This window comes from Barbus barbus, assembly GCF_936440315.1.
Source record: "Barbus barbus genome assembly, chromosome: 8".
In the NCBI taxonomy this organism is placed as follows: Eukaryota; Metazoa; Chordata; class Actinopteri; order Cypriniformes; family Cyprinidae; genus Barbus; species Barbus barbus.
This window is the reverse complement of record NC_136736.1, coordinates 21,817,867-21,875,910: the sequence shown is the minus strand read 5'-3', so window position 1 is coordinate 21,875,910 and position 58,044 is coordinate 21,817,867. Positions and strand designations below refer to the sequence as shown.

The 58,044-nt window shown below is 36.9% G+C and overlaps 1 protein-coding gene across 1 annotated transcript; it reads right to left on the bottom strand.

Moving 5' to 3' along the window:
- Window positions 1-18,899: 18,899 nt before the first annotated feature.
- On the bottom strand, window positions 18,900-31,117 carry LOC306873768 (neuronal acetylcholine receptor subunit beta-2-like). Its single transcript, XM_079423249.1, has 6 exons — window positions 30,977-31,117; window positions 29,786-29,830; window positions 29,410-29,519; window positions 22,164-23,124; window positions 20,219-20,361; window positions 18,900-19,996 (listed from the first exon to the last, which is right to left on the bottom strand). Exons 2-6 carry the CDS (start codon window positions 29,810-29,812, stop codon window positions 19,981-19,983), a joined length of 1,257 nt encoding a protein of 418 aa, XP_079279375.1. The 5' UTR covers window positions 29,813-29,830; window positions 30,977-31,117; the 3' UTR covers window positions 18,900-19,980.
- Window positions 31,118-58,044: the final 26,927 nt, after the last annotated feature.

Genomic DNA, 58,044 nt, shown 5'->3' with positions numbered 1-58,044 from the left:
GATTCATTGATACAATCCGGCTCAAATGAACTGTTCCTTCAGCTGGTTCATTCAGAAATCACTGTTCTTTCTCATCAAGGCATCATACTTTTCAGTGAATAGAAACTTACATTTTAGCTATTGAATGACTCCAGAAGACTTAATTTGGACCACTTTTGCTCACCATTAATTATTAATTCTTGGAAAAACTCATCAGTAGGCCTATATTCTTCAATATTTCACCTTCCGTGTTTCACAGAAGAAGAAAAAAATAGTTTTGGAACAGTGTAATGCTGACAGAATAACCTGTAGGAATAGTCAAACCAAAAAGCAAAGACTGAGATCATTTATTCACCCTAATGTTGCTCCAAAACTGTTTGACTATCTGTGTGAAAAAAACTGTATGAAAATATTTGAAAAACATTTGAAAAATGTTGCTAATCAAACCATTTCAGTTACCTTTGATAGTGACTGTATGGTCAAAAAAGTAAATGTTAAGCAAACATAATCCACAGAAGAAAGTAAGTAAATGATGATGTTTTTTGATGGACTATCCTTTTACAGTGGTTTACATCATAATATGAAAATCTACTCAGCTATAGCTGTTTGTGAAGCAACACGTTTTTCCATTAAACCATTGTTATACATACTCATAGATTGTAGTTGGAATTATCACTGTAACATATACACAGTAATTTAAAATGTCAATGGAATTACTTACTATTTCTTTAAAAACACATTAGTTTCCCTTTGTCCCTTCATCACAATAAAACTCTCATATCACCCTAGGCATCACAGAAAATCAGACAGAAATTGTACCTCTATGAAGGAGGTTTATCTTCCCTTAATTGCACACTGAAGAGGCTTGTATGCTACATAAAGTTTTTTGTCAAGTTTTAAAAGCAGAGCAGTCGATAAAGTGTTCCGGGATACAGCAGGTGACTCTAACAAAGTGCCGCTGGAAAAGCCTCAGGAATATTGATTAAATTTAGCTGGCCATTATAAAAGCCTTGCTTTTGACAGCTAGGAAAATGTAGTTTAAATCTCGCTTTACTAATAGAGAGCAAACACAAAGACACCACAGGAGTTAAAAGATGGTCTTTCATTTGTGTAAATCCATATTTAACATTTAAACCTTTAACACAAATGTATAGGCCAGAGGGACACACATGGCTCAGCAGCTGTTGTTATTGTTTTCCCATCAAACGGCTGCATTTATCTGTGTATGTGTGCTGTGATAATAATGGGAGACAAACATTTTGATGTTTCAATACATGTGCACAAGCAAAGAGACTGTAAAACCATCTATGTGCAAATGCTTACACACAGAAAGAAAAATAGACAGAGAGGGAGATTTGACCTTACAATTAAATCTTTGGATAATAATAGGATCCATAGAAATATAATGTTAATTTCATTCTTCAAAGTGCTATTAGTAGTGTACGTTTTCACATAAAAATATGATCATATCTAAATTATCTAGTGAAATATAAGATATCTGCATTATCCAGGTTGTTGTCTTTTTTCATTGTTTTTTGGTAGATATTTCATTTTATGGAGTATGTTTTCTCTCTCTCTCTCTCTCTCTCTCTCTCTCTGTGTGTGTGTTTTAGATTGAAATGTTTAAAGGAATATTTCATGCAAAAAAAATAAAAATTTGCTGGAAAATTAGTCACCCTTAGGCAATCTAAGATGTAGATGAGTTTGTTTCTTCAATGGAACAGATTTGTAGAAATTTACCTTTACATCACTTGCTCACCAATGGATTCATGCAGTGAATGGGTGCCATCAGATTGAGAGTTCACACATCTGATAAAAACATCACAATAATCCACAAGTAACAAGTGCAGACCAAGGTCATACACAGTGAAGGCTAAGATAGCTAACAACAAACGATAAGCAAGACTTCGCGAGTGAGCGCTGGCCAACTGGGCCTATAAATACACTAGTGGATGACGTAGGAAGAGCAGGAGAAGACAGAACTGGACGTTAGAATTCAGGAGACAGCTGCCTCATGCGTTTGGAGGGAGTGGCAGGTCTTTGAGCGGGTATAACAGTACTCCCCCCTTAGCCCCCCCCCCCCCCTTAGTGGGCGTCGGGATTGTGGAATGGGGTCTCCCCCGAGGTCTGGGGTGTGGACGGTCAGGATGGTTGGTGTGAAAGTCTGTGATTAGAGAAGGATCTAGAATGTCGTTTCAATCCAGGCACCCAGGATTGCTCCTCCGGCCCATAACCTTCCCAGTCAACGAGATAGTACATGCGTCGGCCCCTTCGACGAGAGTCCAGTAAGGAGTGGATCTTGTAAGCAGTCTGACCATCCAGCACCAGCGGGGGTGGAGGAGTGAGATTGTCCCTGGGTCGGCGACCCCTTTTTCTAGCCGGCTTTAACAGAGAAACATGAAAGACAGGAGAGATACGGTAGTGAGCAGGGAGTAATAGTTTATACGAAACAGGATTTATTTGTTGTAAAATTTTGAAGGGGCCAACGTACCTGGGGCTGAGTTTCTTGCTGCTAAGGCTGGGAGGTCCCGGGTGGATAGCCAGATTCTCTGTCCCGGTTGGAGACTGGGGAACTGACAACGGTGGCGGTCAGCCTGGATCTTCTGACGTCGCACAGCCCTTTGTAGATGGACGTTAGCTCCATCCCAAACCTGGCCGCTGCATTGGAACCAGAGATCGACCGCTGGAAGGTCAGAGTGTTCCCCAGACCAGGGGAAGAGAGGAGGTTGATAGCCCAACACACATTCAAAGGGGGTCAGGCCTGTGGCAGGTTTCTTAAGGGAGTTCTGAGCATACTCTGCCCATGCAAGGTACTGGGACCAATCTTGTTGGTTGTGGCTACACAGAGATGGGAAGTAACGAAGTACAAATACTTTGTTACTGTACTTAAGTAGATTTTTCTGGTATCAGTACTTTACTTCACTAGTTATTTTTCTGACTACTTTTTACTTTTACTCCTTACATTTTTACACAAATATCTGTACTTTCTACTTCTTACATTTTCAAACCAGGCTCGTTACTTTAGTTTTGGTGGATCACCATTCGATAATAAATCATGAATTGGTTAGTCTTGACTGGCAACGCGATTCGGCTCGCGCACGCTCCGCGTCTCTGCAAAAAGGTTTCTATCGGTTTCTATCAGAGTAATCAATGCAAGAGACTCGAAAATGGAGTGGATCAGAGAGGCAAAACTACTGACCTGTTCATGACTTCAAGTGCAGGTCAGTTTCATCTGTAAGTAGGCTGTAGTTTTGTGTTTGTTTACTTAGTTAAGAATTAAACTGCTATAAACTCTGAGCAGTAGCAGCCAGATGATTAATAATAGCCTACTGTAAACTAAACTAAATTACTATCATCACTCAAAATACTGTATGATAAAGGACATCATTATTATCTACTGTAAAGTTACTTTTTACTTACTATACTTTTAGTCATTTAGCAGACGCTTTTATCCAAAGCGACTTACAAATAAGAAAAAGTAAATAAAACTAAAAGTCAAAACTCTGTAAATACTATATACACACATTTAAGAAAATAAAGAAATTAAATAAAATTGACAAATGCATACAACAACATTTCATTACTAAACATTTAAATGAAAAAAATAAAAATAAGCTAAAAACAATTCAAAATATTAAATATTAAGTTACAGTAGTAATTTAGCAAACACATGTTATAAAACATCATTTTATAATAGGTTTAGAGGAGAGGGAGCTAGGGCAGATAACAACACAACCCGTACGAAAATTCAAACCAAAAACTATGTTTACTAGTTAAACCATGGTAACCACAAATTAACCATGTTTTTGCTAGTCTAGCCATGAAATGTGTAGTAAAACTATGGTTGTAAATTAAAACAGATTGTAATCAATCTGGCCAAAAAAAAACATGGTTAATATACTTTTACTGTAATAAACCGTAGTTAACTTTGGTAAGAGAAAAATATGACTCATGATAATGCAATAACATGTACAGTATTAGGATGTTTCTTATATATTGTCATGATGTATTATTATTGTACTAATTTTGACATTTAGGCAATTTAAATGTATAGTGTTAGGAAATGATCAGAACCTGAAACGTGCCGATTCATCTGCAGGGTTTTATTGTAAGACATGGTCAGAAACGAGCATGGGTCGATACACCGCAAACAGTCACAGATGAGGCAAGACAAAGAGTAATCCTAGGACAAGCATGGGTCTTCGATCGGCGAACAGTATCCAAAAGGGCAAGGCAAAGAGCGATAATCCAGGTACACAACAATAATCCAGGCAGGGGAAAACACAATCCGAAACAGGCAAGGCAAGACTAATGACTAAGACAAAAACTATGAAAACGAAGACAGGCACCGTAAAGAAACTATCAACTAGCGATAAGTACTTACAATACTCGGCCACTAAAGCAGGATCTGAGTGGGTTTTATTTAGTGAGTGTAATAGCTTTAAGGTGAGCAAGTGATTGAGACAGCTGTGTGTACTTAGTGCAATGGATGATGTGAAATGCAGTCCAGGGTAATATGTAACAGTCTGTGTGGTGTGAGAGTCAATATGATGGAGGAGCGACCTCTGATGGCGAGTGGACGGAAGACCACGAACCGGATTCGTGACATAGCCCCCCCCCCCCACCCCATTTCTATATAATTCAGGAAGGCGGTGGAGCGTAGGCGGAACAGGGGGAGGGACAGAGAGTGGAGAGACCGGGGACTGAGGCAGAGCCAGAGGCCAGGACAGGCCCGACAGAGCCGGGGCCCACCAGGGAAGAGGAGACGGAACAGGAGCCCACCAGGGCGGAGCAGACAGGACAAGGACCCACCAGAGCTGAGCAGACGGGACAGGAGCCCACCAGGGCGGAGTAGAAGATCTCCACGGCAGAGCAGAAGACCACCAGACCTGAGCAGAAGACCACCACGGCGGAGCAGATGACCAACAGACCGAAGTAGAAGACCATCACAGTGGAGCAGAAGACCACCATACCTTTTGTCTTACCTCATTTGTCAGAAACTGGACTGACAGACAGTCCAACATCAACTGCATTGGCTGAAGTAGAACTGGCAGATAGCGTCAGAAAGACGTTGTAAAACCAGTTTGACGTGTTGGATATGTGACTCTAGTGAGGAGGAATAGATCAAAATATCATCAATGTAAATGAGCACAAAACGGTTAAGCATGTCTTTGAAGACCTCATTCATAAATGACTGGAACACAGAGCATGAATTGGAGAGTCCGAAGGGCATGACCAAATAGTCATAGTGCCCTGAGTTGGTGATGAAGGCCGTCTTCCATTTGTCCCCCTCACGAATTCGGATGAGATTATATGCACAGCGCAGATCCAATTTTGAAAATATTCTTGCCTCTCTAACTTGTTCAATGGCTGCTGGGACCAAGGGAGAGGAAAGGGGAACTTGACAGTGATGGCATTTAAGCCTCTGTAGTCAATGTAGGGAGGTAAGCTTCCATCCTTTTTTCCACAAAAAAGAAATTTATTTACATTTAGCTGACGCTTTTATCCAAAGCGACTTACAATTGCTATATATGTCAGAGGTCGCACGCCTCTGGAGCAACTAGGGGTTAAGTGTCTTGCTCAGGGACACATTGGTGTCTCACAGTGGATTCGAACCCGGGTCTCTCACACCAAAGGCATGTGTCTTATCCACTGCGCCATCACCACCCCATGGTGGTGGTGATGGAATCCAAAAAATAATCCAGAGGCAGCCGGAAAGGTGGATGGTCTAATGAATCCCAGCTTTAAATTCTCCTCCACATAATCCTCCATGGCCTTGGTTTCTGGAATAGACAAGGGATAAATACAGCTCTTGGGGGGATGTGTGCCAGGCAGCAAGTCAATTGCACAGTCCTGAGGACGGTGTGGAGGAAGTTCAGTGTCTTTTGCTTTGTCAAAGATTTGATGCCAATCTTGGTACACGTGAGGCACATTTGTTGGCAGTTTCGCAGACATTTCAAAAACTTGAGTAGAATGGCAAAAAACTGGTGAAACAATCTTTAAGCAGGCGTGGAGGCTGCAAAATGTCAAAATGTCTCCCTCCAGGAGATGGCAGGGTTATGCAGGACCAGCCAAGGGAAGCCAAAGATGAGAGAGTTGGTGGGTGTATCTGTGATGAATAGTTGAATATTCTCTTGATGTAGTGCTCCAACTTGAATGAGTATGGGATTAGTGATCCATTGGACAGGCCCCACCCCCAACGGCCACCCATCTAGCGCTGAAACACAAAGTGGGGGAATGCAAGGCGCAGTATCAATGGCTAATTTTTGAACTAGGGTTACATCAATGAAATTACCAGCAGACCCAGAATCTATTAAGGCTTGCACTGGAGTACAAATATTGCCCAAGATAAACATAACAGAAATAGTGAAGCACTGATTGACAACTGAACTCACCGAAGTGCTGCGTGGTTTAGCAGTAGAAGGGCGACAAGGGCAGGAAGACAAAAGTGACCCGACTCCCCACAGTAAATACACAAACCCAACTCTCCTGTCGCTCCGCGGGAGAGAGCCAAGTTCGTCCAATTTGCATTGGCTCAGTGGTGGGGAGTTCAGCAGGCTGGTAGGACATGCGGGCAGGGCAGAAAGAGATCGTATGAGGTTATCTATCTTGATGGAGAGCTGGATGAATTGTTCCAAGGACAACTGTTCATCCCGACTAGCTAGCTCAGCCTGGAGGGAGTGTGAAAGGCCCCGGCGGTAGATAGTTTTGAGTGGGCCGTCTGGCCAGCCGCTCTGAGTGTCGAGGGTGCAGAACGATAGCGCATAATCCGCTGTAACAATTTATAAGCTCAAAAGGGAATTGTATATAAATAATTATATTTAATTATGATTAATTACAATCATTTATATCGGCTGACAGTAATAACTGTAGCAGAATTAAATCAACTGATTTGTCCGTCCAGAGAACATTCAGCGCAAGTTCGTATCAACTCTAAGAAAGGATATTTCCTTGGCCACAGGAAATACTTTCCTATGAATGCATTAGAGCATGTAGCGAGGGTCAAAATCGTAAAGAGACATTTAATTTGCAAGTCAGAACCAGAAACTCATGTAATTTGTGCACACAACTTGTATTAACTAAACACTAACGCAAACTAGTGTAACAAACAAACATACATACAATCACTCATACATGGGGAAAGGGCTAATGAAAGTTGATGGATGAAACCATCAGGAAAACCAGAGAATGCCATAATGGAAAAAGTAATTTAACCACCTGAGTAAAACCATCAGCACCGTTTATAACGGGGTCTATAACTTGTACTAATAACTTCTGTTTTGTTTAGTTAAATGTACAATACTTGCAATGCATTGAGTGTCCGGAATGCAGTCTCAGATGAAAGTCTTATGGTTTCAAGGTTTTGGATTCCCGATCACATTCTTCCAGGTTGAAGAGTGATGAATTCCAAAGATGTTCTGAGGTAGAAATGTTCTTTCCAGGTAGAAAGTGGAAAAGAACAAAGAAAGAGATCTGCTGAGGTCCGAGGATCCTTTGTTGAATGGAAAGTCAAGGCCGCAAGACCTGGCACAAAACTTAGTGTTCGGAAGAGTTTTCATGCATGGTAATTTGCATATGAACCGGATTGGACGTTGATATACAAACTATTAAAGATTCTTAGAACACTTCTATGTTGCATAGGTATCAACATATAATATACACTCTCAATTAGATCATCCGAAGACGAATTGATAGAGACCAAACATGATATACATGAGGTAATATTAACTAGTGTTCTATCATAAGCATGCATAAAACAGGATACAATGCACAAAAACATATACAAGAACAGTAATAATATACACAATGACCTGAAGATATGTGTGTTCATTCAAAGAAAGGTTTTTCGATGAATTAATTAGAGAAGAGTCCATGTCTCTTTCCTAAGGGGAAAATAAATGAGTTCCCGCATTCCTCTGAGCAATAAAACAAGTGCTATCAGATGGGTTGCCATGGAACCAGAGGCCTGTTCTGCCTTCTTAAGTGTTAGATGCATTTCGGGGGAAGGGTCAACAGACCCTCATAGTTGGCCTTTTGGTTAGGTGAGGAGGCATTAGAGATTATTTGTTAAATATAACAAATAGTTGTGTGTCTGATTGGTCCAAATTTTACACCACCGCGGTGTCCCCGCCCTGTTGGATAGACATCAAGCGATCCTCAAACACATCAGTGAAACGAGATTTGAATAAATCTAAGGAAGAACAAGCTGCCCATTGTCCCAAACAGCTGTGGCCCATTCGAGTGCTTTTCCAGACAATAGAGAGACAATAAAGGCTACCTTGGCTTCCTCGTTGGCGAAGGCCTGCGGTTGCTGAGCGATATAAATAGAGCTTTGTAGCAGGAATCCTCGGCAGCGTCCAGGAGCGCCGCCATATTTTTCGGGTAGAGCGAGTCGGGGATTCACCGTAAGCAGAGCAACTGTGAGGGGGTTCATGATACCAGTATTGCTGCTTCCTGGCTCGGCAGCCAGTGGAGCGGGTGGGATCGCAGAGGATTGCTGGCGGAGATGGCGTAGAACCTCGTCCATGGCGGCAGAGAGGCGATTGAGCTGATGGTGATGCTCAATCAACATGGCTGCTTGAGACGAGAATGCTGAGAACGAGAACGATCTGCTGGATCCGCTTGCGTCGAAGTCTTCTGTAATGCGGGAGACTCCATGTGCAGAGGTAATTTATTGAAACAGAGTCAAGCAGACCAGGGTCAATAAGCAAGACTTCGCAAGTGAGTGCTGGCCAACTGGGCCTATAAATACACTAGTGGATGACATAGGAAGAGCAGGAGAAGACAGAACCGGGCGTTAGAATTCAGGAGACACCTCCCTCATGCGTTTGGAGGGAGTGGCAGGTCTTTGAGCAGGTATAACAATAACAGTAATATTGTAATAATGTGCACAGAATAAAGGTATTTATTTATACTATGTCCCACCCCTTTTCATTTGGCTTTGCTTATCTTGTCAATATGTTGTTTCACAAGTGTTGGGAGTTTGTTTGTGTTAAATTTTCACTGAAATTCTTTATTGGAAAAAGATGTTCCTAATATGTGTATAGTTTGAGCGCAAGGTTAAGAAGTGTAATTCTGTTTCTAACTCATTTTGTGTGCAGTAGGGGAACAGTTTGTCTTCCTTTGGTAGCTCATCCCCCCCCTGTCTCTCTCTCTCTCTCTCTCTCTCTCTCTCTTTCTCTGGGTGTGTGTACACTAGAGGGAGCAGGTGCAGCTATTTGGAGGCCTGTATCAGTCTTTACACAATTGTTAGTTCAATCAGGAGCTTTTGTCTCTTCCCTCACACACTTATTTTCATTTCAATTAAACAAATCAGTTCAAATTTAGTTCAAGTAATTATTTCAGAATATAAAAATGTATATGAATAGTAAACTGAAAATGTGCATAATTATATGTAATTATACAGTCTTCTATATATTCCCATCACCTTCACTAAAAACAGTCATAAATATTTACAAAACCTTTTGAAAATACATGCATGTTACTTAATATAATCCTTTGTTGCTTGCTTAGTAGTCTGCAGTACTAACATAACACATTAATTTAGATAGATTTTGTTAGATAGTTAGCAATTACAACAGCAGAAAAATCGCTGTTCATGGTTTTCAAATGGGAAAATATGAGATGAAATGTGTGAGTTGCTAAGAAATCACGGTGTGTACACATGCAAAATGGTCGATTTTTTGTCTATACTTTGGGAGAATTAGACCATTTTATGGCTACGGTGCTACCGCTGTCCATGGTGCTAAACGCTGATTTGTGGTCAAAGCAGTGTCTATGAAGCTTTCCTTGTTTTTGAAGGAATGTTTATATGTCTGTTAATGTAAACTCCTTCAAAATAATGACAGCACAAATCTAATTTTATTATACAAAAGCACTACATAGTTTATCAGGATGTCTGTAGTGTTTAAAGCATCAAAAAAATAAAATAATTGTCCCATATTTCTTTTTTGCTACAGTAGGAAGATACCCAGATGTCTTTTGCCACAAAGGGAAGTTTTTTTTCTGTTCAGTTAAAGATTTGAGTTTAACAGTGTTGTTTTTGTCAAAGAGATATTCCACTCAAAATGACAATTCTGTCATAATTTACTAACCTTCATGTCATTCCAAACCTGTAACCTCTAAACAAGATGGTAACTAACTGGTTCCCATTAATCTGCATTATGGGGGGGGGGGGGGGGGGGGGGGGGGGTGTTGCGATGAAAATCAATGGGAACCGAGACTGTTTGGTTACCAATTTTTTTAAAAGTAATGTATTTTGAGTTCTTCAAAAGAAAGAAAGTCATGCTGTAGGTTTGGAACAAAATGATGTCAGAATTTTCAGTATTGAGTGGACTATAAAAGTGAAACAAAACTATTAAAAATTAATTTAATGAATTAAAATAAAGCTGAAAAAAAAAAAAATTAATTCAATTAAAGCCTAAACTTAAAAATTGGACATGTTGCCTTAGCAACTAAATAATAAAGAAAAAGAAAATTTAAATAAAAATAAAAATAAATTACATCTAAAAAGAAATATGAAAATAGTAATAATTATAATAAACATGACAAAAGGACACAAAAAATACTGAATTGTGAACTAAAATAAAAAAAAGAAAAAGCTTTAAAAATATTAATAAATAGTATAATGGTATATAAATATTACTATATTAATACTGGAGTTTAAGGAATTGGTGTACTATCTGTATAAGCAATGTGTTATTTAAGATTGAGTGAATCATAATTAAAAAGGATTTTCATCTTTTGCCATTAGGATTCAGAGGTGGACAGAGTGAATAGGTCATGGATGATGTGTCCATCATAAATCAGCAGTGGAACTAGAATCACACCATGATTTTTTTCTTTCCTCCTTTCCTCTTTTCTCCATCTTTAATTCATGGCTTCCTAAAAGCAAGACGTAGTGAGTCACAGAGCCATTAATGTTTCACTCTTTTCTCGTCTCTCGCTGTCCTTCTCTCTCAAATCTGTGTGTCTGCTTACTGTCTCTCCACCCACCCTGCAGTGTCCCAAACACTCTTTTAAAAGCTTCTTCTCTCTTTAGAACAAGACTGCCATCTTCTAGCGCATAATAAAAATAGAAAAATAAAGTTGCATTCCCCAATAGGACTTTTATGGCCTTGTAAATTATTCACCTCACACATCTACAATACCTAGATGATTATACCTGAGTGCTTTTATTCTTTGCTAATACAGCGGGAATATCTGGAACCACGATCATCCATTATGGGTGCACTGCTTGCCTGGTGTTGGGTATAAAACCAGAAAAAGCAGAGACCATCACCACAGCCTCAGACAAACCCATAAATCCAGCTGCTCCTGTCAAGATCTTGGTAAATACAATGATCTTTTGGATGACTCTTACCAATTACTTACTGATATTGTCCTGTTTGCTTTAGGCAGCATTCACAGAGTAGGTGTGTGTACACATCCATCCTATAATGATAAAAATCCACCCAGTGTTTTTTTTAAATCCCTATTTTAAAATCTCCTCTCTCAAATCAGGCTGTTCTGAGAGCCCTGTCAGAATTACGTAGTTCTGCACAGGCCGCTCCCACGAGAGTTGATTGACAAGACCGTCTTACCTTAGACCCGAATATAGCAGTCGTCGTTTACTCCCGACATCTGAGCCGCTGAGGATTAACATTACTTTCATTTTGAAGGGAATGCGCTGAAACCCACAATCTGCATAAATACATCTATGTATGCCATCCGCCATTTCTGGAACGGTCCGTGAATCTTTGAGCGCATTGACTGTGTGCGTCTACAATAGCAAGTTTTCTTCAGTTTCTTCAGCAAGTTTGCTGTTTTCAATCTTTGGATATTCATTGATTATTATGGTGAATGCGAGATGGCTGACGCCTCAACGTATCTGGAGCGGTCGAATAGGGAATCTACACTTATCTATGGTCTGCTTGTCACTCCACTGAAGAGAGGTGCGGAGTCAGCAGAGCTCAGAAGCATTTAAAGCAACATGGACTAGATCAGCGTACTGAAGACAGAGCTGATTTTGACAGGGTAAAGAAGGTGTTTATTACACTACCATTGAGAACTTTGAACCAAAGTATGTTATACACTTTTCATTAAGACCCTAAAGAATCATATCAACTTGTGGAAAATGGGCATCCGATGACCCCTTTAAGACATTTTTAATGGCAAATAAGTCCTCTATCCATAATCAGGAGAAAAATATGAATATGAATAGATCAACCACAGCTTTATTTTATTTATTTATTTTTATGTGAAAGGAGAAAACATTATGGATTATAGACTAGAATTATATATTTATTTGTTTGTTTATTTATTGATTTATTGTATTTTGGCGATTAAAATAACTTTAATGATGAAAGTGTTTCTTAGAAACACTCAGCTATTCACTTTACAAGATGTTAATTGATGGACTGAAGTCGTATGGATTACTTGTGGATTATTGTAATGTTTTTATCAGTTGTTTGAGCGCTCATTCTGATGACACCCGTTCACTACAGAGATTAAATGTAATGCTAAATTTCTACAAATCTTTCAGATGAAGAAACCCATCTACATCTTCAATGGCCTGAGAGTGAGTACATTTTCAGCAAATGAATGCCATGTCATGAGCACATGCTCCATCATTATTCATGAACTCAGGATCAAACCCTGAGTTAATAGAGAAAGTTAATGTCATGGTACCAACAAAGCCTGATTGGACTGGTTTTGTCAACTTCAAAGTAATGCTGTAATTTTCAATTTAACGTGTTCCAGGTAAGCCATTAACATTGTTAACATTATTTAGCATTAGTATTAAGACAACTCACCTGGTCCATTGCGTTTGTAAGAAAAAAGTCTGTCTTCAAATCCCATAATTTTGAATTTCTCACTACAAACATGCATACTAAGACATGCAAAGACAAATACAATCTTGCAGCTACATAATACAGTGACTCAGAGTCTATTGCCTCAAGTATTGCTAGTCTTTAACCAGCTTACAGGAAGCTCAGAGGCCACCATGACTTTTACTGGCTGTGACAGTCAAAGGATGAAGTGGATTTCCACATTATGTTCCCTTTTTTCTACCTCTCACTCACTCTTTTTCTTCTTGCCATGGGCAACTGGAGAGAGCCAAATCACCATAAAAGTTTTATGGACAGTGAAATAGCCTATATGTAAAGAGATTTTGAACTGATAGTGGCTTGCATGGAAGTAACATGAATTAGTTTTTTCTAAAATAATATACAGTATCAATGACATGTCAGTCTAAGGGATCTTCAAGGATAGTTAATCTTAAAAGAATACTTCAAGCAAAAATGAAAATCATGTCTTCATTCGCATCCTCCTGTCATGACCTGACTGATAATATTCAGTAGAACATAGAAGATATTTTGAGAAATGTCTAAGTGTTTTGTCCATAGAATGGCCGTCAGTGATAACCAAAACTGTTTGGTCTCTAACATACTTCAAAATATCTTCTTTTGCATTCTGCAGAAGAAAGAAAGTCATACAGGAATTCCATGAGGGTAAGTAAATAATGACAGAATTCTCATTTTGGGGGTAAACTACCCCTTTAGAGGAAGAGAGAGATTATGCTAGTTGTACAAAATATTTAGTTGTTTTTTTTTTTACTTCAGGCACTTGTATATTCCATCAGTTGTTTTCTATTAAAACAAACAGATTTCATTTTTTTTCTTTGTTTTTCTGAAATTGACAAAACTGTCTTAGAATTTTCTATGTGCTCAACATATTTTTGCTACTGTACTTTTCATATATGTTTTATATAGATTTTGTTGTTTTATCCTTGGCTCAGACACTGACTTGTAATCTTACAATATGAAAATTCATGGCAAATACATTAAATATATTTATAATATTACTTAGCTGGTTTGCAGTGAGTGTGAAGCGGCAAGAATGAGGATCAGCACCTCCAAATATGAGGCCATGATTCTGAGCTGGAAAAGGGTGAATTACCCACTCTGGGTATAGGGACTGGGTTACTTCCCCAAGTAGAGGATTTCAAGTACCTCAGGACCTTGTTAACAAGTGAGGGTAGGTTGGAGCATGTAAGTAGTGGAGCAGCAGTAATATGGTCATTGTACTGGGCTGTCATTGTGATTTACTAGTAGATTTAAGTTCCAACCTTCACCAGTGGTCATGAGTTTTGGGTTGTGACCGAAAGAATGAGATCGTCGGTATGAGCGGCTGAAATTAGTTTTCTCCTCAGGGTCTCTGGGCTAACGCTGAGGAACAGGGCGCAAAGCTTGGACATCCGGGAGAGACTCAGAGTCGGAGTAGAGCCTCTGTTCCTCCACATTGAAAGAGGCCAGTTGAGGTGGTTCTGGTATCTGGTAAGGATGCCTCCCGGACACTTTCTGGTGCTTGGTCCAACTGGGAAGAGACCCCGGGGTAGAAATGTGACACGCTGGAGGAAGTGGCCAGGGAAAAGGACATATTGGTGTCCTTACTTAGCCTGCTGCCACCATGACCCGGTCCTAGGTTTAGTGGTGGAAAATGGATGGATGGATGGAATTTTGTCAAATTATGCAAAAGGTGTGACAATTGTCATTTAGGATGTACAAATTTATGTTTATTTATGGCAAGGAATATTCTTGCAATGAAATTAGCTTAAGCAAAAAAAATCGAAATAATGTTTAAAGAGAAAGATATTAAAGGTGACATATCATGAAAATCAGATTTGTTCTGTGTTTTAGTGCTATAATCAGGTCCCTGGTGCATCTACCAACCCAGAAAACGTGAAAATGGACAACCCAATACCTTGGTTTTGGTAAGCTTTTCTCTGCAAACTTGTGAAAAAATTACTTGTGAAAAATGACGTGGAAAGGGGATCTTATTATAATATTACCGCCCCTTAATCTGCAAGTTTCCACCCACATGTACTAGTTCTAATGCCATGGTAAAAGTTTGAGCAAAGCACCCTAACTGTTTTGTCTTTGGCTGCACTGACGAGCACAGAACACTATTTAGAGTCCCAGCCTCAGAGGAGATGAGAGAGCAGTGGATTTATTGATTTATTTATTGTATATTATGCTGCTGCCAGACAGATCTAATATAAACATGCGATTTCTATTCCAGGTGTTTACCTTCACAGACATAACAGACTGTTTTTGTAACTCATGAGTGTTTTTAACATAAACTTTTGTGTATTAAAAGGGGGTGGGGGCAGCAGCTCATTTGCATTTAAAGATACATGCATGAAAACAGCCTGTTTCTGTTTATACTCAAATAGGCATTTTCAAAATGATATAATAAATGATCTGTGGGGTATTTTAAGCTGAAACTTCACAGACATATTCTGGGGACATGTATTCATATAGACTTATATTCTATATTGTAAAAAGGGGCATTATATGCAACACATCATCTGAAGTGCGGTGGAAATGACACTGGTAAAATTTCCAAAAAAGATGCATGCATGTCTACTGCTGCACATTGTTAGAGAACAAATTAAATGAACTATATATTTTTTCATAAGTCACAGGAAACACCCACATGAGTCATCACATTTAAATGGAGACAGAATTAATTTTGAATGAGTGCATGTTTCTTCATGAATCAAAAAATTTTTTTTTAATCAAGCAGAAATACAGCAAAAAGGCAGGAATTATCCAATAAAAGCATGCCTGCAAATTTGACCTTGTGAGTACAGAGTCCTAACAGAGTGCTAAGGAGTCCTTATGTGCTTGTTTTGAAATGACAGCTGCGTGTGGTTAGTGTTAGCAGTTAACGTCACTGCTTTCTGTTATTTTTAATCTTCAATGGCAGCAAGCGTGATCAAACGCAAGCAAAGCTAGTCTCTCCATAAGCCTCTGGGGACATGTAACCTTAAGACAATATTTAATGAGAGATATCTGGGAGAGGCTCACAAGCTAATGAAATTATGTCTGTACGTGTGTGTCTGTGTGTGCTGCATAGGCTCCTCAGATACCCCTGTCTAATGGTAATTATAGTTTTCTTTGTCACATGTTTTCTTCATTCTTTTTCTCTCTTTCTCGTCCTCGCTCTCCCTCAACATTTAAGATGGGCAGTGTTCCAGCTGTAAAATCAGAGCAAAACAACAGGCAAAGAGCCGTCTGACAAATCTGCAGAAGACTGGTTTGGCCAAAGAGCCAAGCAGTTTGCACTGATAATTTTGTTGAAACAAGCCCAGGAATGCCACACTCGACCAAAGCAAACATTCTGGAATAATCTGAAGAGCTCTGGAGGCTTTTGTGAACTTTTATACACTTAGTGAAAGTATGTCATAAAAATGTAAGTTATCCTGTAATAAATACATATTCAAAAATGACAAATATTTTCAAACATATTTTGAAAAAAAAGATTAGGTCAAACTATTTCTTCTTTTTCTAAACATTTTTATTTTTTTTCCTAAAAATATGACCTTGTTTAAAGGCCATATCCCCAACACACAAATTTCTACTGTTTATGTTTAGATAATAAACACACTATTTGAGCATAAATCTGTTTATTATTATTATTATTACTATTTTATTATTGCCATTTATACAATATATTGTATTAAAGATATACAATGAAACCAACAAACACAATCCTTACTTTCTCCACATTTCAGAATACACCAGTGCATATGTGAGAGTCTGACCGTAAATATGAGAGACGTCAATATCTCAGCACGCCATAAGCAGTGGAGGGGTATTTCTGCTGATCAGCAGTATTGCAGACAACAGCGGCTGTCTCTGCTGAGGCGATGAAGTTTCCACCATGTTAAATCTCCCCCCCCACCCCCCGACATCATCACTATGGGCAGCTGAAAATATATGTGCAAATAAAATAAATAAATATATAAATAGACCTGACAGGCAATACAAAATATGGTCTTTCAGCTCTCGACAAGTAACATATTTCATGGATTTTCTTTCGTTTCTCTTACTTTACAGCCACAATATTCTCATATAGCTCTAATTGTCTCCTTATTTCAAATAATTTTAGTCAGTCCACTTAAGAACAGCTTAGGTGCGGATTTACCACAAAAACAGCTTCTTGTGACACTTGTCTAGATGTTATGTATACCTGACAGAGATTTAAACAACACATCAGTAATGTTTTATGTCCTCTCTGAGAAGTGTGAGTGATTTGTTGATGTGACAGAATGGATGAGTAGATCAGTAGAGAAGAGGACATTCAATTAGGTCTTATATGTTTTATGTGTTCATTTATTGACTCACAGTGAGATAAGCAATGAAAAGATGAATGCAGACATCAGAAAATCTCTGTTCACATGTGCAGACTGACTTACTCATGCTCATTTACATACCAGAGAGGGATACTTTGTGAATTTTACAGATGGAAAAAGATATGTGACCATGGAAGTGTGACTCTAAAGAAAACAAATTCATTTATGAAATACTGAAGAATTGAATGTTGTTCACACACACACACTTAGAATGTTTCAAGGGTGACAAAAGAAGAGTATAGTTTCAATTCATAGGGAAAAACTGTTTAAATGAGGACAACTATTAAGAATTACAGTCCGATTTTGGCCTCTGTTTCATTGGGGCAAATGCTGGTGCCAAGAAGGTTAATTTGTCTTGCATGGTGCCTTATGGCAGGGATCCCAGTATTGCATTCTCGCAAATTCAAGGATCATTAGAAATACATTTAGGCATTTTCCTAGCATGGCGAGACAGTTTTCGGTAACAAAGGCTACATTCCAGATAGCATCACTACTCAAGAGTCCACTGAGTGGCTCATCAACTGCCATTTGTAGGTGCATTTCAGTAAGAACACTAATTATTCCTGGAAGTCAGACCTTGAAAAAAATCCCATGTTCCATTCATATTCTATGTGCTTTAATTTTATAAAGCCTACTGTATATTTTCTATGCAAAATTCGAATGCCTTCTAAATTGTCAATATGTTCACAAACTACTACATGCCTTCTGTCGTCTGATTGATGGTTTACATGTAGTAAAAGGTCTTAAGTATAATTCTGAAAACTTCTCCCTTTAGGTTGTGGTATGCATGTCTTTGTTTTGAAATCTTTAATGATTTGTAAGAAAAGAAAAAAGTAAGAATAACTTTACTATTATTAGTAATATTTCAAGATGAGCACTTACTGGACTGAAGCAAGGTTTACATGATTATCCATAAATCATATTTTCAGAAAAATGTTAAAATGTATCAAATATGATACATCAGTCTTTTGATGAATGTTCATTGGTACATTTCTCAGTCATTGCTGTATTGCATTGCATTATATGTTTTGCCCCTCTGTATTAAAACTACAGAGTTTCAGAAATATATACATATATATATATATATTTAATATCATCTTACTAAGACGTTAATGGGAAATATCAGTTTTCACTCTATATTCATATGCATTTTATGTAAGTAGTCTGTTATACTGCTATAAAGAAAGATCTCATTGATTTTTCAGTCATTTGTCAAGTCTTGCAGGGTTAAAAGGACAATAGTTTATTTTTGAAGAATAAATGATAAAGCTCTAACTTTGAGTGTTACCACTTAAAAGATTAATCCTTTTACAGGGAATATGAATGACATGGGGAAGGCCACTTTACAATGGACACACACCCATGTCTTAGTGGTTTCCATGGCAATGGAATATTTTCCATGCTAATGTTGGAAGAAAGATTAGCAAAGGCATCTACACTAATTATGTTACCCAGCGCCTGCATTTTATTAATCAGTTAAAAGGGTAAAAGTTTGTCTGCGTCTTGATAACTGTGGGACATGGACATATAGACATATTCAAACAGATATGCACCACAGTGTGTATCATATAATATATAAACCATATAGCAATAATGCAGGGTTGTTCTCTAGGGTTCGTGCAATTGTACACCCTGTAAATGGACACTCTAGATACAAAGATAGGACATAAAAATTGAATGTGCATTAAAAGAAAGAAAGAAACAGAAAATGTGAAAATAAAGAAACTGCTCTCACATGAAAAGCAAAGGAAAAACATTTTATTGTATTATTTTTATAATTACAATGCTTATTTTGAAAAGTCTATTGATCATACTGTTGTGGTGGTGAAGTGCTTTTCAATCACTGCATGAAACTTTATTTTAAGGCAATTAAAATGTGATTCAGTTCCGGAAAACCACTCACAGCCATTAATCAAACGTTCATATAAAAACAATACTGGGTGAACTACAGTTTGTGTGTCAATGCATTTGTGTGAGGTCAAGCAAGGAGGAGAAAAAATGTCTTAGAAAATTAGTCCTTGCATCAAGGTCTCCAATAATCGTCCTGCTCTTGAAACCCTGTAAACCTACTTTGAAAGAAGTGAATGTGTGCCTTGAAAAAATATAAAAGTGAACACTACTTAAGCCATATAAATATATTTATACAACAATTTGGCTGCAAAGATGATGACTGAGTGGCACTGATAGCTGTCATATATTGCTGTTATTATTTAAATGAGAAATTCTTAAAGAAACAGGATCATTGGTTTATAGCTTTGAGAGTGTTGACACACAGGGAATTCACTAAGAAGGAACTGAACCAGCTTATGTGTTTATCTGCATCTAAAGGAATTATGCAAATCAGGTAATGGCTGATTTTATGGCTGATTATAATGCTCTACTCCAATTAATCATCATTTGATAATTTACTACAAGCATGATCAATAGAAAATGTAAACAAATATCAGTTTTAAATAAAATTGTGTCTACAGCCTGCTTTCCATGGGCAATAATAATGCAATATTAATTGTACTATAGGCACACAGCACTTTTTTGAATACACATGCTATAAGAAGCCTAATTTGCATAGAAAGTTTTTGTGCTGAAAAAGAATTAATGTAAATGCAAATGCTATTTTGCGCCTGCTGAAACTGGATTGCGGGTGGTTTGTGAATAAGATGTATATGTTTGCACTGAAACATCATACGCTAATGCAACTGTTTAGTGAATTCCGACAATGGTTCTGTTCTGCTGAACGTTAATGTGGATATGTGTTTGTGATAAGTCAAAGCTCGGTCAACATGTTCATCCAAAAGTCACAGGATTACTCAGCAGATATTTTAGAAATCCCCATATCTGCAAAAGGAAGACACAGGAAAGAGAAGAATATGATGGGAAAAGGCAGGGAGGGACAGAGAGAACTATGCATCAGTTAACGTCAGTAAACATTTCCACATTGGAGGTGACGCTATTGTTAAATGCATAAGAAGTTTACAAAAATCCTGAAGGCACTTGTCTCCAAACACTCCTCTATCATGAATTAAAGAGAAGGAGTAGAAAAAGAAAGATGTGACTCACTCTTCTTCTGCCACGGGGGTGTTGTAGCTCTGAAAGAGAGGCTGAACAAAGAGTCCAAGTGTGCCGACGACACACACCAGGATAAAAATCCAGAGGAAGAGCCGGTCAATCACCATGGCTACATATTTCCAGTCCTCAATGATCTGCATGGCACATGCAAGCAAAACATTTATTGCTATAACATATATGTGTAGTCATGGGGGTTTAGCACAGTGTTTTCATGCCTGCCTGGTATTTTCACTAATAAAATTCAGCAATTTTACTCTATATTTCAGGCTTAGTTTCTCAGGTCTAGGTATGGGAATTGTAAAGAATTAACCAGCTTCTTAACAGTTCCATTCTTTTAATATTTAAAAGAAATCAATATTTTGAAGAAAAAAAACAAATTCAGTTTAAATAATGAAATATTTGATCATTTCAGTTTTGATAAATATTTATAAACAATATTTATTTCCATTTTTAATGACTTTTCATTTTCTTAAGAGACAGCATAAATGCAATCTAATAATTTGCAACAATAAACAAACATTTCATTCGTTACTATTCATTCATTTTTATATAATTGTACTGACAAAACACAAAAATTGCACTGTACTGAATTAATGAATTAAAGGGGTCATCGGATGCAAAATTCATATTTACATGTTGTTTGTACATAAATGTGTGTTGGCAGTGTGTGTACACATCCACCCTATAATGATAAAAATCCACCTAGTGCTTTTTCTACAATCCCCAATAATAAAGATCACTTTCTCAGATTAGGCTGTTCTGAGATTCTTGGCAGAGTGATGTAGTTCTGCACAGGCCCCTCCCACGACTATTGACTGACACAGCCTTTTTATCATAGACCCGCCCTGAGTGAGCTGTCAGCAGTCCGCCATTGTTTCGATGCTGGAGCAGGTGTAGACAAGAATGGCTCCTAAGCGATTGAAGTGTTTTGTTGTTGGATGTAATATTGAACATAGCAGTCGTCATTTACTCCTGACGTCTGAGCCACTGAAGACGCAGTGCATTACGTTTGTTTTTGAAGGGAATGCACCCCCCGATCTGCCTAAATACGTCTATGTTCGCGCAAATAATTCATGATCCAGCTTCACCTACAGAAGAAGTGAGCATAAAGTTTTTTTATGAATCTTTGCAAATCGCCTTTCCTAATAATGTGCTAGTTAGCAACTTCTGCGGCTAAATGCTGCTAAAGTTTACAGTCTCTCAGAGAACGGCTTGTCATCCCATGGAAGAGAGGGGCGGAGTGAGCAGAGCTCATTAGCTTTTAAAGGGACATGCACTGAAACAGCTTGCTGTGAACAGAGCTGTTTTTGACAAGGTAAAAAGGGTGTTGTTTACACTACCATTGAGAAATTAAGACCCTAAAGAATCATATCAACTTGTGGAAAATGGGCATCTGACGACCCCTTTAAATCTTATAGTTAGTTGTAAGCTTTATGTGTTTGATTCACTATAAGACTCTTTTGAGGCATTTGATCGGCAATCAGGCTATACTGGTTCCGCTGCATGTTTTTTTGACTCACTAAAAAGAATCAGTTCAAGAATCAGACTACACTGGTTGCACTACATGTTATTTCTTATTCGCTAAAAAGAACTGACTCATAAGAGTCATTTATTTGGGAATCAGGCAACACTGTTAGTCCTATATGTTTATTCATTCATTATGAAGAATCTGCTCATAAGAGTCATTCATTTTTGATTCGCTAAAAAGAATCAGCTCCTGAAATTTATTCAAATCAGACTACACTTGTTGTTCTGTATGTTTTTGACTAACTAAATGACTGGTTCTTAAGAGTGATTCACTTTGAAATCTCAAACTGATTAAACTCATTTACTCAAACTGAACTAATCAATTAATTAATATGCCAAATTATAGTAAAAGTGTAGTAAAAAAAAAAAAAAAATGTAATATGCCAAACACAAAAAAAATATTTCTCACCCCTTCATCATCATCCTCAATCTTCATATGTTCAGCAATGAACCTCACACCCTCTATGGCCTCATCCACATCTGCGTCATGCCTGACTTTCACTCTCTGCCTGAACTCTGAACCCTCAGGAAGGTCACCGACCCTCCAGGCCCCGCACACACGCCCAGGGTCATCACTTAAGAAGAATGAGTCTCCGGCCAACCTTATGCCCTTAGCATCAGATGAGAATGATTTCCGCTGATGCTTCCGTCGAAACCTTTCCCGTACATTAGACCTTCCGGGCCGTCGCATCAGAAGAAAAATAGGAAGCTTATGCAGGAACACACGCTTGACCCACTCAGGCATGCGGTGTGTCGATGGAGAACGGTGGTGAACATTGAGCACACACACACTCGTCACAATAGAAAATGTGACCAGCACCATCGTAAACATCAGATACTTCCCTATTAATGGAACAGCCAGGGATGTCGGCGGAACGATCTTCGATATCAGGAGCAGAAACACAGTAAGAGCCAGAAGAACTGATATACAAAGTGTCATCTTCTCTCCACAGTCTGAAGGAAGGTAGAAAACCAGAATCGCAAGAGAAGTGATGAGGACGCATGGAATGATGAGGTTAATTGTGTAGAAGAGAGGTTTGCGCTTGATCACGAAGTCGTACGTGACATCCAGGTACGTGAGGTCATTTGGGTCTTCGTTTTTTCTGCCAGGGAGCGACACAATATCCCATTCACCGCTTGGTGTGTAATCATCACGACTGGCAAAATCGGACGTCAAGACAAGATCGAGTTCTGTGCGATCGTAGGTCCAAGAACGAAATTTAAGCGTGCAGTTCTGTTGATCGAAGGGGAAGTTACGGACTTCAATAGCACAGGCACTCTTGTAGATAGCAGGAGGGAGCCAGAAAATATCACCAGTGTTGGAGACAACTGCATTGCAGTAAAATGATACTTCATACACACCATCTGCACTGTAAGACAAGAGAATAAACATTATAAATATAAATTAAATGTATTCTGTGTATTCCTAAAGAGTATAAAGTGAGTTACAATAGCAACATGCATGCATTGGCACAGGGGTTTTCAAAACTTTTGTTAGCACAGCATTGCTAAAAACATTTTTTTATTATTTATAAATACTTTTTTTATGTAAAAAAAACAAAACAAAAATATACATATATATTAAAAATTATTTCATTTCTAAATAAATTAATATCTTAATTAGTATTAAACTATTATATACTATATGAATTACTATATATAATTTTTTAATAGTTTTATTTTTATTAGAGTAATGTTGCATGTAGATATATGTATATATATATATATATATATATATATATATATATATATATTTGAAAGGTTTTTTCCCCCTTCCTGTTTTTTTAATTTTTTGCATATTTGCCTCACAAATGTTAATATTACACAAAGATAACCCGAGTAAATACAAAATGCAGTTTTGAAATAATGATTTCATTTATTAAGGGAAAAAAGCTGTCCAAACCTGCCTGGCCCTACGTGAAAAAGTAATTGCCCCCTAAATCTAATAACTGGTTGTGCCACCCTTTGCAGCAACAACTGCAATCTAGCGTTTGCGATAACTAGCAATGAGTTATTCACATCACTGTGGATGAATTTTGGCCCACTCTTCTTTGCAGAATTGTTTTAATTCAGCCACATTGGAGGGTTTTCGAGCATGAAAGGACTGTTTCAGGTCATGCCACAGCATCTCAATTGGATTTAAGTCCGGGCTTTGACTTGGCCAATCCAAAACCTTAATTTTGTTTCTTTTGAGCCATTCAGATGTGGACTTGCTGGTGTGTTTGGGATCATTGTCCTGCTGCATAACCCAAGTGCGCTTGAGCTTGAGGTCACAAACTGACGGCCGAACATTCTCCTTCAGGATTTTCTGATAGAGTGCAGAATTCATGGTTCCATCAATTATGACAAGTCAAATTATGACAAGCTGCAAAGCAGCCCAAGACCATCACACTACCACCATGTTTTACTGTTTGTATGATATTCTTTTTTATCAGAATCAGAATCAGAATGAGCTTTATTGGCCAAGTATGTGTGACGAGTCGGCTGCCTCCCCCCTTATCATCATCACCACCCCGTCCCGTATTCGCCGCCCTTCAACAGGCTCCCGACAGCAGTGGGTGTGTGAGAGAGGAGGGGCGCTGAAACAGCCAGGGCTGGCGGCGTGTGATGAGGCGCACCTGATGTGAATAGAGCCTCATCACCGCCGCCGTTTAAATGCCTTAAATGAACCTTCCCTCCTGAACACTGCCGTCCTTCACAAGCCCAGCAGCACGACGAGGACACCAGATCCCCTGTTTATTTTGGACACTTTTTCCCCTTGGACACTAATTTTGATTTTTATTGTTTAATAAAAACCTCTCTGAGGCCTGACGCCACACCCACTGTGTCTGTCGTTTGCTCCTCCCGCCACATATGTTTACACATACAAGGAATTTGTTATAGTGACAGAAGCTCCACAGTGCAACAGAGAGACAGCAACAGGACAGGACACAGATAATAAAGAATAATACAAATATCCAAATAGGCAATGTACAAAACAGCAAAAACACAATATATAATATAGACAATATATTGTGTACAGTGTGTGTACAGGTCTGATATGTGCAAATTTTAAATTAAAAAAATTAGATAAATAAAACCGTAAGCAAGTGTGGTGAATAAATAATAGAGTTGTGTGTTCCGCGTTTTATTGTCAAGTATTCATGAAATGGTTTGCCTGAGGGAAGAAACTGTTCCTGTGTCTGGTCGTTCTGGTTCTCAGAGCTCTGTAGCGTCGACCAGACGGTAACAGTTCAAACAGGGAGTGTGCTGAATGTGAGGGGTCCAGAGTGATTTTACCAGCCCTTTTGCTCACTCTGGATAAGTACAGTTCTTGGAGAGTGGGGAGGGTTGTATCAATGATTCGCTCAGCAGTCTGAACCAGACAGTTATTGAAGTGCAGAGGATGGATTCAATGATGGCAGAGTAGAATAGTTCCTGTGCCAGGTTGTTAAGACTGAACCATACAGCCAGCTCCTTAACCTCCTGTCTCTAAGCACCGTCCTGAATGAGGCCGATCAGTGTGGTGTCGTCTGCAAACTTCAGGAGCTTGACAGAGGGGTCTTTAGAAGTGCAGTCGTTGGTGTAGAGGGAGAAGAGCAGTGGGGAGAGAACGCAGCCCTGAGGAGCTCCAGTGCTGATGGTACGAGTGCTGGATGTGGATTTACCAAGCTTTACTAACTGCTGTCTGTCTGTCAGGAAGCTGGTGAGCCACTGACAGACGGAGGATGGGACGGAGAGCTGAGACAGTTTATTCTGAAGGGTGTCCGTGATGATGGTGTTTAAGTGTGTTATGAAATGCTGTGTTGGTTATACGCCAGATGTAACAGGACACACACCTTCCAAAAACTTTTGTCGCATCAGTCCACAGAATATTTGCCCAAAACTATCATGGGGATAATCAAGATATTTATTGGCAAATGTGAGACGAGCCCTTGTGTTCTTTTTGGTCAGCAGTGGCTTCTGCCTCGGAACTCTCCCATGGATGCTGCTTTTGTCAAGTCTCTTTCTTATTGTTGAATCATGAACACTGACCTTAATTGAGGCAAGTGAGGCCTGCAGTTCTTTAGATGTTGTTCTGTGTTCTTTTATGACCTCCTGGATGAGTCGTCGTTGCACTCTTGGGGTAATTTTGGTAGGCCAAAATTTTTCAAAATTTCCAAGTTTTCTCCATTTGTGGATATTGGCTCTGACCGTGGTTCACTGGAGTCCCAAAGCCTTAGAAATGGCTTTATAATCCTATACAGACTGATACATGTCAACTATTTTGTTTCTCATCTGTTCGTAAATTTCTTTAGATAGCGGCATGATGTGTTGTTCTTTAAGCATGCTTTATTTTGTTAGACAGGTTCTATTAAAGTGATTTCTTGATGCAACAGGTCTGGCAGTAATCAGGCCTGGTTGTGGCTAGAGAAATGTAACTCAGCTTTCTAAAATAATGTGGTCAATCACAATTCTTTCATGATTTAACAGGAGGGGCAATTCATTTTTCACGTAGGGCCAGGTAGGTTTGGACAGCCTTTTCTTTCCTTAATAAATTAAATCCTCATTTAAAAACTGCTTTATCTTTGTGTAATATTAAAATTTATTTGATGATTTGAATCTTTTAAGTGTGACAAATATGCAAAAAATAAAAAAACAGGAAGGGGGCAAAAATCTTTTCACAGCACTGTATATATATTAGGGCTGGCAATCCAGTAAAATAACTGTGGTTAAGATCATGGTTTCATGATAATGGAACTATGTAAAGAATATACAATTTAATGTGTTACAAATTATGCTAAACATATTAAACTAACATCACAAGTATATAATATAACAAGTTAACCTTGATTGTTCTGAGCATTTTGTAAGAATCTTGTCTTTCAAATTTTCCAATATACTTCCTTGCGGCCCCCAGTTTGGAAAAACCCATGTAAATGAGATGCTGAGAACGCCTCCTCATCACACATAGTTGCTGATTAGTATGCATTAATTAACAGATCTTTAATCCAGGATCTCTCTCCCTCTGTGCCCTTGAAAAAATATTAGTGTACAGCTTTTCAATTAAAATTAGCATAGAAATACAATGCTTATTTTAGCAAAGGATTACATGCACCAGTGTCTCTTTACATGAGGAAATGCCTCTTAAGCAAATTAAACTCTCATCCCACCCAATTTATCCATTTAAGCAATGAACATGTGCAAGTGCATCCTCCATTTTTATCAACTAAACTGGGGATTATATAACACACATTGCTTCCACTAGGAACACACATCTGACCTAGATCAAACAGTTTAAACATTTTTGCTTGTCACTCATCTTATTTTTTTCTTTATTCTTCTGAGCTTTGTCAAGAGTGTAGACGTGAATGACCTGAAAGAACAGCAACAAGGGAGGAGACTACTCTTGCTTTTGGCAACTTTCTAGCATAATTAGTCAGTCTCTTGGAACAGTGACAGCTTGCTTGTTGTATTGAGTTTGTCACTAAACACTGACTGTGTATCAAAGTCTCAAAACATCCCAAAAGTTTACAAGGTTTATGTCCTTAATAAGAACAGTAATAGAGCTTAATGAGAAAAGCTGCAAAAATGAAGTTTTAACACCTGTAAGTGTGTTACTAAGAACTGTTACCAAAGCTACTGTTCTGAGCTATTCCAAATAAAACATAAATTTATCAGACGCTATGATATGCATCAGACTTGTATAACTACATACAGGATATGATATCAGTGCAGCGCATGGCCCACATCATTTCCATCAAAACTATTGTTAACACTTTATTTAAAGGACCATTTCTCACCATTAAATAGTTGCTTATTGCCTGCTTACTGCTTACATACGTATTACGAGCATACTGGCTGTTTATTAGTACTTATAAAGCACAGATTCTGCATGACCATATTCAGATCCCTTAGTCCTGTCACGGTTTATGGGCTCACGGTGTCATCCTCGCTCTGTTTGTGTGTGTGCATGTGGCTGATTGAGGCTGATTCGCTCCAGGTGCGGATCATTTACAGCGCTATATTAGACCCTTTCACGCTGTCTTTGTTGTCAGATCCTTGGACTGCCTGCCGTGTCCTGGTCAGTGGTTTCGTGTCCTGGTCAGTGGTTTCCGTCCGTTCCTGCTTCCTGGTTCTTCGTCTCCTGATCTCCGTCGTCTCCTGGACTCCGTCACCGGAGACTAGGCCGCCCCTTGCATCCCTGTGTTACCGGGCGAAGCCTACGCGGTGCACGATCTACTTCTCTGACTTTGTTATCCTGACGTGTTTTCAATAAATCGCTCTTGTTTCCGCAGCTTGAATCCTCCAGTCTTTATTTATGACAAGTCCCACCCAATACCTAAACTTAACAACTACCTTACTAACTATTAATAAGCAGCAAATTAGGAGTTTATTGAGGCAAAAGTTGGTCAAATAAAGTGTGACCAAAGTGTTTTACTTGCGTAGATGTATTATGACCATAACATTTTCAGCTTGTTCCACATCTTCTTACTTTAAAGAAAATAATATCTAAGTATTTAAATAATTTAGATTTTATATATAATTACATATAATTTTATATACATTTTTAGCAAATAATAAAATAAATGGCTAAAATAAAAATTATTTAATTTGTGATGTGGTCAGTATAATGTTGGCAGGTCAAATAAACATCTGAACTTCTCAATCAATAGTACTTATTATCATTCAAAATAATAGGGTCAGTACTATTTTTAATCAAATTTGTAATTTTTTGGAAAGAAAATATTTTTAATATTTAGCAAGAATACATTCAATCAGCCATATCACCCTGTAGCCCAAGACCGGTTGCCCACTGAAGCTAAGCAGGGTTGAGCCTGGTCAGTACCTGGATGGGAGACCTCCGGTGAAAAACTAGGTTGCTGTCGGAAGAGGTGTTAGTGAGGCCAGCAGGGGGTGCTCACCCTGTGGTCTGTGTGGGTCCTAACGCCCCGGTATAGTGACGGGGACACTATACTGTCAAAAAGAGCACTGTCTTTCGGATGAGACGTTAAACCGAGGTCTTGACTCTCTGTGGTCAATAAAAATCCCATGGCACTTCTCGTAAAGAGTAGGGGTGTAACCCTGGTGTCCTGGCCAAATTCACTCTACTGGCCCTTGTCTATCATGGCCTCCTAATTATCCCCATACACTTGATTGGCTCTATGACTCTCCTCTCCACCTGTAGCTGGTGTGTGGTGAGCGCACTGGCGCCGTTGTATGGCTGCCGTCGCATCATCCAAGTGGATGCTGCACACTGGTGGTGGTTGAGGAGAGACCCCCCCACATGATTGTAAAGCGCTTTGGGTGTACAGCAATACACAATAAAGCGCTATATAAATGCATCATTCATTCATTCATTCATTCATTCATTCAATTGATCAAAAGTGACAGTCATCCTTTTAGAATGATTTCTGAAGGATCATGTGGCACTGAAGACTGGAGTAATAGCTGCTGAAAATTCAGATTTGCCATCACGGGAATAAATGACATTTTAAAATATATTAAAATAGAAAACAGTTAGTTTAAATTGTAATAATATTTCACAATATTACTGTTTTACTGTATTTTTGATCAAATAAATGTAGCTTTGCTGAGCATAAGGGACCTTATGTCTATATATATATGTGTGTGTGTGTGTGTGTGTGTGTGTGTGTGTGTGTGTGTGTGTGTGTTATTGTATAAATATGGCATACTTGTTATAGAGTACTATATCAGGAAGCCAGATGTGCTGTGATGGTATTCGTAGTTTTTTTATACCCTCATACTCATTGGGATCCCACACCAGTCTGTAGTCATTCCACTCCTACAGAGAAAGTACAATGTGATTAAAACTGTTCAAATTGAGTCAGACAATGTACCAGTATTTGTACCAAACTCATTTAAAACAGAACAGCTAAACGCATTCACTCGGTTCAACAGGATTTTCCATCACTTTTAGAAATGACCTAAAAGTGAACTATAATTGAATTACAACTCAAATCTTCCATGTGCTGTGATGTGGGAAAACTCATTTGACTGTGTTTTATAACACTATCCAGATGAGCGCATAGGCATAGCGGGTGAGCTTACCTGAGTCAGCCACACATTCGTAGTCATGATTTGTTCCCTCTCATTCTGTAAAAAGAACAGAACATTGCATGTTTTTGTACGTAACAGTGAAAAGGGAACATAAAAGTGACAGGGATATGTTGAGATCAGGACATAACACAATCGAGACTCAAACCTGCATCACCCGTGTGAGCACTAACAATGTGCTCTAACCAGACATGACGTGACAGGGTTCCAGCGTCTCTGTTATTACTGAAGATAAAAGTCAGTCTGAATATATTTCCTGTTTAATATACAGCTGTGTGAAGCACAGATTTGAACAAATGAGATTCTGCAGTGGGCGGGGCTACCCAGTGCAACATGACAAAAATAGTACCAAATTGTTTTGTCGCTTGTCACGCAGTGGCACTGCGCCTGGTTAGAACATAGTGTCAGTGTGATTTTACCTGTCAGTGTGAATGTTCCTTAAGTCTCTAATGTGTCAAGGGTATGTTACTGCTAAACCATGGCTCTAATGCATTTGTGTAAAATTTTAAATTGTAATAATATTTCACAATTTTACTATTTCTAATCAAATAAATGCAAACTTGTTCAACATAAGACTCTTCTTTCAAAAACATAAAAAAACTGGTTACACTTTATTTTAAGGTGTCCTTGTTACAGTATAATTATACACTTAAGTACTGAGTAAATATTAATTAATGTACTTATTATATGGTTAGGTTTAGGGTTTGGCTTAGGGTTACTTGCTTGTAATTATGCATAATTTATTGTTATTATAATAATAAGTACATGTAACGTGTAACAAGAACATCTTAAAATAAAGTGTTACCAAAAAACTTACTAACCTCAAACTTTTAAACAGTAATGAATGACATATTAAGCAGAATATTAAGACATTTAGCAGACTTACCCAGAATCTCTTAAAAAAAGTTTCATATAGGCATGAGTTCATATATTAATGATCACACATTTATTTGAATAAGTCACACATTCTGTATAAATGATATGCTCTAATACAGAGTTTAACTCCAATGATAATTGAACACGCCTGTAAAATCTAAACAAAGTCTTCAGGATCACTTGAAAATCACAGGTAGTTGTGTTTGATTAGGGTTGAGCTAAACTCAGTACAGTACAGTAGGTCTTGGGGGCCAGAGTTGCTCTCCTCTGCTCTAATATTTGGTGTGTGTGTATATGAGAAACACTTACCACACTAATGAGCTGTGCTAGAGAGACTTTGATGCCAATAGTGACCTGCTGACTCTTATTGACCGCAGGCCGGATAAGTTTATTGTAGCGCTCAGGACCAAGAAGAAAATCTACCAGCCTCTCCTCAGCATCAGCAGCAAGAGACCCTAACACATGCACAAAAAGATTTACATGGAGATTGATTTTTTTTTAAAGATAAACACATGGTAAATGCCTTTTTGTCATTAAGGTGTCATATTGTGAGGAATTATTTGTGAAATTTACAAGCAATTTTAAAATTAAAAATGATTTTTTGAAGTCGTAAATAAAACAAAGATTATTGAAGTATGTTTTACAAAAACAAATACTGTTTCAGTTTTTACTCTTTACACACACACACACACATATATATATATACGTATATATCACATATATATATATATAGGCAAAGCAATCAAAATGTAGTTTATTTATAGTCATTTATAAATAGTCTTGTTAACACAATAATCCGCTTGCTCAGACTGCTGAAGTCAAATGACGATTGAGCTGTTTTTAGTCTAATGCATCTTTGATCAAGGAAAGTTCTCTATGTCAAAAATCCATTAGCACATTCATTGATCACAAAAAAGGAAAATAAAATAATAATAATAATAATTTAAAAAAATTATTTTATATTCCAGCCAACAAAACACACCATACTGCACTGAAAAAGACTGGTATTGGATTTCATTTTAAAGTGTATGAAATTATGCCTTCTAGCTTTGTATCTAGTGTCTGTTTGCCAAAACCGTTTGAAATTGTGTAATTACATATCAAATAATCATCACATTGATGTCACAAAGCAGTGCCATCTCCTGCAGTTTTTTTTTTTTTATAGTTCTGGAGTTTTTGAGAATATCATGAAAAGGCCAGAAGTGTCTGCTAAGCTGCATGTAATCTGCTTTCACTGCAGAGCAAAAACACACAAACATGTCAGAATAATTTTCCTCTGCATCTTATCCCATCATAACTCATAAGCCCACCAATGCTGTGGAGGGGGTGTGCCAATGACATGGCAAAACAATGACATGCCAAGATGGTAGCAACACACACACACACACACGCACAAAACACACGCCATTTCCTACAGACTGCATGTGGGATAAGATCTCCAGTGACTGCGCTCCCTCTCCCAAAACAGAACGCTGACACACACACACACACACACACCTAGTTTCCGTCATGAATCCAAGATTGTGTCAGACTCAATTGGTGTGATCCATTCCACACAGGAAGACACACACACCTTTGAGCTTGTGTGGCTATGTTGAGCTTTAGTCATTTTGCATGGCTTGTCCCTTTAAGCAAAGTAAGGTCCAGATCCACTTCATATCAGTTTATGTGTTTGTGTGTAACTCAGTTCTCAAGGATGTTATACCCATGCAAAAGCCATAGATGACTCTCGAAAGACAATAAATGAGTGAGTATATGTGTGTCTGACCTTTAATCTCAGACCCATCTGAGTGTGACCACCATTTCCAACTTAGTGCTTCATCAGACATAAAAAACATCTGCAGCAGCATCTGACTCTAATATCCATTTTATTGATTAATTCTATTTGTCAGTCTTTATGAGCTAGAGTGGATTCAAATACAGTAATAGATACCAAAAGACCAAAATCTCCTTATAAAATTATGAGCATTTTTTATAAATAAACAAGAATTTTATATTTTACATTTTAGTCCGCATTTATTTTTATCTCCACCAGTGAAAACTGTTCCAAACAAACACTAGGCAGAATGTGTGTAAGAGCAGTGGGCAGAATCAAGTTGTGTATTTTTTCTAAATAAATTAATTGTTTTATTTAACAAGAATATATTAAAAGTGACAGTAAAGACATTTACAATGTTACTAAATATTTCTATTTCATGTCAATTTAGTTCTTTTGAACTTCTGTTCATCAATATCATTAAAAAATGTATCACAGTTTTAATAAAACTACTAAGCAGCACAACCGTATTCAATAGAAATCCTAAACAAAATCAGCAAATAAGAATATTTTATGAAGGGTCATGTGACTGAAGTCGCTGCTAAATTTAGCTTTGCCATCACTGGAAAAATACATTTTGAAGTATAATAAAACAGAAAACAGTTATTTTACATTTTAATAAATTTAATACATTTCACATCATTGCTGTTTTTACTGTATTTTTGATCAAATAAATGTACATTTGATGAGACTTCTTTCAAAAACATTTTAAATTTTACCAAAGCAAAAGTTTTTGAGCTGTAGTTTAAATACAAGTGGTGTTTTGTTCCTGAATTACCCTAGTGAAAATTAAATATACTAAAATTTAAAATACATTTATTTCATGCTACGTATAGTACAAATCGATGGGTGAGAACCAGAAGGGCGTAAGTGACATTTTTGGTGAAATGGAGATATATATACATTATATCAAATGAAAGCTCTTAATGAAGTGAAGTGACATACTACAAAGTATGGTGACCCATACTCAGAATTCGTGCTCTGCATTTAACCCATCCAACGTGCACACACACAGTGAGTGAACACACACACACCCAGAGCAGTGGGCAGCCATTTATGCTGCGGCGCCCGGGGAGACTGGGTTTCTGTGATGGTACTCAAATGGTTCAGGTCATACTTAGAAGGGAGAGGTTATTATGTGAGCATAGGAGAGCATAAGTCTAAGTGGACGTCTATGACATGCAGAGTCCCACAAGGCTCAATTCTTGCACCGCTCTTGTTTACCTGTATAGTATATGCTCCCACTAAGTCAAATAATGAGAAAGAACCAAATTGCCTATCACAGCTATGCTGATGATACCCAGATTTACCTAGCCTTATCTCAAAATGACTACAGCCCCATTGACTCCCTCTGCCAATGCATTGATAAAATTAACAATTGGATGTGCCAGAACTTTCTTCAGTTAAAAAGGAGAAAACTGGGGGCGCAAGATGGCGGACAGGGAGTAGCAGCGGTTTTCACGAGCTGCCGCTCCAATCAGCCAATTACTTAAATATTTCATTTATGTAGAACGCAACCCCACGGCTTTCGTTATGTGATCGTAGTATTATGTCTTTGGAATTTTTTTGGCCACAATCTTTTTCGAAAATGCCTCGTACTGCAAAGAAAACTGAAAAGAAGGACTCTTCCCCGACCGTGCCACATGATTCTCCGGAACATTGTGAGGGGGAAGTTAGCGACGATCTTGAGTTAAGTCCAGCAATGGCGAAGGCGTTTCAACATATGACGGAGACGATTTCGAAAACAATAGATGCCAAACTCGACCCTCTAGCCGAGGTTGTACATATTCACTCTCAACAACTGGAGAATTGCAAGGCTCGGCTGGATGAAGCCGAACGAAGAATCGCCTCAGCGGAGGAGTTAGCTGAGAGTATGCAAGCACGTGTTCTAACCCCATTGAAAGTCAAGTTGTATCACTCACTGAGCACGTAGACGATTTAGAGAACAGAGGACGACGCAAAAATATTCGCATTCTCGGCTTACCAGAGGGGACCGAAGGCTCTAACACGGTGCCATTTCTACAAAAATGGATCCCGGAGTTTCTTCATTTGCAGACGAAAGGAGGCTACATCAAGATTGAAAGGGCTCATCGCACTCTAGCGCCCAGACCAGGTGTCAAGGAGAGGCCCAGGCCGATGGTGGTGCGCAAGCATAACTACAGAGATAAACAGAGGATTCTTGATGCAAGTAGAAAGTTGTCCATGGATGGAAATCTGCGGTTTGAGAACAGTAAGATATCTTTCTATCAAGATTTCTCCGCCGCGGTGCTCCGAAAGCGCAAGGAATATGATTCGGTTAAACATCACTTGCAGGAGATCGGAGCTCGCTACACAATGTTATACCCAGCTAAACTGCGAGTAACAATTGGGAATACCTCCAAGGTCTTCGGCACACCTGCAGCAGTCTCAGAATTTATTTCAGAGAAGGAGCTGAATGTACGACCTGCTGCAACTGAAAGATCTCCACCGGACAACTCCGCGATTGAATCTTGAATAACGGGCTATTCACACTAAGCCTTGTGGCGCTTTTGTGCTAAAGTGAGGGATGGAGTGTGTTTCTTTTCCCTCTTCATTCGATTTGCGTTTTCAATAGTTTTGCTGAGCGGGGCGGACGATGTGGGTACGCTTGTTTACTCCTTGGGTGAGTTGTTTTGAAAGCGTTCGGTTTTGGACTTTCTGAACGGAAGGGATGTCTATTTGGGACTTGAATTCCTTATATGAGAAAGGAAAATGCCTCCTTTTCTTTTCTAAATTTTATTTTATTATGGTTATTATTACCCTATGGTTTGGTTATGTGTGGTTTCTGAGTTCCAGTGTATGTTCTATTGCCCAGAAATGCTTGAATTGTTTTTTTTTGTTTTTTTTTTGTATATTTGTGTTTCTTTACTGTATGCGAAATTGCAGTGCAGAGAATTGTATCGACGAAAAGCTTTCGTTTATCTTTATTCGCCTTTCTATGCCCTCATTATATTAAAATGTATATGAATAGATGGTTATTAGCAATTTAAGAGTTTCCACATGGAACGTAAGGGGTTTGCATGGTAAAATTAAAATCCGGAAGGTTTTTGATTGGCTGAATAAAGAGCGTGTTGATTTGGCCCTGTTGCAGGAGACCCATTTGAATGACAAGGAGCACTCTAATCTTAGACATAAGTGGATAGGTCATATTTATTTTTCCTCTTTCACAACTAGTAGTAGGGGGGTAGCTATATTAGTGAATAAAAATGTACAGTTTAAGATTTTGAATAGTATTAAGGATAAGCGAGGCTGTTATGTTATTGTTAAGGGGTTATTGTTTGGAGAGGAGATAACCCTTTTAAACATATATTCTCCGCCAAACTTTGCGCCTGAGCTTCTCACTAAGGCTTTTTCAGATCTGTTAGATATTGCGTCTGGTACAGTGATTATTGGGGGGGATTTTAATTGTTTGTTGAATCCTTTATTGGATAGACTCCCTTCAAAAAATCTTCCTCCCTCTAAGCAAGCTAAAACATTATCTGCTTTGTGTGAAGAGTTGGATTACACTGATGTTTGGCGTACTCTTAATCCATTGCGAACAGAATTTACATTTTACTCCCCTCCTCATAAATCATATTCTAGGATTGATAATTTTTTTGTCCCTAGTGCAAATCTGCAATATGTCTCCAGTTGTACTATAAGCAACAATGTTGTTTCCGATCATGCTGTGGTAACACTACACATGTTGGTAGGAAAACCTTCAAAATTTACTAAGCGCTGGAGATTTAACACATTAATGCTTAAAGAAAACAAGTTTCTTTCATATCTTAATTCTGAATTCAAGATTTTCTGGTCAATTAATTCGGAGTCAATCGATGATTCATCCCTGTTGTGGGAGACTTGTAAAGCCTACATCAGAGGACTAGTCATTTCATATTCTATTGCAAAAAAACGTAAACAAGGAGAGAAGCAGGAATCTTAGAAAAAGAACTCAAAAAGGCTACGGAAGATCATGTAAATGACCCTTCTTCTGTTGATTTGGAGAAACTGAGTGCAATACGTGCCTCTCTAGACTCTTTGTTGTCTCAGCGGGTCAATACTAAAATATTATTTTCAAAGCAAAGATTATATGAACATGGCAATAAACCTAATAAGTATTTATCTTATCTATTAAAGAATAAATTTAGCCCACAATTCATTACCTCTATTAGGGATTCTATGGGAGAGAAATCTTTTGATTCTGGGGTTATAAATTCTACATTTAAGCAGTTTTATTCTGATTTATATCATTCTGAATATTCTTCTCAACAATATACTGCTATGGAAAGTTTTTTTGACAACTTAACGCTCCCTACTATATCTGATGAACAAAGAATGGTCCTAAATGCCCCCATTTCAAAAGAGGAATCTCTAATGGCTTTACGTAGGTTACAGTCTGGTAAATCCTCAGGTCCAGATGGCCTGGGGAGTGAAGTGTATAAAGAGTTTGAACATTTGTTAATAGATCCCCTGTTAGCCATGTTTGACCATTCTTTTCAGATAAATAAGTTGCCTCAGTCACTTAGAGAGGCCAATATCTCTCTTGTTTTAAAAAAAGGGAAAGATCCAGAGAACTGTGGGTCCTACAGACCGATCTCTTTGTTGAACGTAGATTTAAAGCTGCTCTCCAAAATCCTTGCTTTACGATTGGAGAGAATACTTCCATCTATACTAGATGAAGATCAAACAGGTTTCATTAAGGGTCGAAGTTCTAGAAACAATATTAGACGGCTTTTTAACGTCCTTGAGCTTTCTCATATTTGTAATATTGATACCCTCATCTTATCTTTAGATGCGGAGAAGGCCTTCGATCGTGTGGAGTGGCCTTATTTATTTTACAGTCTAGAAAGGTTTAGCCTAGGTGACAACTTTATTCGTTGGGTTCATTTACTTTACTCCGCACCTCTTGCAGCTGTTGTCACTAACGGTCACAGGTCGGACAATTTTTCTTTGTTTCGGGGCACTAGGCAGGGTTGTCCCCTTTCCCCGCTGCTTTTTGCTCTAGCGATAGAGCCACTGGCACTGGCGATTAGGGGGGAGGCAACCATTTCTGGGGTCTCAGTGGGTGCTAAAGAGCATAAAATTTCCCTTTATGCTGATGACATTCTGCTTTTTCTTTCAAACTTTGAATATTCAGTGCCAAGTTTAGTAGATATTATTAATTCATTTGGGAAATTTTCGGGGTACAAAATAAATTTCTCCAAATCTGTCGCTTTGCACTTAAAACACCCAAGCACACGTGTGATTGATATGTCTTCCTTTGCATTTACGGTGTCGGAATCTGGTTTTACATATTTAGGAATTAATATAACCCCCACGATCTGTCAATTGTCTAAAGTTAATTTTATCCCACTGTCGGATAAAATTCGGAATGATCTAATTAGATGGTCAGATCTTCCTCTTTCTTGGCTTGGGAGGATTGCTGTAATTAAGATGAATGTAATGCCCAGGCTTCTTTATCCATTACAGATGATACCGATTTTATTGCCGAATAAAAGAATAAAGGAATTAAACGGATGGCTTAGTTCATTTATATGGAATAAGTGGAAGCCTAGACTAAAATTTTCCAAATTGCAGCTTTCTGGTTCTTCAGGGGGCTTAGATTTGCCAAACATTAGAAAATACCAATTGACCTGTCAGCTTAAATTCATAGCCAAATGGCTTAAAGAGGACCCTAAATCCACTTGGTTGGATTTGGAGGCTTCACAGTCATCTTGCCCTCTACAAAATGTATTATTTGTTAGAAGTTTCAAGGTAATTAAGACATTATGTGAGAACAGAATTGTATGTAATACGTGGAAGGCCTGGTCTATTATACGTAAAATAGAGGGCAGGGTTGACCTGTCTTCTACTCTAACCCCCATCTGTAATAACCCAGAGTTTTTGCCTAGTCTCTCAGATTCCGGTTTTAAAACTTGGAACTCTTATGGGATATATAGACTTGGTGATTTGTTTGTTGAAGGTTCTTTAATGTCTTTCGAAGATTTGGTTATAAAATATAAGCTGCCTAGATCTATTTTTTTAGATTCCTTCAAATCAGGGATTACATTTTTAAAAGCACTACTCTTATTAGTAACTCCTCCATGTCAGATATAGAGAAGATTTTGCTGAATCCCCCGTCGTGTAAGCAGATTTCATATTTTTATATCAGTCTTTGTTCATATGAAGTGGTGAACACCCAGGAGCTTAGAAGATTATGGGAGGGGGAGCTTCAATTGACCAATATAGCTGCGAGCAGCGATGACGGGCCCAAGCCGTCAGCATACGCCACCCCGGTGGCATCGATAAAACGGTGCCCAGCGAGCACAAGCATCACAGTAACCCTCTGGCAGTTTGGTTTTAAGGGATACGGCAATTAAAGGGTTAATCCAAACCATCAACTCTGTGAAACACACACACACACAGAACATATAAAACTTTAAATTCTGTGAAAATTTATTTTTCATTGGTAGTTGATGTTAGTTAATGCATTTACTAATGCTAACAAATGAGAAATTATTATAGTTACCAAAGCTTTTAATGATTTATAAGCATTTTTTAATTATTTATTTTTCCATTAACTAACATGAATAATTTTTTCTAACACAAATTAATAAAGTAAAAAATATATTGTTAATATTTAATGTTATTTGTGAATTAACCAATGTTAAAAAACAACATTATTTAACTGTTGTTAATTTACATCATTAATAAATATATACCATTTAATGTTGATCAAAATCAATTCCAAAATGTGTTAATATATTATTAAATTTTAAAGTTTTATCTTTTGAACATGACTATTTTTCTAATATAAAAAATATTTTGTTCATTGTTAGTTCATTGTAAGTTCATACTATCAATGAAGAATTAACATACTGTAAAATATATATTTCATTGTTAGTTCATGTTAATTAATGCATTCCCTACTGTTAACAAATGAGACTTAATTATAAAGTGTTATCAAAACCTTTAATGCTTTATAAGCATTTTTTAAGGATTTTATTGAGATGTTTAAACAGACCCTCTCTCTCTCTCCCTCTCTCTCTCCCCCTCCACACTCACTGAACTCACACAGTCAGTCACCCACCCAGTCACCTACCGCAAACATTAGAAGCACAGAGACAGGAGAACTCTGATAGTTTTTAAATTTTCTCCTCCGCATAGTGTATTGTAAATTCATGAAATTAATCACATCCTCAGACTGTATTGTTCTGTGTATGTAATTTTTTATGAAGTGTTTGGAAGCTGCTCTTAAAAGAAAAAAAGAAAAGAAAAGTTTTCTCTTTTTTACTGTAACTTTAATAAATTGCCATTAAATCATCGTTCAAGATATCCTAAATCCGTCCGCAATTTAGCATCTTCAGTATTTTGGCATCATAAGAAAAAATGTTTGGTGTGATTTACGTGTTTCTGTTTGGAGGAGTATGAATTTGTTTACAGCCTGTTTAAAAACAAAACCCACATTAAAATAAATATAGCCGACTTCCTGTTGGTCGTAGCTAATGACTGTAAATTAGAAAGTTGTCCGGATTAATAAGAACAATTTATGTACCGAGTTTGGTGTCTGTAGCTATCATTATATATATATAAACATTAATAATTATATACCATTTAATGTTGATCAATATTAATTCCAAAATGTGTTAATATATTATTACATTTTAAAGTTTATCTTTTGAACATGACTATTTTTCTAACATTAAAAAGATTAATAAATGCTTTAAAAAAATTGTTCTTTGTTAGTTCATACTATCATGGAAGAATTAACATGCTGTAAAAATATATTTTTCATTGTTAGTTCACGTTAATTAATGCATTTCCTAATGTTAAGAATTGAGACCTTATTTAATGATTTATAAGCATTTTTTAAAGATTTTAAAAAACAGACCCTCTCTCTCTTTCTCTCTCTCACCCAGCTCCTCAATCCACACAGTCACTCACACAGTCACTCACACCCCACCCCACCCCCACCCCTCACTCAGCTGCAGGCTGGCAGGGAGCTCTCACTCAGCAGTCTAAGAGCTCTCTGATAGTTTTTAAATTTTCTCCTAAGCATAGTGTATTGTAAATTCATGAAATTAATCACATATCCTCAGACTGTATTGTTCTGTGTATGTAATTTTTTATGAAGTGTTTGGAAGCTGCTCTTAAAAGATAAAAAAAAAAAAAATTATCTTTTTTACTGTAACTTTAATAAATTGCCATTAAATCATCGTTCAAGATATCCTAAATCCGTCCGCAATTTAGCATCTTCAGTATTTTGGCATCATGATAAAAAATGTTTGGTGTGATTTCCGTGTTTCTGCTTGGAGGAGTATTAATTTGTTTACAGCCCGTTTTTAAAAAAAACCCACATTAAAATAAATATAGCCGACTTCCTGTTGGTCGTAGCTAATGACTGTAAATTAGAAAGTTGTCCGGATTAATTAGAACAATTTATATACCGAGTTTGGTGTCTGTAGCTAAAACTAACCCCCTCATTTTTGACAAAAGGTGGCGCTATAGAGTGTCTCTTCCACGCCCGTTTATGAGCTTTTTCCAGTGTCTAACTATCATTAATACTGATATGTGTGTTGAGTTTCATGACATTCTAAACATGTTATCTGCCTCAAAATCACCAGAAACGAATTTTCAACTTTGACACGTTGCCATGGCAACATAATTTTAGATATCAATATTCCCTTCACAGTTTTACATCGGCCGTGTTTTGACATTATTCTGGTGAAGTTTGAAGCAAATCGAGGTAAAAGAAGATGCTGAATTCAAAGCATTTTGAAAACGACACACTTCCTGCAGCCAGTTGGTGGCGCTATAACTTTCAGTCATAATAGTCACATCTATCCGATCGGCATCATACAACGAACAAATCACTGAAGTTTGATCTACATCATACAATGTATGTGGACGTTATTAGGCATTTCCTGGGTCTCATTTTTCGCCATAACTTCATCACCTCGCCACGGGCAAACCGTTCGACATATCAAAAATATCTTCGCAATTTAGCGTCCCCAATGTCTTGAGATCATGTTCACCTAGTTTGGTGGCAATCGTATGGAAATCCTCAGAGGAGTATATCAAATTCCAGAGCATGCGCTTTTTAAACAGCCCTGAATAGCCGACTTCCTGTTGGGCGGAGCCTAAGACATGCAGCGTGAAAGTTGTTCAGCTCAATGAGTTCTATATGTGTACCGAGTTTCATATGAATACGTGCAAGTATGTGTGAGCTATACATCAAGTTTTCTGACAATTTTCCAGGGGGCGCCGTAGAGCCCCTGTGCCACGCCCGGGTCCCAGCCTCAGCGGCGTCCTAATGGCCGCAGGTTCCAATGTGCGTGCCAATTTTCGAGAGTTTTCGGGCACGTTAAGGCCCCCAAAAGTACCCGGATAGTCGAAATAAAAAATAATAAAAAAAAAAAAAATAAAAAAATAAAAAAAAAATATAGCTGCGAGCAGCGATGACGGGCCCAAGCCGTCAGCATACGCCACCCCGGTGGCATCGATAAAACGGTGCCCAGCGAGCACAAGCATCACAGTAACCCTCTGGCAGTTTGGTTTTAAGGGATATGGCAATTAAAGTGTTAATCCAAACCATCAACTCTGTGAAACACACACACACAGAACAACGTATAAAACTATAAATTCTGTGAAAATATATTTTTCATTGGTAGTTGATGTTAGTTAATGCATTTACTAATGCTAACAAATGAGAAATTATTAGTTACCAAAGGTTTTAATGATTTATAAGCATTTTTTAATGATTTATTTTTCCATTAACTAACATGAATAATTTTTTCTAACACAAATTAATAAAGTAAAAAATATATTGTTAATATTTAATGTTATTTGTGAATTAACCAATCTTAAAAACCTATATTATTTAACTGTTGTTAGTTAACATCATTAATAAATATATACCATTTAATGTTTATCAAAATCAATTCCAAAATGTGTTAATATATTATTACATTTTAAAGTTTTATCTTTTGAACATGACTATTTTTCTAACATTAAAAACATTTTGTTCATTGTTAGTTCATTGTAAGTTCATACTATCAATGAAGAATTAACATGCTGTAAAAAATAAATTTTTCATTGTTAGTTCACGTTAATTAATGCATTTCCCAATGTTAACAATTGAGACCTTATTATAAAGTGTTATCAAAATCTTTAATGCTTTATAAGCATTTTTTAAGGATTTTATTGAGAAGTTTAAACAGATCCTCCCTCTCTCTCTCTCTCTCTCTCTCTCTCTCTCTCTCTCTCTCTCTCTTTCTCTCCCCCTCCCCCTCCACACTCACTGAACTCACACGGTCAGTCACCCACCCAGTCACCCACCGCAAACATTAGAAGCACAGAGACAGGAGATCTCTGATAGTTTTAATTTTCTGCTCTCCATAGTGTATTGTAAATTCCTGAAATTAATCACATATCCTCAGACTGTATTGTTATGTGCATGTAATTTTTTATGAAGTGTTTGGAAGCTGCTCTTAAAAGATAAAAAAAAATTGTGTTCTCTTTTTTACTGTAACTTTAATAAATTGCCATTAAATCATCGTTCAAGATATCCTAAATCCGTCCGCAATTTAGCATCTTCAGTATTTTGGCATCATGAGAAAAAATGTTTGGTGGATTTCCGTGTTTCTGCTTGAAGGAGTATGAATTTGTTTACAGCCCGTTTTTAAAAAAAAAACACATTAAAATAAATATAGCCGACTTCCTGTTGGTCGTAGCTAATGACTGTTAATTAGAAAGTTGTCCGGATTAATAAGAACAATTTATGTACCGAGTTTGGTGTCTGTAGCTAAAACTAACCCCCCCATTTTTGACAAAAGGTGGCGCTATAGAGTGCCTCTTCCACGCCCGTTTATGAGCTTTTTCCAGTTTCTAACTATCATTAAAATGGATATGTGTGTGTTGAGTTTCATGACATTCTAAACATGTTATCTGCCTCAAAATCACCAGAAACGAATTTTCAACTTTGACACGTTGCCATGGCAACATAATTTTAGATATCAATATTCCCTTCACAGTTTTACATCGGCCGTGTTTTGACATTATTCTGGTGAAGTTTGAAGCAAATCGAGTAAAAATAAGCTGCTGAATTCAAAGCATTTTGAAAACGACACACTTCCTGCAGCCAGTTGGTGGCGCTATAACTTTCAGTCATAATAGTCACATCTATCCGATCGGCATCACACAACGAACAAATCCCTGAAGTTTGATCTGCATCATACAATGTATGTGGACGTTATTAGGCATTTCCTGGGTCTCATTTTTCACCATAACTTCATCGCCTCGCCACGGGCAAACCGTTCGACATATCAAAAATATCTTCGCAATTTAGCGTCCCCAATGTCTTGAGATCATGTTCACCTAGTTTGGTGGCAATCGTATGGAAATCCTCAGAGGAGTATATCAAATTCCAGAGCATGTGCTTTTTAAACAGCCCTGAATAGCCGACTTCCTGTTGGGCGGAGCCTATGACATGCTGCGCGGAAGTTGTTCGGCTCAATGAGTTCTATATGTGTACCGAGTTTCATATGAATACGTGCAAGTATGTGTGAGCTATACATCAAGTTTTCTGACAATTTTCCAGGGGGCGCCGTAGAGCCCCTGTGCCACGCCCGGGTCCCAGCCTCAGCGGCATCCTAATGGCCGCAGGTTCCAATGTGCGTGCCAATTTTCGAGAGTTTTCGGGCACGTTAAGGGCCCCGAAACCCTCCGGATAGTTGAAATAAAAAAAAAATTCTTAGGGGAACAATGATTCAATATAGCTGCAAGCAGCGATGACGGGCCCAAGCCGTCAGCATACGCCACCCCGGTGGCATCGATAAAACGGTGCCCAGCGAGCACAAGCATCACAGTAACCCTCTGGCAGTTTGGTTTTAAGGGATACGGCAATTAAAGGGTTAATCCAAACCATCAACTCTGTGAAACACACACACACAGAACAACATATAAAACTTTAAATTCTGTGAAAATATATTTTTCATTGGTAGTTCATGTTAGTTAATGCATTTACAAATGCTAACAAATGAGAAGTTATTATAGTTACCAAAGGTTTTAATGATTTATAAGCATTTTTTAATGATTTATTTTTCCATTAACTAACATTAATAATTTTTTCTAACACAAATGAATAAAGTAAAAAATATATTGTTAATATTTAATGTTATTTGTGAATTAACCAATGTTAAAAAACAACATTATTTAACTGTTGTTAATTTACATCATTAATAAATATATACCATTTAATGTTGATCAAAATCAATTCCAAAATGTGTTAATATATTATTACATTTTAATGTTTTATCTTTTGAACATGACTATTTTTCTAATATTACAAATATTTTGTTCATTGTTAGTTCATTGTAAGTTCATACTATCAATGAAGAATTAACATGCTGTAAAAAATATATTTTTCATTGTTAGTTCATGTTAATTAATGCCTTCCCTACTGTTAACAAATGAGACTTAATTATAAAGTGTTATCAAAACCTTTAATGCTTTATAAGCATTTTTTAAGGATTTTATTGAGATGTTTAAACAGACCCCCTCTCTCTCTCTCTCCCCCTCCACACTCACTGAACTCACACAGTCAGTCACTCACCCAGTCACCTACCGCACACATTAGAAGCACAGAGACAGGAGATCTCTGATAGTTTTAAAATGTTCTCCTCCGCATAGTGTATTGTAAATTCATGAATTAATCACATATCCTCAGACTGTCTTGTTCTGTGTATGTAATTTTTTATGAAGTGTTTGGAAGCTGCTCTTAAAAGAAAAAAAAAAAAAAAGTTTTCTCTTTTTTACTGTAACTTTAATAAATTGCCATTAAAACGCAGTTCAAGATATCCTAAATCTGTCTGCAATTAGCATCTTCAGTATTTTGGCATCGTGAGAAAAAATATTTGGTGTGATTTACGTGTTTCTGATTGGAGGAGTATGAATTTGTTTACAGCGCGTTTAAAAAAAAAAAAAACCCACATTAAAATAAATATAGCCGACTTCCTGTTGGTCGTAGCTAATGACTGTAAATTAGAAAGTTGTCCGGATTAATAAGAACAATTTATGTACCGAGTTTGGTGTCTGTAGCTATCATTATATATATATATATATATAAAATCATTAATAATTATATACCATTTAATATTGATCAATATTAATTCCAAAATGTGTTAATATATTATTAAATTTTAAAGTTTATCTTTTGAACATGACTATTTTTCTAACATTAAAAAGATTAATAAATGCTTTAAAAAAAATTGTTCTTTGTTAGTTCATACTATCATGGAAGAATTAACATGCTGTAAAAATATATTTTTCATTGTTAGTTCAGTTAATTAATGCATTTCCTAATGTTAAGAAATGAGACCTTATTATAAAGTGTTATAAAAATCTTTAATGATTTATAAGCATTTTTTTAAGATTTTAAAAAACAGACCCTCTCTCTCTCTTTCTCTCTCTCACCCACTGCCTCAATCCACACAGTCACTGACAGCCCACCCCACCCCCACCCCTCAATCAGAGGCAGACTGGCAGGAGCTCTCACTCAGCAGTTTAATAACTCTCTGATAGTTTTTTAATTTTCTGCTCTCCATAGTGTATTGTAAATTCATGAAATTAATCACATATCCTCAGACTGTATTGTTATGTGCATGTAATTTTTTATGAAGTGTTTGGAAGCTGCTCTTAAAAGATAAAAAAAAAAAGTTTTCTCTTTTTTCTGTAACTTTAATAAATTGCCATTAAATCATTGTTCAAGATATCCTAAATCCGTCCGCAATTTAGCATCTTCAGTATTTTGGCATCATGAGAAAAAATGTTTGGTGTGATTTCCGTGTTTCTGTTTGGAGGAGTATGAATTTGTTTACAGCCTGTTTTTTAAAAAAACCCTCATTAAAATAAATATAGCCGACTTCCTGTTGGTCGTAGCTAATGACTGTAAATTAGAAAGTTGTCCGGATTAATAAGAACAATTTATGTACCGAGTTTGGTGTCTGTAGCTAAAACTAACCCCCCCATTTTTGACAAAAGGTGGCGCTATAGAGTGCCTCTTCCACGCCCGTTTATGAGCTTTTTCCAGTGTCTAACTATCATTAATACTGATATGTGTGTTGAGTTTCATGACATTCTAAACATGTTATCTGCCTCAAAATTACCAGAAACGAATTTTCAACTTTGACACGTTGCCATGGTAACATAATTTTAGATATCAATATTCCCTTCACAGTTTTACATCGGCCGTGTTTTGACATTATTCTGGTGAAGTTTGAAGCAAATCGAGTAAAAAGAAGATGCTGAATTCAAAGCATTTTGAAAACGACACACTTCCTGCAGCCAGTTGGTGGCGCTATAACTTTCAGTCATAATAGTCACATCTATCCGATCGGCATCATACAACGAACAAATCACTGAAGTTTGATCTACATCATACAATGTATGTGGACGTTATTAGGCATTTCCTGGGTCTCATTTTTCGCCATAACTTCATCGCCTCGCCACGGGCAAACCGTTCGACATATCAAAAATATCTTCGCAATTTAGCGTCCCCAATGTCTTGAGATCATGTTCACCGAGTTTGGTGGCAATCGTATGGAAATCCTCAGAGGAGTATATCAAATTCCAGAGCATGCGCTTTTTAAACAGCCCTGAATAGCCGACTTCCTGTTGGGCGGAGCCTAAGACATGCTGCGCGGAAGTTGTTCAGCTCAATGAGTTCTATATGTGTACCGAGTTTCATATGAATACGTGCAAGTATGTGTGAACTATACATCAAGCTTTCTGACAATTTTCCAGGGGGCGCCGTAGAGCCCCTGTGCCACGCCCGGGTCCCAGCCTCAGCGGCGTCCTAATGGCCGCAGTTTCCAATGTGCGTGCCAATTTTCGAGAGTTTTCGGGCACGTTAAGGCCCCCAAAAGTGCCCGGATGATTGAAATAAAAAAGAAAAAAAAAAAAAAAAAAAAAAAAAAAAAAAATAATAATCCTTAGAAGAACAATAGGGCCCTGCGCCTTACTGGCTTGGGCCCTAAATATAGCTGCGAGCAGCGATGACGGGCCCAAGCCGTCAGCATACGCCACCCCGGTGGCATCGATAAAACGGTGCCCAGCGAGCACAAGCATCACAGTAACCCTCTGGCAGTTTGGTTTTAAGGGATACGGCAATTAAAGGGTTAATCCAAACCATCAACTCTGTGAAACACACACACACAGAACAACATATAAAACTTTAAATTCTGTGAAAATATATTTTTCATTGGTAGTTGATGTTAGTTAATGCATTTACTAATGCTAACAAATGAGAAATTATTATAGTTACCAAAGGTTTTAATGATTTATTTTTCCATTAACTAACATGAATAATTTTTTCTAACACAAATGAATAAAGTAAAAAATATATTGTTAATATTTAATGTTATTTGTGCATTCACCAATGTTAAAAAACAACATTATTTAACTGTTGTTAGTTAACATCATTAATAAATATATACCATTTAATGTTGATCAAAATCAATTCCAAAATGTGTTAATATATTATTACATTTTAAAGTTTTATCTTTTGAACATGACTATTTTTCTAATATTAAAAATATTTTGTTCATTGTTAGTTCATTGTAAGTTCATACTATCAATGAAGAATTAACATGCTATAAAAAATATATTTTTCATTGTTAGTTCATGTTAATTAATGCATTCCCTACTGTTAACAAATGAGACTTAATTATAAAGTGTTATCAAACCCTTTAATGCTTTATAAGCATTTTTTAAGGATTTTATTGAGAAGTTTAAACAGACCCTCTCTCTCTCTCTCTCTCTCTTTCTCTCTCTCTCTCTCTCTCTCCCCCTCCACACTCACTGAACTCACACAGTCAGTCACCCACCGCACACATTAGGAGCGCAGTGACAGCAGATCTCTGATAGTTTTAATTTTCTGCTCTCCATAGTGTATTGTAAATTCATGAAATTAATCACATATCCTCAGACGGTCTTGTTCTGTGTACGTAATTTTTTATGAAGTGTTTGGAAGCTGCTCTTTAAAGATAAAAAAAAAAAAAGTGTTCTTTTTTTACTGTAACTTTAATAAATTGCCATTAAATCACCGTTCAAGATATCCTAAATCGGTCCGCAATGAAGCATCTTCAGTATCTTGGAAGCATGTGAAAAAATGTTTGGTGTGAATTTTTGGTTTCTGCTTGAAGGAGTATGAATTTGTTTACAGCCCGTTTAAAAAAAAAAAAAACGCATTAAAAAAAAATAGCCGATTTCCTGTTGGTCGTAGCTAATGACTGTAAATTAGAAAGTTGTCCGGATTAATAAGAACAATTTATGTACCGAGTTTGGTGTCTGTAGCTATCATTATATATATATATAATCATTAATAATTATATACCATTTAATGTTGATCAATATTAATCCAAAATGTGTTTATATATTATTAAATTTTAAAGTTTATCTTTTGAACATGACTATTTTTCTAACATTAAAAAGATTAATAAATGCTTTAAAAAAATTGTTCTTTGTTAGTTCATACTATCATGGAAGAATTAACATGCTGTAAAAATATATTTTTCATTGTTAGTTCACGTTAATTAATGCATTTCCTAATGTTAAGAATTGAGACCTTATTATAAAGTGTTATCAAAATCTTTAATGATTTATAAGCATTTTTTAAAGATTTTAAAAAACAGACCCTCTCTCTCTTTCTCTCTCTCACCCACTGCCTCAATCCACACAGTCACTCACACAGTCACTCACACCCCACCCCCACCCCTCACTCAGCTGCAGGCTGACAGGACCTCTCACTCAGAGGCAGGCTGGCAGGGAGCTCTAACTCAAAAGCAGCTCTGATAGTTTTTTAATTTTCTCCTCTGCATAGTGTATTGTAAATTCATGAAATTAATCACATATCCTCAGACTGTATTGTTCTGTGTATGTAATTTTTTATGAAGTGTTTGGAAGCTGCTCTTAAAAGATAAAAAAAAAAAAAAATTATCTTTTTTACTGTAACTTTAATAAATTGCCATTAAATCATCGTTCAAGATATCCTAAATCCGTCCGCAATTTAGCATCTTCAGTATTTTGGCATCATGATAAAAAATGTTTGGTGTGATTTCCGTGTTTCTGCTTGGAGGAGTATTAATTTGTTTACAGCCCGTTTTTAAAAAAAACCCACATTAAAATAAATATAGCCGACTTCCTGTTGGTCGTAGCTAATGACTGTAAATTAGAAAGTTGTCCGGATTAATTAGAACAATTTATGTACCGAGTTTGGGGTCTGTAGCTAAAACTAACCCCCTCATTTTTGTTTACAAATTTGAAATTATTCTAACAAATGAGAAATTATTATAGTTACCAAAGGTTTTAATGATTTATTTTTCCATTAACTAACATGAATAATTTTTTCTAACACAAATGAATAAAGTAAAAAATATATTGTTAATATTTAATGTTATTTGTGCATTCACCAATGTTAAAAAACAACATTATTTAACTGTTGTTAGTTAACATCATTAATAAATATATACCATTTAATGTTGATCAAAATCAATTCCAAAATGTGTTAATATATTATTACATTTTAAAGTTTTATCTTTTGAACATGACTATTTTTCTAATATTAAAAATATTTTGTTCATTGTTAGTTCATTGTAAGTTCATACTATCAATGAAGAATTAACATGCTATAAAAAATATATATTTCATTGTTAGTTCATGTTAATTAATGCATTCCCTACTGTTAACAAATGAGACTTAATTATAAAGTGTTATCAAAACCTTTAATGCTTTATAAGCATTTTTTAAGGATTTTATTGAGATGTTTAAACAGACCCTCTCTCTCTCTCCCTCTCTCTCTCCCCCTCCACACTCACTGAACTCACACAGTCAGTCACCCACCCAGTCACCTACCGCAAACATTAGAAGCACAGAGACAGGAGAACTCTGATAGTTTTTAAATTTTCTCCTCCGCATAGTGTATTGTAAATTCATGAAATTAATCACATATCCTCAGACTGTATTGTTCTGAGTATGTAATTTTTTGTGAAGTGTTTGGAAGCTGCTCTTAAAAGAAAAAAAGAAAAGAAAAGTTTTCTCTTTTTTACTGTAACTTTAATAAATTGCCATTAAATCATCGTTCAAGATATCCTAAATCCGTCCGCAATTTAGCATCTTCAGTATTTTGGCATCATAAGAAAAAATGTTTGGTGTGATTTACGTGTTTCTGTTTGGAGGAGTATGAATTTGTTTACAGCCTGTTTAAAAACAAAACCCACATTAAAATAAATATAGCCGACTTCCTGTTGGTCGTAGCTAATGACTGTAAATTAGAAAGTTGTCCGGATTAATAAGAACAATTTATGTACCGAGTTTGGTGTCTGTAGCTATCATTATATATATATAAACATTAATAATTATATACCATTTAATGTTGATCAATATTAATTCCAAAATGTGTTAATATATTATTACATTTTAAAGTTTATCTTTTGAACATGACTATTTTTCTAACATTAAAAAGATTAATAAATGCTTTAAAAAAATTGTTCTTTGTTAGTTCATACTATCATGGAAGAATTAACATGATGTAAAAATATATTTTTCATTGTTAGTTCACGTTAATTAATGCATTTCCTAATGTTAAGAATTGAGACCTTATTTAATGATTTATAAGCATTTTTTAAAGATTTTAAAAAACAGACCCTCTCTCTCTTTCTCTCTCTCACCCAGCTCCTCAATCCACACAGTCACTCACACAGTCACTCACACCCCACCCCACCCCACCCCACCCCCACCCCTCACTCAGCTGCAGGCTGACAGGGATCTCTCACTCAGAAGCAGTCTAAGAGCTCTCTGATAGTTTTTAAATTTTCTCCTAAGCATAGTGTATTGTAAATTCATGAAATTAATCACATATCCTCAGACTGTATTGTTCTGTGTATGTAATTTTTTATGAAGTGTTTGGAAGCTGCTCTTAAAAGATAAAAAAAAAAAAATGTTTTCTCTTTTTTACTGTAACTTTAATAAATTGCCATTAAATCATTGTTCAAGATATCCTAAATCCGTCCGCAATTTAGCATCTTCAGTATTTTGGCATCATGATAAAAAATGTTTGGTGTGATTTCCGTGTTTCTGCTTGGAGGAGTATTAATTTGTTTACAGCCCATTTTTAAAAAAACCCCACATTAAAATAAATATAGCCGACTTCCTGTTGGTCGTAGCTAATGACTGTAAATTAGAAAGTTGTCCGGATTAATAAGAACAATTTATGTACCGAGTTTGGTGTCTGTAGCTAAAACTAACCCCCCCATTTTTGACAAAAGGTGGCGCTATAGAGTGCCTCTTCCACGCCTGTTTATGAGCTTTTTCCAGTGTCTAACTATCATTAATACTCATATGTGTGTTGAGTTTCATGACATTCTAAACATGTTATCTGCCTCAAAATCACCAGAAACGAATTTTCAACTTTGACACGTTGCCATGGTAACATAATTTTAGATATCAATATTCCCTTCACAGTTTTACATCGGCCGTGTTTTGACATTATTCTGGTGAAGTTTGAAGCAAATCGAGTAAAAATAAGATGCTGAATTCAAAGCATTTTGAAAACGACACACTTCCTGCAGCCAGTTGGTGGCGCTATAACTTTCAGTCATAATAGTCACATCTATCCGATCGGCATCATACAACGAACAAATCACTGAAGTTTGATCTGCATCATACAATGTATGTGGACGTTATTACGCATTTCCTGGGTCTCATTTTTCGCCATAACTTCATCGCCTCGCCACGGGCAAACCGTTCGACATATCAAAAATATCTTCGCAATTTAGCGTCCCCAATGTCTTGAGATCATGTTCACCGAGTTTGGTGGCAATCGTATGGAAATCCTCAGAGGAGTATATCAAATTCCAGAGCATGCGCTTTTTAAACAGCCCTGAATAGCCGACTTCCTGTTGGGCGGAGCCTAAGACATGCTGCGTGAAAGTTGTTCAGCTCAATGAGTTCTATATGTGTACCGAGTTTCATATGAATACGTGCAAGTATGTGTGAGCTATACATCAAGCTTTCTGACAATTTTGCAGGGGGCGCCGTAGAGCCCCTGTGCCACGCCCGGGTCCCAGCCTCAGCGGCGTCCTAATGGCCGCAGGTTCCAATGTGTGTGCCAATTTTCAAGAGTTTTCGGGCACGTTAAGGCCCCCAAAAGTACCCGGATAGTCGAAATAAAAAATAATAAAAAAAAAAAAAAAAAAAATATATAGCTGCAAGCAGCGATGACGGGCCCAAGCCGTCAGCATACGCCACCCCGGTGGCATCGATAAAACGGTGCCCAGCGAGCACACGCATCACAGTAACCCTCTGGCAGTTTGGTTTTAAGGGATACGGCAATTAAAGGGTTAATCCAAACCATCAACTCTGTGAAACACACACACACACAGAACAACATATAAAACTTTAAATTCTGTGAAAATATATTTTTCATTGGTAGTTCATGTTAGTTAATGCATTTACAAATGCTAACAAATGAGAAATTATTATAGTTACCAAAGGTTTTAATGATTTATAAGCATTTTTTAATGATTTATTTTTCCATTAACTAACATTAATAATTTTTTCTAACACAAATGAATAAAGTAAAAAATATATTGTTAATATTTAATGTTATTTGTGAATTAACCAATGTTAAAAAACAACATTATTTAACTGTTGTTAATTTACATCATTAATAAATATATACCATTTAATGTTGATCAAAATCAATTCCAAAATGTGTTAATATATTATTACATTTTAATGTTTTATCTTTTGAACATGACTATTTTTCTAATATTACAAATATTTTGTTCATTGTTAGTTCATTGTAAGTTCGTACTATCAATGAAGAATTAACATGCTGTAAAAAATATATTTTTCATTGTTAGTTCATGTTAATTAATGCCTTCCCTACTGTTAACAAATGAGACTTAATTATAAAGTGTTATCAAAACCTTTAATGCTTTATAAGCATTTTTTAAGGATTTTATTGAGATGTTTAAACAGACCCCCTCTCTCTCTCTCTCCCCCTCCACACTCACTGAACTCACACAGTCAGTCACTCACCCAGTCACCTACCGCACACATTAGAAGCACAGAGACAGGAGATCTCTGATAGTTTTAAAATGTTCTCCTCCGCATAGTGTATTGTAAATTCATGAATTAATCACATATCCTCAGACTGTCTTGTTCTGTGTATGTAATTTTTTATGAAGTGTTTGGAAGCTGCTCTTAAAAGAAAAAAAAAAAAAAAGTTTTCTCTTTTTTACTGTAACTTTAATAAATTGCCATTAAAACGCATTTCAAGATATCCTAAATCTGTCTGCAATTAGCATCTTCAGTATTTTGGCATCGTGAGAAAAAATATTTGGAGTGATTTCCGTGTTTCTGATTGGAGGAGTATGAATTTGTTTACAGCGCGTTTAAAAAAAAAAAAAACCCACATTAAAATAAATATAGCCGACTTCCTGTTGGTCGTAGCTAATGACTGTAAATTAGAAAGTTGTCCGGATTAATAAGAACAATTTATGTACCGAGTTTGGTGTCTGTAGCTATCATTATATATATATATATATATATATATATAAAATCATTAATAATTATATACCATTTAATATTGATCAATATTAATTCCAAAATGTGTTAATATATTATTAAATTTTAAAGTTTATCTTTTGAACATGACTATTTTTCTAACATTAAAAAGATTAATAAATGCTTTAAAAAAAATTGTTCTTTGTTAGTTCATACTATCATGGAAGAATTAACATGCTGTAAAAATATATTTTTCATTGTTAGTTCAGTTAATTAATGCATTTCCTAATGTTAAGAAATGAGACCTTATTATAAAGTGTTATAAAAATCTTTAATGATTTATAAGCATTTTTTTAAGATTTTAAAAAACAGACCCTCTCTCTCTCTTTCTCTCTCTCACCCACTGCCTCAATCCACACAGTCACTGACAGCCCACCCCACCCCCACCCCTCAATCAGAGGCAGACTGGCAGGAGCTCTCACTCAGCAGTTTAATAACTCTCTGATAGTTTTTTAATTTTCTGCTCTCCATAGTGTATTGTAAATTCATGAAATTAATCACATATCCTCAGACTGTATTGTTATGTGCATGTAATTTTTTATGAAGTGTTTGGAAGCTGCTCTTAAAAGATAAAAAAAAAAAAAAATCAATTTTTTACAGTAACTTTAATAAATTGCCATTAAATCATCGTTCAAGATATCCTAAATCCGTCCGCAATTTAGCATCTTCAGTATTTTGGCATCATGAGAAAAAATGTTTGGTGTGATTTACGTGTTTCTGTTTGGAGGAGTATGAATTTGTTTACAGCCTGTTTTAAAAAAAAACCCACTTTAAAATAAATATAGCCGACTTCCTGTTGGTCGTAGCTAATGACTGTAAATTAGAAAGTTGTCCGGATTAATAAGAACAATTTATGTACCGAGTTTGGTGTCTGTAGCTAAAACTAACCCCCCCATTTTTGACAAAAGGTGGCGCTATAGAGTGCCTCTTCCACGCCCGTTTATGAGCTTTTTCCAGTGTCTAACTATCATTAATACTGATATGTGTGTTGAGTTTCATGACATTCTAAACATGTTATCTGCCTCAAAATCACCAGAAACGAATTTTCAACTTTGACACGTTGCCATGGCAACATAATTTTAGATATCAATATTCCCTTCACAGTTTTACATCGGCCGTGTTTTGACATTATTCTGGTGAAGTTTGAAGCAAATCGAGTAAAAATAAGATGCTGAATTCAAAGCATTTTGAAAATGACACACTTCCTGCAGCCAGTTGGTGGCGCTATAACTTTCAGTCATAATAGTCACATCTATCCGATCGGCATCATACAACGAACAAACCACTGAAGTTTGATCTACATCATACAATGTATGTGGACGTTATTAGGCATTTCCTGGGTCTCATTTTTCGCCATAACTTCATCGCCTCGCCACGGGCAAACCGTTCGACATATCAAAAATCTCTTCGCAATTTAGCGTCCCCAATGTCTTGAGATCATGTTCACCGAGTTTGGTGGCAATCGTATGGAAATCCTCAGAGGAGTATATCAAATTCCAGAGCATGCGCTTTTTAAACAGCCCTGAATAGCCGACTTCCTGTTGGGCGGAGCCTAAGACATGCAGCGTGAAAGTTGTTCGGCTCAATGAGTTCTATATGTGTACCGAGTTTCATATGAATACGTGCAAGTATGTGTGAGCTATACATCAAGCTTTCTGACAATCTTCCAGGGGGCGCCGTAGAGCCCCTGTGCCACGCCCGGGTCCCAGCGTCTGTGGCGTCCTAATGGCCGCAGGTTCCAATGTGCGTGCCAATTTTCAAGAGTTTTCGGGCACGTTAAGGCCCCCAAAAGTACCCGGATAGTCGAAATAAAAAATAATAAAAAAAAATAAAAAAATAAATATAGCTGCAAGCAGCGATGACGGGCCCAAGCCGCCAGTGCATACACCACCCCGGTGGCATCGATAAAACGGTGCCCAGCGAGCACACACAATACAGTAACCCTCTGGCAGTTTGGTTTTAAGGGATACGGCAATTAAAGGGTTAATCCAAACCATCAACTCTGTGAAACACACACACACAGAACAACATATAAAACTTTAAATTCTGTGAAAATATATTTTTCATTGGTAGTTGATGTTAGTTAATGCATTTACTAATGCTAACAAATGAGAAATTATTATAGTTACCAAAGGTTTTAATGATTTATTTTTCCATTAACTAACATGAATAATTTTTTCTAACACAAATGAATAAAGTAAAAAATATATTGTTAATATTTAATGTTATTTGTGCATTAACCAATGTTTAAAAACAACATTATTTAACTGTTGTTAGTTAACATCATTAATAAATATATACCATTTAATGTTGATCAAAATCAATTCCAAAATGTGTTAATATATTATTACATTTTAAAGTTTTATCTTTTGAACATGACTATTTTTCTAATATTAAAAATATTTTGTTCATTGTTAGTTCATTGTAAGTTCATACTATCAATGAAGAATTAACATACTGTAAAATATATATTTTTCATTGTTAGTTCATGTTAATTAATGCATTCCCTACTGTTAACAAATGAGACTTAATTATAAAGTGTTATCAAAACCTTTAATGCTTTATAAGCATTTTTTAAGGATTTTATTGAGAAGTTTAAACAGACCCTCTCTCTCTCTCTCTCTCTCTCTCCCCCTCCACACTCACTGAACTCACACAGTCAGTCACCCACCCAGTCACCCACCGCACACATTAGAAGCAGTGACAGGAGATCTCTGATAGTTTTAATTTTCTGCTCTCCATAGTGTATTGTAAATTCATGAAATTAATCACATATCCTCAGACGGTCTTGTTCTGTGTATGTAATTTTTTATGAAGTGTTTGGAAGCTGCTCTTAAAAGATAAAAAAAAAAAAAGAAATGATCTTTTTTACTGTAACTTTAATAAATTGCCATTAAATCATCGTTCAAGATATCCTAAATCCGTCCGCAATTTAGCATCTTCAGTATTTTGGCATCATGATAAAAAATGTTTGGTGTGATTTCCGTGTTTCTGCTTGGAGGAGTATTAATTTGTTTACAGCCCGTTTTTAAAAAAAACCCACATTAAAATAAATATAGCCGACTTCCTGTTGGTCGTAGCTAATGACTGTAAATTAGAAAGTTGTCCGGATTAATTAGAACACTTTATGTACCGAGTTTGGGGTCTGTAGCTAAAACTAACCCCCTCATTTTTGACAAAAGGTGGCGCTATAGAGTGCCTCTTCCACGCCCGTATATGAGCTTTTTCCAGTGTCTAACTATCATTAATACTGATATGTGTGTTGAGTTTCATGACATTCTAAACATGTTATCTGCCTCAAAATCACCAGAAACGAATTTTCAACTTTGACACGTTGCCATGGCAACATAATTTTAGATATCAATCTTCCCTTCACAGTTTTACATCGGCCGTGTTTTGACATTATTCTGGTGAAGTTTGAAGCAAATCGAGTAAAAATAAGATGCTGAATTCAAAGCATTTTGAAAACGACACACTTCCTGCAGCCAGTTGGTGGCGCTATAACTTTCAGTCATAATAGTCACATCTATCCGATCGGCATCATACAAAGAACAAATCACTGAAGTTTGATCTACATCATACAATGTATGTGGACGTTATTAGGCATTTCCTGGGTCTCATTTTTCGCCATAACTTCATCGCCTCGCCACGGGCAAACCGTTCGACATATCAAAAATATCTTCGCAATTTAGCGTCCCCAATGTCCTGAGATCATGTTCACCGAGTTTGGTGGCAATCGTATGGAAATCCTCAGAGGAGTATATCAAATTCCAGAGCATGCGCTTTTTAAACAGCCCTGAATAGCCGACTTCCTGTTGGGCGGAGCCTAAGACATGCTGCGTGAAAGTTGTTCAGCTCAATGAGTTCTATATGTGTACCGAGTTTCATATGAATACGTGCAAGTATGTGTGAGCTATACATCAAGTTTTCTGACAATTTTCCAGGGGGCGCCGTAGAG

Coding starts and splice junctions, on each gene's coding strand:
- LOC306873768 (XM_079423249.1), bottom strand. CDS start 29,812: ATGACTACGAATGTGTGGCTGACTCAG. Junction 23,125..29,409: donor GATATAGTACTCTATAACAA/GTATGCCATATT, acceptor CTTGTCTTACAG/TGCAGATGGTGTGTATGAAG. Junction 20,362..22,163: donor TTGAGGATGATGATGAAGGG/GTGAGAAATATT, acceptor TGTGCCATGCAG/ATCATTGAGGACTGGAAATA.